The sequence below is a fragment of the Nicotiana sylvestris genome, chromosome 11 (genome assembly GCF_000393655.2).
Source record: "Nicotiana sylvestris chromosome 11, ASM39365v2, whole genome shotgun sequence".
Taxonomy (NCBI): domain Eukaryota; kingdom Viridiplantae; phylum Streptophyta; class Magnoliopsida; order Solanales; family Solanaceae; genus Nicotiana; species Nicotiana sylvestris.
This window is the reverse complement of record NC_091067.1, coordinates 11,583,372-11,655,460: the sequence shown is the minus strand read 5'-3', so window position 1 is coordinate 11,655,460 and position 72,089 is coordinate 11,583,372. Positions and strand designations below refer to the sequence as shown.

Here is a 72,089-nt window from a genome sequence, read left to right as displayed (position 1 = left end):
GAGTGTTCTATACACATGTTGCTGTTTCACACCCCTGACCCCATTATCTGAACCTTTGTATCTCCCATGACATTACCAAATCTTTCCACCGGTGAAACTTCTAGTGATCCCCTGTATCCCGTCTTACATAATGCTGTCTTTAGTAGGCTCTGGTCGCGTTGTGATTTGCAATTCTGGAAGTTGGTAGTGAGTTTTGAAATTCTTTTCCACTTACTTGGGACAAAACTGATATTAAGACATCTTAAACAAATAAACCCAAAAGAAAACGAAATGCAATGACCTTGTGGGTTAAGGATAAGAAGAATCCAAAACCAGATGACTGCTACAAAGGGAAAAAAGAAAAAGAAACTTATCTGAGTGGAACAGCTGGCACCAATGATCATGACATGCATTTCGTATTAATTGGCCCAATCTGTCCAACCGATCCACTTTCAGTTGTCGTACTTCATCGCCTCAGCATTTCCATGACCTGATTACTTTACCCAAACATTAACCTTGTTCATCCTGCAGTGCCTTAAAACAGTTTTCCACCAACAGACCTTTCTCACTTGTCAACTCACTTTCGCCTCAGGGTGCCCGTGAAGGTTTTCACCAATAAGACTCTCTCATTTTAATTTCTCACAACTCCCATCGTCTTACGGTGCCTGTGAAGGTTTTCACCAATAAGACTCTTTTATTTTTATTTTTCCTGTTTGAACCAGAGTGCTACCCCTGACATGAATTACCTTTACCCGCTTGACTTGGCATTTCTCAAAGACTGATCAGAAGGTCTTTCTTTGGACTGTAATGTGAGCTTTTGGACATGGTTAGAAAGAAAGGGTATAAAAAGCTCAAAATAATTCAAATGGGTTCAAATTACAACTTTCGGAATCAGATTTCTCACAACGACCATGACTTCTGCCCCACTTTTCCTGCTTGGGGACTTTTGGATTTTTATTTTGATGAGAACGAACCGTGAGGCTGCCTACATATCCTTAAAAGGAATCAGGTCGAACGTAGTTCATGTTATAGGAATTACTTTGTTGTTGTGATTTTCTCTTTTCTCCTTCTTTTCTTTCTCTTTTGCTTTTCTTTTTTCCATTTTATTGTTTTTCTTCTTCTTTTCTCTTTTCCTCTTCTTCTCTTCTTTTTTTCTTCTCTCTTCTCTTTTTTCTTTTTTTTTCTTTCCTTTCTTTCTCTTTTCCTTTTCTTCCTTTTCTTATCTTTCATGCTTGTGCTTCTGATATTCACTACTGATTTCGAAGGAGGGGTAAGAAAGAAAATAAATAAGGTTCAAAAGAGGTGACGAGGGATAAAGTGTTTTAGATAGCAGAACAAAATGCTTTTGTCATTTCAATCTTCAAAATATGACAAATACAAACAAGTACAATCAACAAAGAAATCATACATAGTATCTCTTGACTGCATCGGAATTGATAGCCATTTCCACACATTTCCCTTCCACATCTGTCAAAAATAACGTGCCATTGGACAACACTCTAGTTACGACAAATGGCCCATACCAGTTTGGGGCGAACTTTCCTTTTGCTTCAACCTGATGAGGCAAGATACGTCTCAACACTAACTGACATACTTCGAACTTCTGTGGACGTACCTTCTTGTTATATGCCCTCGTCATTCTCTGTTGGTACAATTAGCCGTGGCATACTGCTGCCAATCTCTTTTCATCAATCAGACTTAATTGCTCCAAACGGGTTTTGACCCATTCAACGTCATCAATTTCTGCCTCAGCGACAATCTGAAGGGATAGGATTTCAATTTCTGCGGGTATTACTGCCTCCGTGCCATACACCAACAAATAAGGAGTGGCCCCTACTGAAGTACGGATGGTAGTGCGATAACCCAGCAATGCAAACGATAGCTTTTCATGTCACTGTCTAGAACCTTCCACCATATTTCGAAGTATCTTCTTTATATTCTTGTTGGCTGCCTCGACTGCTCCATTCGCCTTAGGGCGATATAGGGTGGAATTGCGATGTATGATCTTAAACAGCTGACATGTCTCTGTCATCAGATGACTATTGAGATTAGCGCCATTGTCCATGATGATTACCTTCGGAATCCCAAACCGACAGATGATATTTGAATGCACAAAATCGACCACTGCTTTCTTAGTCACAGATTTGAAAGTTTTCGCTTCAACCCACTTGGTGAAATAATCAATGGCTACCAGAATAAACCTGTGTCCGTTTGATGCTGCTGGCTCGATTGGCCCAATGACATCCATGCCCCAAGCAACAAAGGGCCATGGTGCCGACATTGTATGCAATTCAGATGGTGGGGAATGAATCAAATCTCTGTGCACCTGGCACTGATGACACTTGCGCACAAAATTGATGCAATCTCGCTTCATAGTGAGCCAGTAATAACCTGCTCGGAGAATCTTCTTTGCCAGAACGTACCCACTCATATGCGGTCCACAAAATCCGGAGTGTACCTCAATCATGATAATTGTGGCCTTTCTAGCATCTATGCATCTGAGCAATCCCAGATCTGGAGTTCTTTTATACAATACCCCTCCATTGAAGAAAAATCCACTTGCCAATCGTCGAATTGTTCTTTTCTGATCACCTGTGGCATGTACCAGATATACCTCTGTCCTGATGTACTCTTTGATATTATGGAACCATGGCTCCCCATCAAGTTCTTCTTCCACCATATTACAGTAAGCATGCTGATCACGGACCTGAATCAGCAAAGGGTCTACATAAGCCTTATCTGGATGATGTAACATTGACGCCAGAGTAGCCAAAGCATCGGCGACTTCATTATGTATTCTTAGGATATGCCTGAACTCTATTGACTGAAACCGTTGACAAAGATCATGCAAACATTGTCTGTACGGTATGAGTTTCAAATCCCGTGTTTCCCATTCTCCCTGAATTTGGTTCACCAGGAGGTCCGAGTCACCCAAGACCAAGACTTCCTGGACACTCATATCCACAGCTAACCTCAAACCCAGAATGCATGCCTCGTACTCAGCCATGTTGTTGGTGGAATAAAAACGAAGCTGAGCCGTAACAGGGTAGTGTTGCCCTGTTTCAGAAATAAGCACTGCTCCTATCCCCACGCCCTTCATGTTTGCAGCCTCATCAAAGAAAAGTTTCCATCCCGGCTTCTCAACTTGCTCAGACTCATCAATGTACATCACCTCTTCATCGGGGAAATAAGTTTTTAAAGGTTCATAATCTTCGTCAACCGGGTTCTCGGCCAAATTGTCCGCCAAGGCCGGTGCTTTCATTGTGGTTCGAGTCACGTAGACAATGTCAAACTCTGTGAGCAAGATCTGCCACTTTGCAAGCCTCCCTGTGGGCATAGGCTTTTGAAAGATATACTTCAATGGATCCAAGCGAGATATGAGGTAAGTAGTATAAGAGGACAAATAATGTTTCAACTTCTGGGCTACCCAAGTTAGGGCACAACACGCCCTCTCAAGATGAGTATACTTAACCTCGTACGGCATGAATTTCTTGCTAAGGTAATAGATGGCCTGCTCCTTCCTGCCAGTGATATCGTGTTGACCCAATACACAACCAAATGAATTGTCCAAAACCGTCAAATATAGAATCAAAGGTCGCATTGGTTCTAGCGGGACCAACACGGGTGGATTTGACAAATACCCCTTTATCTTATCAAACGCCTCTTGACATTCATCTGTCCATTTGACCGTAGCGTCTTTCTTTAACAGTCTGAAGATAGGCTCGCAAGTTGTCGTGAGCTGAGCAACGAACCTGTTGATATAATTCAATCTCCCCAACAAACTCATCACCTCGGTCTTGTTCCTCGGAGGTGGCAATTCCTGGATGGCCTTGACTTTCGATGGATCCAGTTCAATGCCCCGGCGGCTGACTACAAACTCCAACAACTTTCTAGACGGCACCCCAAAAGCACACTTTGCAGGATTAAGCTTGAGATTGTTCCTGCGAAGCCTTCGAAAGAACTTCTTCAGATCCCTGACATGGTCAGACTGCTTTCTAGACTTCACGATCACATCATCCACGTACACATCGATTTACTGGTGTATCATATCATGGAATATTGTTGTCATTGCCCTCATGCAGGTTGCCCCAGCATTCTTCAAGCCAAATGGCATGACCCGATAGCAGTACGTTCCCCGCGATGTGATGAATGCCGTCTTTTCTGCATCTTCCACGTCCATTAAGATCTGATGATAAGTCGCGTAACAATCCACAAAAGAACCAATCTCATGTTTGGCACAATTATCGATCAAGATATGGATGTTCGGCAATGGGAAATTGTCTTTTGGACTCGCCTTGTTGAGATCCCGATAGTCAACACACACCCTGGTCTTGCCATCCTTCTTCGCTACAGGCACAACATTGGCTAACCAAGTGGGATGTCGGGTGACCCAAATGACTTTGGCATCAAACTGCTTGGTGACCTCTTCCTTGATCTTTACACTCATATCTGTTTTGAACTTTCTCAACTTCTGTTTGACAGGAGGGAATGTCGGGTCAGTGGGCAACTTGTGAACCACTAAATCAGTGCTTAGACACGACATGTCGTCATAGGACCATGCAAAAACATCTTTGTATTCAAACAATGCTTTAATTATTTCCTCCCTGAGTTGAGGTTCCATATGTACAGTTATCTTAGTTTCACGGACATTTTCTTGGTCCCCTAGATTAACTGCTTTTTTATCGTTCAAATTAGGTTTGGGCTTTTCTCAAAATGACTTAGTTCCTTACTAATTTCTTCATAGGCCTCATCATCATCAAATTCCAACTCGTCATCACACTCAATTTCTTGTATTATTATTTCAGAGTTAGATTGGCTTTTAAAACTGGCATGCCATTGATATCAGCATAAAAAGAACTGTACAAAAGAATAAAACAAAAATAAAATTAGAAGAAATGAAGGAAAAGGAACAATTGCATTTCATTGAATTTAAAGATAAAAGGGTTTTAGCACATCCAACTGGACGGAACATAATATCTGAATTACAGACCCTGGAATAATCCAGACAACAAAAGAAAATCAAAACCCACTACCAAGACTCCCTCCGGATAGGAAGAGGAGTAGCTTCCCAGTTGTTGACTTTTGCACGTGGTCCCACGAATTGCATATCTGCCTTGCTGGACCCTTCCCTAGCCTCAACCATGTTAACCTCAGCGAATAACCTTTCGAGCCCCTTCTCCAAGTCTCCGTCGGCACCAATCAGTGATCCAGGAACCTTTGACAACAGTTGCTTTCTGCTACCCGACCTGATGAATGATCTGGACAGACGCGGGATTGGCTTTGGCAATGCCCATGCTTTCTGTTTCATTTTCCTGGCTCTTCTCACATCCACAACTGTGGGCTTGAACCCTAGGCCAAAAGTATCTAGATTCCTTGGAAGAGAAACTGGCTACACAATACCTTGCAGAGATGCACCCAAACCCTTGCCCGGTACGAAACCATTTTACAACATTTCAACGGCTACCATGACTGATGCAGTAGCTACCTTTGGAGTTGGAATGCACTTCCCTTCTGGAATTTTCTCATCCTATACTGTGTCAAAAACCTGATAAACCCATGGCCCCTTGTCGTCTTCAACCTCTATGAGTGGAACAATGGCATCATTGGGCACACACAAATTATCCTTGTCGTGTACGACAATTTCCTATCGATCCCATTCAAACTTGACAATTTGATGCAGAGTAGACGGGACCGCCTTGGCAGCATGAATCCAAGGTCGTCCCAATAGCAGATTATACGAAACAGCCACATCTAGCACCTAGAATTCCATAGTAAATTCAACTGGCCCTATTGTGAGCTCAAGCACTATGTCCCCGACTGAATCTTTCCCTCCACCGTCGAATCCCCGAACGCAAATATTGTTCTTGTGAATTCTTTCATCCTCCACTTGCAGCTTGTTCAATGTGGAGAGAGGACAAATGTTCGCGCTAGACCCATTGTCAACCAGTACCCGAGTAACCACGGAATCTTCGCATTTCACCGTCAGATAAAGGGCTCTATTGTGCTTGGTACCCTCCACGGGCAACTCATCATCAGAAAAAGTGACTCTGTTTACCTCAAATATCTTGTTAGCTATCTTTTCCAAGTGGTTTACTGAGATTTTGTTAGGAACATGGTCTTCGTTCAAGATCTTCATCAAAGCACGACAATGCTCGTCTGAATGGATCAATAATGACAAGAGCGAGATCTGAGTCGGTGTCTTCCTTAACTGTTCCACAATGGAATAGTCTTGCACTTTCATCTTTCTCGGAAATTCTCCTGCCTCTTCCTTAGTCACCGCTTTCTTCACCAACACTGGATTATTTTTTGAGGTCTTAGCTTTTCTCAGCTCTTCGGGGGCAAAACATCTCCCCGATCGAGTCAAACCATGAGTCTCACATACTTCTTCTTTAACCTCTTTCCCTTTGTAAGTCACGGTCACTCGTTCATAATTCTATGGGACTGCCTTGCTGTTGACTATCGGTAATTGAGTTACCAGTTTGATAACGACAGGATCTGTGGGGGTGCCCTTCACAATGACCACAAGATTGTTCGTCACTCCTGGCACAACCACTTTTTCTCTTTCATGTTTTCCTGCGACGTCACTAGAGGACCCCTTCTTGACCTCCACAGATGGTTCATTATTTGCCCTGTTCAACTTGATCACAGACTTCTCACTTGTTGACTTTTCAAATGGTCTGGCTTCACTAGCCCGAATCATCATGACGGTTTGCGAAGGCTTCTTAGGCTCCCCTCCCTTATGCACCATCTCGATCATATTTGTTTCATGATGGGCTGGCAAGGGATTCTGGTTGATATTGGGTGCCTCCGAAGCTTGGACCTCAATCCGATTGGTGTCAATGAGATCTTGAATAGATGTTTTCAGTTTCTAGCATTTCTCTGTGTCATGTCTTGGGGCCCCTGAGCAATACTCACAACTCACCGAGCGGTCAAGATTTCTGGGAGGGGGATTTGGCAATTTAGCCTCGATCGGATTCAACATACCCAACTGTCTTGGTCTGTGGAATAAGTTAGCGTACGATTCTCCCAATGGAGTGAAAGTCTTTTGCTTCTACAGCCTCTCATTCTTAAAGGCTTGGTTGGGTCGAAAACCCGTTCCAAGAGGATTTCTGTGGGCTTTTGGGGGTAGGTAGTTATTTTGTGGAGCTTGGTATGGGTTTTGTGGAGCCGGCGCATGCCATTGTGCATGAGCGGGAGGTTGGGTATAGGTTTATGCATGATGGACAGAAAAATAGGGATCTGGCGGTGGGTAATAGTGTTTTGGTGGGTTATATGGAGTGTGGGGGTAAGATTGGGGATAGGGTCGCGGCTGGTTGTAGTAACGGGGAAGGTTCCTGGATCCAACCCAAGCACTCGACTCAATTGTCACAACATCCTCCTTCTTCTTCTTCCCGAGCACACCCCCAGTACCGTTTTGAATGGCCTGAGTGGTCGCCTTGATTGCTGAATAACTCATGATCTTGTTGGACTTGAGTCCCTCTTCAACCATGCCTCCCATTTTCACGACTTCATTAAATAACTTACCTACTGCTGACACCAAGTGACTGAAATAAGTGGGTTCCAAATCCTGCAAGAAATAATCAACCATCTCGTTTTCTTTCATCGGAGGGTCAACCCTCGCTGCTTACTCTCTCCAACGGAATCCATATTCCCTGAAGCTCTCACCGGGCATCTTCTCAAGCTTTGTCAACGATAGACGATCTGGGATAATTTCGAGGTTGTACTGAAAATGGCAGGCGAAGGCTTGGGCCAAATCGTCCCATGTGTACCACCTGTTGTGATCTTGTCTAGTATACCATTCTAAAGTCGATCCACTTAAACTTTGGTTGAAATATGCCATAAGCAATTCATCTCTTCCACCTGCTCCTCTCATCTTGCTACAGAATACTCTTAAGTGTGCTACCGGGTCACCATGCCCATCGTACAGATCAAACTTGGGCATTTTGAACCCCGCTGGCAATTGGACATCTGGGAACAGACATAAATCCTTATAAGCCACACTTATTTGACATCCCAACCCCCTCATATCTCGGAATGACTGTTCTAAGCTTTTGACATTTCTGATCATCTCTTCATGCTCGAGATTTTTGGGCGGTTTATTGGTCTTTGTCGGGATATCAAGATGATGGGTGTAAGGATATGGTTCTGGAACTTTGAAGGTGGGTTTAGAGGGATAGTACTGGTTGTCGTGAGTTTAGAACAGGGGTTCACTGGAAAATCGATGTAATATGGCAGGTGGAGGTGCCACAAAAACAGGGGTAATTGGTGGGGGAGGGTATGAGACTTGTTTGGGTGGTGGAGTTTGAGAAGTATGGGAAGTGGCGCCATAGCATTGTTGGTATAGGGGAAAGGCTGGAGATGAGTTCACAGTGGGAGGATCCGGAAGTTGGGCTGATGGTGGGATATAAGCAGGGTTGGCAGGATAAACCGGTGGTGGATGCCCCTTCGCCCAAGCTTAGTACATTTCAGCCATCTGTTGCTTCAGCTTATACATTTCTTCCCTCATCGCATTAACGTCCATTTCTTCCACCTATTTCGATGGGTCGACAATACTTGTTTCTGGTTCCTGGTTGGCCATATCAGCCTGTCTTTCGATCGGGTATTGTATGAGTGAGTTGCCAAAATGTCGATCAACTAACCACCTGCCTGAGCTCAATACATCAACAACAACATTGTTAGCGATTAGGCTTTAACAGATTGGTAACCGCACATGGGGCATGAATGCACCTAAATAGTTAACCGACTCTATTATGTATTTGATTGGTTGCATGCGTCATCCCGGCCTTTTCTTTCTTCCGATTGCAAACTTCCCTCTTTTTTTTCGTTTCCTTCCGTTCACTCTTGCCTCTGTTCTCTCTTTGTTTTTACTCTCTCTTGATTTCTTATTTTCTCTCTCTTTTTTGTTTTTCCGCTCTTTTCTTTTCTTTACTCTCTTGTATTCCCTCTTATTTTATTTCTTTCTCTTGTTTTTCCGCTCTTTCTTTCTCTCTTTTATTTGGTTACAGTCGAATCCTATGGAGATTGTCTACGTATCATGACCCCGCATGAATCAGACCAAGCGTAGTTCTTGGGGATAAGTGTGAAATAAAGTAAAAACATTTTGGGATTTTCAGTTTTTCATATATAAAAAAACGTTATTACAAAGGCTAAAATTAATAGACGGGAAAGAAACTAACAGACTCTGATGAAAGAACGAGATACAGACTCAAAAACAAACAACCCACACATTCTGATAATAGAAATATCGACTCCATAAAAACTGGCAGACTTTAACGGAAAGAAAGTACAGACTCAAGAAATCACGAATACATCAATGCCTCAATTGTCCTCGGGACCTGCGGGGCATCATCCGGCCTTGCTGCGGGCCGACTCGCTAAATCCCCCTGAAGGTGGTAGAGATCTTCCATTACCCGGCGAACAAAAATCATCACAGTAGCAAAGAACATAGATCTAGTCATATCCTCACAGCTACTGCACTTCATCGCGATATAGTTGGCAACCCTTTTGACTCGCTCTCTTATGACGCCCTTCTCTCGCAACAAACGCCCAATTTGTTTAGTTCTGGCTTCCAAAGTTCTTTCGGCCACCTGGTTCTGCTCTTGGAGTTGTTGCAAGTCCCTTTCTAGCCGTACCATTAAGGCGTAACAATGTTCTCTTTCAGCCTTAAATTTTTTGGCTTGTTTAGCCATTTCACCATCGAGGTTGCCAATTGCCTTTTCCCAACCCGTGACCCCTCTTTCATATCTTTCTTTCATCTGTTGAACGAAAGTTGCACGCCCTTCAACACTTTTAGCCAACCTTGCCCGTGCTTTTGCTAGTTCAGACTCAACTTTCTGCATGTCATCTTCATAGTCACGTACCTTTTGAGTGAGGTTGTAAATGAGCCTCTCATCTTTCCTACTTCGGCCTGGGTTCTCGGCTTCCGTTTTCAACTGTCGAACCTGAGCTCTAAGGGCTTTATTTTCTCGCACCAATCTTCTCCTTTCACCTTCGGCCTCTTGTGCCTGCAAATCATTGTTGAAGGTGACATTTCTCAGTTCTTCTCGTAGACCATGGATGATGGCCTTATATTCCTTTTCCTTCTCCCCCAAGCTAACCTCTCTTGAACTTTATTATCAAAGGCTTGAACATAAGGCCTTTTGGCGGGCCTTTTGGGCTCTGGCTCGTTGTTTACATAATACATTTTATCAAACCAAGCAGCATAATTTGGATCTACTTCCCCCTTGGCGATGTCTGGTACCTGGGTGCCATTTTTTAGATACCGACAGCTATTCCAATCCTACTAAACTGCAGCCTCGGGCAATGCAGCTTCTGGATGTAACTCTATGACCTGGGTGTTTAGATCTTCATCTTCAGGCACAATCTGATACCTTCAATTGCCTTAAGACCCTCTGCGGTGCATATGGCTGAATACTCCTTACTCCCATTATCCTCAGGTATCCTTTGGTAGCAGTCATATAGATGGCCTCTGTCTTCGGAAGCCATCCTATAGTCCACTCGACCTGACCTGCGTCAAGAACTTTCAAATGAGAAACCCATGCTTCAAATCCTTCTGGTGTGTTGTAATATTTTATCCTCTTCTCATAACTAATGATGAAGTTGTTTGGGCTCGAACCGTAACTCATGAATCTGGGATGATGGCGAAGATGCTCGATCAACCACATTTGCAGAATGATGCTTCAACCTTCAAAAAATTGAGCCCCTGCTTTGCATAAAGTCAATGCTCGATAGATATCTGCCACCACCAACGGGACAAGTGTATGATCTTCCTTGGTAGTGAGGATTTGTGCAATTCTAGCCATACGAATATCCATCGTTCCTTTCTCATTTGGAAAAATCATGATCCCCAAGAATGCCACAATAAATGCGAACCGGAGATGAACTTGCCAAAGACCCTTGTTTTGTTTATTGCTTAGACCATTTTCATGCATTTCAAAACCGGCAGAATGCCCGAACTTGAAGTATAAGAAATGGAAAGCACAACACCCATTGCTCACACGTTCCTTATTTGTCTGTTTACTAATATTCAGGAGGTCAAAGAACTTGTGCACAGATGGAGCCCTTGGAAATATAAGTTGTTGTTTCCTCAAATCCCGTCCGAATTCAATGTACCCGGCTATCTCCTCCAAAGTAGGGGTGATCTCAAAATCCGAGAAATGAAAGACATTGTGGACAGGATCCCAGAAAGTTACCAAAGCTTTGATCAGATCTTCCCGCGGTTTGATTCCAAAGAAGTCTATAAGAGCACCCAAGTGATTTTTCACTCATTTCTGACCATCTTCGTCTAGATCATTCCACTACATACGCAAGTGTAGCCGAGACTGTTCCCTAACCACTTCGGGCGGTTCCTGGATGGTATTCATTTGTTCTTGCGGAAGATTAAGGTTAAGGTTGACTCGAGTTGACCCTTTTGTAAACAGTTTTTGAAGAAGAAAGGAAAAATAAAAAAGAAAAGAAGAAAATAACCATAATTTCTTCCCCTATATGCCAACTTTAGCCAAATGGCTGTTTTTGCAAATACGGCCCCTTTCCAATTTCGCGCGAATTTTGAGGCCGGGGGGAATTATTTTTATGACCCCTCACAAACTGGTCCATTCTTTCACGGAAATAGCCTTTCGACAACTGAAGCAATACTCTGAGGCTATCTTGGCAAGAACGGTTTACAACATTGCTGAAGCTGAATCGGCTTATTTTGACCGAAAATCAAGATTGCGTTCACTCGACCACCGACTCTCTTTCCTTGTTTTTCTTTTTTTTTTTCAAAAATAAGGCCGAACCTTATGTAGGTTGCCTACGTATCCCACATCCGGTGAGAATCAGACCTGCGTAGTTCGGTCAGTTTTGACACATTTGAAAGAACACCATGTTTGACTCTTTTGGAATAACTCTTTTTTTGAAAAAATTTTGGGCAGAGTTTCAGGACGCTTTTCAAATACCGAGATGTTTAGAACCGGGTTTTACTTCCTTCCCTATATCACTTTTGGTTTTCCTCTCTTTTTTCGCTTTATTTTCCCTGGTCGGTCATCATACAAGCTAAAATAAATGTTCACATAGCACGTAGAATGCATCAGGATGGTCTGTTATTTCAGGCATACCTGTCCTAGACGGACCCAATCCCTGTGTTGAGTCCCCTAAGTCAAATGCATATGATGCAAACAAACGCTCCTACTAGGGATTCGGCATGAGGCTGTGTTTTTCTAGGTTTAAATCCTGGGGTTTTGGTCTAGACTTGGGGTACCCGAGCAGACAATTGGAGCCGAGGAGGGGGCGACGTACCGGGAGCATTGAAGTCTACCTGGCCTTGTCGTTGGCTCAACCTCGTTCTATTTGGTATAATTTCTATAGAAAAAGTGGGCTACGCGAACATATGCACCATTTTCAGAAGACTAAGATGGGTGGCGTAAGAAGACAGTTATATACAATTCAGATAATATTAAAGCGGTAAACAGATAGCATTTAGCACAAAAGATTCACAGAATACAGTAATATCAACAATAAATAAAGCCAAGTAAAAAACATGTTAACAAGCTCGAATTCTTGAACCCTGAACCAGAGATTCTGGGTTCGATCCCCAGCAGAGTCGCCAGAGCTGTCACACCTCCTTTTTACTACACCCCGTAAAATGTATAAATTCAAGGGAGTTTTTCCAATTAAAGGACAATCGAAACAGGATTGTTTATTATTAAAAATCAGAGTCGTCACTTGGGATAATTTAGGGTGTCCCAAGTCACCGGTTTAAAATCCCGAATCGAGGAAGTTGACTCTTATTTATAGTTCGCGAACACAGAAATCCGGGTAAGGAATTCTATTAACCCGGGAGAAGGTGTTAAGCATTCTCGAGTTCTGTGGTTCCAGCACGGTCGCTTTGATCATACTTGGCTTATTAAAATTATTTAATTATTGATTTTAGATCCTATGTGCATTTACCCTTTACCGCTTTTAAATCACTTGATTATTCGTAGTTAAAGAATTGAGTTACGCGTACGTATACTCTTTTCCTTTGGCGCGTCAAAAATCATGTCACGCGAACGTGTCCATAATTAATAACGCTTTGTATTATTAAGAAAGTTTAGCCGAAGTTACGCAAACGTATACGAACATTTATTAAAGAAATCGTAATCGTGTCACGCGAACGTGTCCACAATCATGATGGTATTTTAAACGGCCCTAAAGGTTTCTCTACTAACATTTGTTATTTTACATCTACATTATGAAATTAACACAAGAGCCATTTGTTACTAAGTATCTAATTATGGCTTGCCTCCAATTTCCTTTTCAAGACCCTAATTATTTAACACTAAAGTACTTGACAAATCCCTTCCAATCAACAAGGCTTCATTGAACCATTTTATTATCGGAAGGGCCTGAATTAAACAGGCCCAAACTTCTACGAAACAAACCTGCCTCAACGTAGGGGAAATCTTTTGGATTTAAGAGACTCCAATAATATTCAGGCCCAAAGGCCCAAATATTTTGGCAGCGCTGGCTACAAGCAAGGACTTCAGGATCGAATCCCTGAAGCCAAAATCCAACAATGACCTTGCTCATACCCTTTTCGACCATTGAGGAGGGGAGAAAACGAGTTGGGGGCATTGATAAGAACCTTATACAGCAATCACTAATAATCCCGTTTAAATTGAGGCGTAAACTGTACGGAAACATCAATTGGCTACAATTAAAATCAAGCAAACTATACATACATAGCTTAACACATGAATTATATCAAGAACACAAAGGTATAAACAACAGAAGCTAATAGAATCTAACATCTAAACAAGATTTCTATTCGAATTCCAATTTGAACATCCGAATCTGCATACAAATTCAGTCTGGCTCCAACTTGTGGCACTTCATTTGTTAGCAAAGGGGATAAGAAAATACCTGAGAGAACAAATAAGAGAGAGGTAATAAGATCAACAAAGAGCAGTAGCAAGAGCAAGGGTCAGCAGCAAAACACAATCAACAGAACCAACCAGCTGCTCTAAAATTAAATTTCAAACCCAGAATTTGAAGTAAACATCCAAAAACTAATTCATCCCAAATAATGGACCAGGCAGAACTTTAGCCAAGCTGATTTTAGTTCATTTCTAAGGTCAGCTAGTCAGAACTTATTGCACCACCAGGAAAACTGCAGAAATTAACAGAAGACTCAATGAAACAGTAAAATTTCTAGCATTTTTGTATTTTTCTGAGCTTTTCTTCTTTTTAGCCCTTGGGTCTGCCTTGAAAAGCAAGAAAATCTGCCTTTATAGGCAAGTTATTAGGGCAGCTTTCAGATATTAGTCTTTGCACATTTGACCCTTTTTAAATTTTCATTATAGCTCAGATACCCTTATTAAAAGAACAGAAAATCAGAACTAACCTCTTCCTCAGCTTCCTAGAAGCTTCCTAGTCTGTTATAGCAAGATTCCCTTAAGTGACTTACCCAATTTACCCCTATTACCCCTGTATTTTACCTTGAAGCCTGGCCAGACTTGAACATGGGCTTTGGATCCCAGAACGGGCTCAATGTTTAACTAGACATGGGCTCAGACTCAGACCAAACAGAACACCTTTAACATGAGATCTTAGACTGACCTAAGAGCCCATAGACGAAACCCAAAAAAATTCAGAAGACTAAAAAAAACAAATCAATTAATTAACAATCACAAACAGGCGAGGAACTAATTAAGCTAACTAATTAAGCTTAGTGACCAAAACAAAGACAAAAATGAGAAATTTAAGCATGGCACTAATGAAAGTTAACCAGACCATAAACTTCAACAAAAGAAAGGTGAAAAGCCAACGGAACATATACGAACGCAAAATCAATCTTAAGGGAAACTAGGTCCAGAACCTTGTTCAAATTTCAATCAAGGTAAAAAAACTTAAAGAAAGGGAGAAGAAAAGAAGAGGAACAGAAGGTAAACTCGGATAGAAAAGAAAAAGGGAAGGAAACTTACCCTAGCAATCCCGAAATGGCGTCGGACACCTTGATTTAAACAGAACTGATGCTAATCACTTGTTCTTTGTCAAGAACAAATGAGCAGCATCAATTCGTGTTGAATCAGACTTCAAACTCGAGCAAATCGGAGGCTTAAGGTCATGCATGCCCACAACTTTGACAGAATTTTAGGGTTCGAACTCAGATTTGAAATTCGGAGAGTTCTGGAGTGATTCGAGGGAATCTAAGTGGGGATTTAGAGTGAGGGAGAGACGGGGGTTCAAGGGTGTGATTTTGGGGTCGAACCGAGGTGGCGCCGCCACCGGAGAACACAGGGGCGGCGCTAGGGTTTTTCTTTCAATCCAAGATTCGAGACGTTCTGGGCTTGTTCGATGTAAGGTGCTTGTAGATTTGGACTGAGGGAGTTGAGGAGGGTGTTTGGTGTTAATTTGAGGTCAGTTCGGGGTGACGCCGCCACTAGAGGTGGGGGGATTTGGGGCGGCGGCGTTAGGGTTTGCAGGGGTGGGTTGTGAGAGAGATGAGTGAGGGGTAGGGGGCAGGTTTGGACATTTAAATACTAAGTCGCCCGGGCTTCAGGACCGTCCGATCAAGAAACCTCGACGGTCCTGATATGTTGCCCATGAAACGACGTCGTTTGGTTTGGGGGGAAAACCGACCGGGTCAAGGCGTGGGTTTGGGTCGGGTACTGGGTAATTTCGTTTTGGCTGGGGACAATTAAATGGGTTTTAGCCCATATCTGGATTTCTTTCTTTTTCTTCTTTTTTTTCAATTTCAAAATTCTTTTCTTTTCAAAATTAAAATAAAACCTAAATTAATAATAATAATTTTTAAACTAAATTAGCCTACCCAATTAGATTAATCACTCATCATGGTATTTACAATATTTAATTAAATCCTAAATTTAAAGAAAATTACAAAATTAAAAAGTAAAAATGCAAAAATGAAATATTTTTTGTGATTTTCATTTTTTATAAACAAACTAATTTACTAATTAATCTACAAATATAAAATTAAATCGTAAATGCAGATGCAATATATTTGTTTGTATTTTTCATGAATTAAATAAAATAAACGTGCACAGACGAATGCAAATAATTAACAGAAAATGCCACGAAATCCAACAAAATTGCAAAAAATGAAAGAAATTATTTTGTTTTGAATTTGTTGGAGTAATACATATAGGGAAAAAATCACGTGTCGGAGTAATAATAATAGAATAATAGAAATATTGAACATAATTAAACACTCAACTAAAAATAATAATCACAACCTCAAGAATAAACCAGCGTCGCCCAGAATTACCAATCTTTAACAGTTCAAATACAAATACCGGAAAACCAACACAGCTCAAGAAATGGAAACATATAGGTTGTTGCGGCGTGCAACCCGATCCCACTAGACAACACATAATCCTCCCTTATTTCGCCGTAACAATATCAACAACAGTAAATAATATATATATGTTGTGGCGCACAACCCGATCCCACCATATGTCAATATCAATATCATAATTCACCCTTATTTCACCATATCAATACACCTATTACGGTGTGCAACCCGATCCTACCTTACAATACAAATTCACCTGTATTTTGCCATATCAATCCACCCTTATTATACCTGCTGCAGCGTATAGCCCGATCCCACCATATCAGTACTAAATGCTCAAAGCACAGTCAAATCAATGGTTCAAACTACAAAGGCTTTACAATCAGTAAATGCCAAACTGAACCAAAAGGAAAACTTGCACATTATAGAATCTACACAAGTAATACTACACAGCTAGACCAATCCAGCAATTTACAATTAGAAGGTGCAAACAAGTCAATTTAAGCAAACAATAGGGATTCGTGAAACTATGAAAAGAACTAACATTATTAACAGGAGAAGATATTGATTAACATGTAGCAGTTAAGCATGTAAAACATTTAGACCATATAACGGTTAAGATAGGAAAGGAAACAATTAAGGAAAAAAGGTAAATCGAGGGAAAATAGATAATTCAGCGGCGTATAAGCACTCGTCACCTCGTATATACGCCGATCGCATGAGAATCACATAACATATAGTCTGAGGGTTCTTAATTCCCTCAAGTCACTGTTAAACATAACACTTACATCACTTCGCGGCCAATTCAAAGCTCTACCGGGACCTTTCCCCTAGAATCTGCCTCCAAACCACTCATATCTAGCCACAACTAACTCAATAACATCAAATATTGCTAAAGGAATTAATTACAATGCATAAAATTAGATTTCCCAAACTTTTCCTTAAAAAGTCAAAAATCGACTCAGGCCCGCTTGGTCAAAACCCGATGTTTGGACCAAAATCCATTTACCCATTCACCCCCAAGCCTAATTATGTAATTTGTCTCGAAATCCGACCTCAATTCGAGGTCTAAAATCTATTTTTTACAAAAATCCATAATTCTACCTAAACCCCCAATTTCTACCATGAAAATCATAGATTTTAGGTTGAAAACTCATGAAAATTAATGGCTAATTGAAAGAAAGTAGGTTAGAATCACTTATCAACAAAATTGGGGAAGAAAATATCTTGGAAAAATCACCTCTAGGTCTTCTAGTTTTGAAATTTTGAAATAATGGCCAAACATCCCATAATGGGACTGTTTAATAACTGGGCAACATTGTTCATCGCGTTCAAGTGAATACTGTCGTGTTCGCGAAGAGTAGGGCCTAAGTGGCCTACGCGATCGCTAGTAGTTGTACGTGTTCGCGAAGGTCTATCCCCACATGACCTCCGCGTTCGCGAGACTGGGCTCGCGTTCGCGTAGAGTTACCTCAACTCCACTACCCAGCCTAGCTAAATCTACACGTTCGCGTGAGATGGGTCGTGTTCGCGTTCGCGTAGAGCAACCCCCCAACGCTCCACGTTCGCGACCATGGTCTCGCGTTAGAGTAGTGAAAAATCCTCCTCTAACCCAGATCCCTTTCGCGATCGCGAGAATGACTTCGTGGTCGCGAAGCACAACACACCAGAATACCAGCTGCAACAAACACACCAGATTTTCTAAGTTCAAAACACCTGGTAGCCTATCCGAAACTCACCCGAGCCCTCAGGGCTCTAAACCAAACATGCACGTAAGTCCTAAAATATCATACGAACTTACTTGCGCGATCAAATCGCCAAAATAACACCTAAAACTACGAATTGAACACCAAATCAAATGAAATTTTCAATAAAGCTTTAAAACAACCGGACGTTCGAATCACGTCAACTAACTCCATTTCTCACCAAATTTCATGGACAAGTCATAAATATTATAATGGACCTGTACTGGGATCCGAAACCAAAATACGAACCCGGTATCAGCAAGACCAAACGTCAATCAGTTCTTAAAACCATTAAACTTTCAGACTTTCAATTTTCTACAAAAATTCATATCTCGAATTAGGGACATCGAAATCCGATTCCGGGCATATGCCCAGGTCCTAAATTACGATACGGACTCACCGGGACTGTCAAAATACAGATCCGGATCTGTTTGATCCAAACATTGACCGAAGTCAACTCAATTTAATTTTTAAGGTAAAAATTCTTATTTTTATCAATTTTTAACATATAAGCCTTCCAAAAAATACTCGTACCGTGCATGCAAATTGAGAAAGGCTAAAATAAGATACTTAAGGATTCGGAACATGAAATTTAGTTTTAAAATATGAGATGACCTATCGGATCATCACATTCATGCTCCTTGTAGTTAATTTAGATGTTAATGTTATGTCGTCAGCAAAAATAAGGTGAGATATTATGGGACCTTGTCTGGATAGTTTTATAGGGTGTCAATTCCTATAATCCACTTCTACGTATATTTTACGGGGATCATCTCCATGCATATGATGAATATATAAGGTGGGAGGGGGTCTCTTTGACGGATGCCTCTTGAGGGAGTGAAGAAATAAGTGGGTGCTCCATTGATTAGGATTGAGATAGAGGATTGTATCATGTGTTTTGGAAAATTAAAGTAGTGGAGAGTGTCATGTATAAAGCCCCATTCCAATTTATCAAAAGCTTTATCTATGTCTAGTTTTAGGAGAAAAGATGATTGACCACCCTTCTTTCCTAAAATGGTGCATGATCTCTTGCACGATGATTGCATTATCATATGCTTTACGATTTTTTAGAAAAACGGATTGTTCAGGGCTTATGAGGCTTAATAGTAGGGGTTTAATATGATTGATTATAATTTTGGTGATTAGTTTGTAAAAGGTGTTACAAAGGCTTATGGGACGATACTGAGTAATAGAGGTAGGATGTTGTACTTTAGGGGTAAGGCATAGGTACGTTTTGTTCACCTCTGGTGGCATTTTTTGGGTACTAAAGACCTCCATGCAAAAGGAAGTTACTGATGAACCTACTTTGTTCCAATAATTTTGGTAGAAATATGGGTATAGTCCATCTGGCCCAGGAGCCTTTAGGGGTTGGAAGGATTTGATGGCATTGGTTATTTCCAGTGTAGTGATGGGGGAAGTCAAATTGCCAGATTCCCGATTATTGATGGTATTGTAAGTGGCTATGTAATTAGGATACGTGTAGTGGGTATGGATAGTAGTAAATAAGTTGTGATAATTTTCAATTGAGAGATTTATTTCTTGTTAGTTTATTCATAGTAAAACAAGTTTGAATTTTTATAAAAATAAATAATTTAAAGTTATACTAATATGGTAAGAAATTTATAAACAATCTCACTAAAAGGTAGTAGTAATTTAGTAAGCAGTAATATGCACTAATTAGTAACTAGTTAACTGAAACATATACTGTAATAATATGTTTAGAATAATGCTGACCACTGGGTGACATAATTTTATAACACGATAATTAGTGACTATTCAAGTTCATACCGGACAAGTTTTGACACGCACGAAAAACATAACGATTTAAGCATTATCTTGAAAATGGATTAATAGCCTGTTTGGCGTGCTTCTAGAATTAGCTTATTTTAAAAAATATTTTTGGTGAGTGATAATTTGTGTTTGGCTAATCAATTTGAAAAATATTTTTGAGCACCAATTAGTGTTTAGCCATGCCTTTAAAAATACTTTTAAGTGTATTTTTTTCCAAAGTACTTTTCAAAAAAGTATTTTTGTGGAGAAACTAACTTTTTTACTTTTCAAAAGTCACTTTTATTTCTACTCAAGCATTTTTCCTTCTAAAAACATGGCCAAACATCTAAATTTTGCCAAATTATTTTTTTTGAGGAAAAAAATACTTTCAAAAAAGTTTAGCCTGCTATAAGTGAAATAGAGTTATACCAATAATGTAAAAAAATTATATTATGGTAACTCTCTTTATATACTTTATACTTAAATAATAATAAAAAAAGATAAAAAACAAAATAAAAAAGGTGAGGAGTTTAGTTGGAAGTGACATGTCACATGCGTTTGATACATCATTGAACGGTGTCAGCATTTTTTCTTTTTTCAAAAGGTGCACCTGAAAACCCACTTCTCCAAGTAAGCCCCCCCCAAAAAAAAACATTCACTTCTCCCAGTCAACTGAAAGTCAATCACCCTTTTTTTCTGCCGCCGGTAAGACACTACCGGTGCTTCCGCCACCGCCACTGCCGCCGTATGGAAGGCGGCGACTTTGAGAACGGCACTGAGAGTCCACCAAGTGCTGCAACTTCACCGATCACTGAGCAGCTTTCTGCTCTGTCTCTCAATGGCGACATAGATTCTCCTGTTTCAGTTCAGAAACCAGAGAAAGACCCCAGAAAAATTGCTAGAAAGTAAGTTCTTTGCCCTTGTGGGTGCAAAATTGCTAAATGTATATTTTGAAGATTATTTGTGTACATATATTTTTGTTGTGTCATGGGTTGTGAGATTTTATAGAATCATACACTATTAACTAAAACCTTGTGGTGATTTTAAGTGGTTTGACTAACTTAAAAATCTAGAGAAATAGGCTGCCTTACAGTTCGTTTTTGCAAGAGGTTGTTTCAGTAGTTTGAACCCGCGACCTTCGAGTGACATGGCGGCATAGATGAATATATAATTTTATAGATTATTTGTCTATATAAATAATTATTTGTGGGTACATATATAGTTGAGCTCATTCGCAGTTTATGAGAAATTTATAGAAATATATATTAATTAAAGGTTTTTCAAGTGTAATATCGTTCAAAGGCGAGGTGGATGATGTTGAATACTTTGACCAACTCAAAAAGCGTAAGCTTGTTAAATAAGAGACACATTAATTTCCTCAATGCGGGCTTGAGTCCTTATCCTTCGGTGGATTGAACACACGTAAATTGTTTTTGATAGCAAGTGACAATGAGATTTAAAGCATTTGTCACGTGCAGAGTTGTGTAGCTTCCGAGAAGCGAATGAAGGGAAGTTTTCCAGCAAGCTTACGCTTACTCTCGGCCTCTTTGATCGGTAGGCAAGCAGGCTAAGCCACTTTTTTTGTTGTTGTTTTGGAATCAAACACGTGAAAATTCTTGTTTATAAGGGTGTATTGACTTTAATTCTATGTTGCTCGAACTTTCCAAAATACTGTCGCACCCGTGTCGGATCCTCCAAAAATTCAACACGCATCCGACAATATTTGTGAAGAGTCCGAGCAACACAGGAGGGGAGCCTTGGTGTAGCCGGTAAAGTTGCTGCCATGTGACCTGGAGGTCACGGGTTCAAGCCGTCTGCCCTTTTTAGTCCGAGCAACATAGCTTGAGTATAGGACCTTCGCCGTATCTCTTACTATTTGTAAATAATATAATATTATTATAATATTTTTATTTTTTAATTTTATCTTCATATTTTTTATTGTGGTGGTGCCCTAACCAACTTACGCGCACCTTGACTAGTCTATGGGATAATTGACATGCATTGAGTAACTCTACTTACTAAGGTTTAGGCAGATGGCAAGAAATCACCTAGTTTTTTTTGCCTCCATTGGGATTTGAACTTGAGACCTCATGATTCTCCTCCCACTTCATTGGCCACTAAACCACTCCTTTAGGTATATTTTTTTCATTATCGAGGAAAGTGTAATTTTACGGAAAAGTAAAAAGCTCCGTGCAAAAGGAAGTAAAAAATAGAGAATCTATATAAATATGTGATTATTTAGGAAAGACGCCAATCTTCTATGCAAATAGGAATCTCATTGGTGTACCAAAAACACATTAAAAAAAGAGAGGCTATTCCTCAAACGTCAAAACAAGCTTTGTCCCTTTAAGAGCTCTGCTCTTTCTCTCTCCATGGTACCCAGATAAGTGCTAATAGAGCAACATCCCACGCTCGGTGTTAGACCCAACTAAATAGATCAGCCTTCACATTATTGTATCTCGCACCATCTTAAAGCTCTACCACTGACGTAACGCTACCTAGCAATGAAGTAGGATATGATCCATGTCATCTCCTGAATCTTTGCACATGAAATACCAATTGACGTGTGATTCTCCTCTTCAATTTTTCGGTTCTCAAAATCGCTCCTTTAGTCATCAACCAATCGAAAAAGCACACATTTCTTGGAGTCCTTGGGATCCACACTGGAAAACGAGGGAAACCCGACTTTTGCCTAGCAAGCAACTTACAGTATTAGCTCTTTACGGATATCTGACTCTAACTATTGACCACTCCCTAACTCCGACCTCCAGTAATCTTGGTTGTCTAGCAGTAAAGTCTTTTTATAGAGCATTTCAAGTAGATTTTCAATATCTGCCATCTTTCCATCTCAGATGGTTCCTTCTTAATCTAAGATCCCAAATACACTTCCTTCATGCCGTATCCAGAGACTTGTTAGACTATCATCTCTAGTTGGCATGAATCTCTATAGATGTTTGGAAAAATGATCCTCAGCCTGTTGTCCCTCGACTACCTGTCCCCCTAAAAGTCCTGTTTCTCTCTTAACTTAAGTGAGATACAACCACTTAATCTTTGTTTTCATAATATTCCTTCAAAAGGCCGCATCGAAAAGGAACAATGATGTTTTTGGTTATCCACCTCCTTTCCGTGGTGTCATATTTCTGTGCTACCACCTTCCAAATTCATGCTCCTATGCAGTGTTGAAGTACACATATTCTCTATGCAGATGACACGCTGCTTAAGTGCAGGCCTGATGAAGACCTACTGCTGCATCGGAAAGCTATCCTTCTGACCTTTGAAGCTATAGCTGGGTTACATATTTTTTTGACAAGGAGCTGGGTTAACAACTATGGGGGCCTAGAAGAGTGGTGAGGATGCTAGCGTTATGTGGACGGCAACGACAGAATGTATAAGGGAGGCGGCGAGGGAGGTGTTAGGGATCTCGAAGGGCTACTCTAGCGGGAACCGAGGTGACCGGTGGTGGAATGACATGGTACAGGGTAAAGTGGAGGCAAAGAAAGCGGTATACCTTAAGTTAGTGGAGAGCACCGACGAGGAGCAGAGGAAAGCGAACAAAGAAAGATATAATGAAGCTAGGAAGGAGGCAAAATTAGCGGTCACGGAGGCTAAAACTGCTGCGTTTGATTGGCTGTATGAGTAACTGGGGGCCAAAGGTGGGGATAAGAAGTTATTTCGACTGGCCAGAGCGAGATAAAGAAAGGCTCGTGACCTGGATCAAGTTAAGTGCATCAAAGACGAGGAAGGTCGTGTATTGATGGAAGAGGCCCAGATCAAGCAAATATGGCAATCATACTTTCATAAATTGTTGAATGACGAGGAGGACAAGAGCATCGTGTTAGGGGGATTGGGGCACTCCGAGAGTCACCGAGATTTTAGGTACTGTAGACGTATTAGGGTTGAGGAAGTCGTGGGAGCGATGCGTAAGATGAGTCGGAGCAAAGCGACCGGACCGGACAAGATCCCAGTAGAATTTTGGAGGTACGTGGGTAGAGCAGGCTTGGAGTGGCTGACTGGCTGTTTAATGTTATTCTCAGGATGAAGAGGATGTCGGATGAGTGGAGGTGGAGTACGATGAGTCCGTTGTACAAGAACAAAGGTGATATCCAAAATTGTAGCAACTATAGGGGTATCAAGTTAATGAGACATACCATGAAAATTTGGGAGAGGGTGGTGAAGGGAGGGTAAGGAGAGCGGTGTCTATATCAGAGAACCAGTTTGGGTTTATGCCGGGTCGTTCTACTACGGAAGCTATCCATCTTATTAGGAGGTTGGTGGAACAGTATCGAGATAGGAAGAGGGATTTGCACATACTATTTATTGACCTAGAGAAGGCGTATGACAAGGTTTCTAGGGACGTTCGTTGGAGATGCCTGGAGATGAAAGGTGTACCAGTAGCTTATATTAGGGCGATAAAAGATATGTATGATGGAGCTAAGACTCAGGTTAGGATAGTGGGAGGTGACTTGGAGCCTTTTCCGGTGGTTATGGGGTTACAACAAGGATCTGCGCTCATTTCGTTCTTATTTGCCCCGGTGATGGACACACTGACACACCATATTCAAGGGGAGGTGCCTTGGTGTATGCTGTTCGCTGATGATATAGTTCTGATTGACGAGACGCGAGGCGACGTTAACGAGATACTGGAGGAATGGATGAAGGCCCTTTAGTCTAAAGGTTTCAAGTTGAGTAGGACTAAGACGGAATATTTGGAGTGTAAGTTCAGCGATGTATCGGGGAAGCGGATGTGGAAGTGAGGCTTGACTCACAAGTCATCCCTAAGAGAGAGAGAGTTTGAAGTTCCTGGGGTTTATTATCCAGGGAGATGGGGAGATCGACGTGGATGTCACGCACCGTATCGGGGTGGGGTGGATGAAATTGAGGTTAGCGTCTGGAGTCTTGTGTGACAAGAATATACTACCGAAACTTATAGGTAAGTTCTACAGAGCGGTGGTTAGACCCGCCACGTTGTATGGGGCTGAGTGTTGGCCAGTCAAGATTTCACATACCCAGAAAATGAAAGTAGCAGAAATGAGGATGCTGAGATGGATGTGCGGGCACACTCGGATGGATAAGATTAGGAATGAGGATATTCGGAAGAGAGTGAGCGTGGCTCCCGTGGATGACAAGATGCGGGAAGCGAGGCTTAGGTGGTTCGGGCACGTGCGGAGGTGTGAGCGCTTGGCTCTGGCAGTTACGAGGCGAGGTAGAGGGCGGCCTAAGAAGTACTGAGGCGAGGTGATCAGGCAGGACATAACGCAACTTCAAATTTCCGAGGACATGGCGTTTGATAGGAAGGTGTGGAACTCACAACCTCTTGGTTGGAAGTGGAGGTTGCTTACCATCAGAGCAACCCCTCTTGTCCTTAATAAAATCTCTACATTTTCTTATAAAAAAAAAAGAACCTTTTATTTGCTAAGGTGTTGTTACAATAAAACCTTTGAACTTTCAAACAGCTGAAGTTCTTTATAATTATCAAACGCTTTCAGAATTTAACTACACTATTTAACTGAATAATGATGTTTTAGTAATGGCAAAAACAACGAGATAGGTGCTTTGATGATTTTATAGCAAGGCTTTGCTGATTTTATTTCTTATCAGGTATCAGATGGATCTTTGTAAAAAAGCATTAGAGGAGAATGTTGTTGTATATCTGGGAACGGGCTGTGGGAAAACTCATATTGCCGTCTTGCTTATCTATGAGATGGGACAGCTGATTAGGAAACCCCAGAAGAGCATTTGCGTGTTTCTTGCTCCCACTGTGGCGTTGGTGCAACAGGTTTGCTTATTTTTGAATTTTTTTTTGGTCAACCTTTTAAATTTTATGATATAAAAGATGAAAACTATTTTACATGAAATCAGATGGCTGAAATATCAAATATCTTCCTTGCTATTGAGGCGGTATATGAGAGCTTTAAGCATGTTTCCGCCAGCTATTTTACACAATTCCCTTTTTGTCTTTTCTCGTTTCAATTGAGTCTCTTTTTTGATAAAACAATAATTTTGTTGATTCATGGGGACACTAAAATAGAAGCGACAATTTTATTCTCTTATGTCACCGGCCCAATCAAAGCCCTTCTTTTGGGTGACCACTTTGATGCCGTTGCGCTTTCTGCTGCTTCAAAGGCACCACATATCTTTCCGGCTACTGTTCTGATGGCATTGCTCCTTTTGTCCAGTGGCTGTTCCAGCTTTGTATTCATCATATTATTGAGTTTTCAACTTAGCTCTTTACTTATCGTATTTGTCCATAGAAATTTTTATTGATTTTGTGGCTAGTATGTACGCAATATTCTACGCATATATGGCGAAAGAAATTTTATTAAATAATTGAAGACTAAGTGTTTCAGTCTAGACAAAATAATTAAGTATATAGAGTTTTTCGATTTTGCTGAAAATTGGTCAATGGTTAGCATGAAAAGGCCTATAGACTTACATCTCGTAGAGAACAAGAAAGTGCTCTTCAATTCAGAATGTCATTTGATATGTTTAACTAATTCTCTCTTGTCTCTTCGTTAGAATCTTATTACTTCGATTAAACCCATTCTGTTTTCTGAGTGTACTCTTACAACTTGGGGCAGGGTGGGGAATTAAAAAGTTTGTCTGAAACATGATAAAGCATGGGCATAAAAGTTAATTTTCTTTTTCATGTGCTTTTGAAATTGGAAAAGCAAGCCAAGGTCATAGAAGACTCTATTGACTTCAAAGTTGGGACATACTGCGGGAAATCCAAGCATTTGAAGAGCCACGAAGACTGGGAAAAAGAAATGGAACAGTATGAGGTGAGTCTGCATGACCTTTTTTTGTTGGTGATGGACATCATCTCCTGAATGTTATTTGTTTGAGACAGAACCATGGGCATTCTTGGTATGCAAACTTCCGATTACAGATTTTAATACAAATATTCTTTGAAACTTGAATAACTGATGTTAGGGGTAAAAAAAAACTTGAATTACTGATTTCAACTAAATTAATGTATTCTTACCTTGTCCAATTACAATTGAAATCTTACATAATTTTCTGAGCCTTTTTGAAGATAGTGGATGATGCTTATGTGCTTGAGAAAGGGAGATTCTGAGAAGAGCGACAAGTACGGGTTGGAACTCCTGTGTTACATGGGTTATTTTGAGGGTATCACGGATACTCTGAAAGAAGTAGAAAGTCTCTACACATTTTGGATTTTTTTTGTTTACAGCACTTAGCTTAGTGTCATTGTGCATCTATACATGACATAGATGGTTTGATTGAGTTTGTTGGATCCTTTCACTTTTGGGTGGGGACCTACAGTTTTTTGTTCTCTCTTTCGCAAATGTTGACGTCAACACTTGCTTGTTTTGTTTTATTCATTTAAATTATCCTTTATAGTCACTAAGAATAAAAACAGGAATCAACATGGTTTCTGTTAACTATATGTAGTAGATTGACTGAACCATGTTATGTGTTATATACTGTGGTCTTCTCATCTTAGGTCCTTTTTTGGGCTGTGCATGAGTGTGGATATTAGTGATGGCTGACTGTTATACTGTAACTTTTTTTTGTTGACACTAAGTGAATGTTTTGACCAACAAATTTGCACTTTGTTTGTTCAGGTCCTTGTTATGACCCCTCAAATACTATTACATAATCTTTCCCACTGCTATATCAGGATTGAATTTATTGCTCTTCTGATCTTTGATGAGTGCCACTATGCACAAGTTGAGAGTGATCATCCTTATGCTGAGATTATGAAGGTAATTAGCTGAGCTGGTGTTATACGCTGCATGCTTTGTTTTGTATGTAGTAGCCTTCTTATTCATGTATATTATTTTTAACAGATATTTTACAAACCTGATGTAGTAAAACTGCCCCGTATACTTGGCATGACTGCATCTCCAATATCAGGAAAAGGTAATATATTGTGCTGTAATCTTCAGGTGTATTGTTGCTTTTTTGGGATGGATTCACCCAGTAACAATATGTTGTAACTTTCTCCAACTAGCTGGATCCAATCAGATAGCTCATCAGTAATTTCATATGTTACCTTCGTGTTTTAAACTTGACAATTTTTTTTTATAATTTAAATAAATTTATTAATCTAGGGAAAATTGACAAATAGTACTTCACAGTGCTTGTAAGATGCTAAGGGATTGTCATGGAATGTAAGTGTTATGAGATTCAACACAGTAATTTTCGGCAGAATGATATAAAGTCACATGGGATTGACATGGAACTCACACTTGAGGTTACTTGATAATTTTTGGCAAAATTATCTTAAGTATAGATGTCATCCAGAAATCACCATCTGTCCCAGATTTGTGTCTCTTTCTTGGGTTTTCAGGGCTCATTTCTCTGGACCACTTCTTACTTGTTATAAGCGAAAACGTTTTTCCATCTTGTGAGATCTGTAAGTCTTTAACTATTACTTCGAAATGATGAATTTATCCCCGTCTCCTATCCATGTAAAATTGGTCAACCTGACTGAAAACTGACTGGGGAAGCAGAGGAATTGTTGTTATGATATTTTCTTTGTCTATGTTAATGATCAAATATCACTGGCTGTCTAATATAGCCTTGTATGAGTGGGAAAATGTCCCTGTGTACTCTTTTTACCTCCTTTTTCTAATAGTGTCTCTCATCTGCATATGTGTAATTTTACCTCCTTATGCATGACAGTATGTGTATCTTTGTTACATAGTTGATTCTTAACGTCATGACCTCTATGAATTCTATTTAGAAATGGGATCAACAGAAGTTACAGGAGTATTATCAGAAAATAAATCTGAAAATGCCTTCAAGTTTTCTGATTTTTTGACTTATAAAAAAAACTCATCTGAACAGCCTCGCTGCCTTCTTGAAGGTAGGTAAGGTGTACATACTACCCTCCCCACATCCCACTTGTAGGATTACACTGGATCTGTTGTTGTATAAAAAAAACTCATCTGATCTCTGGGGTCTGTGCCTTTGTGGAAAGAAATCTGCTTGCCATGACATGCATTGGTCAATTGCTGTGACAGATTGATAGTTCTTGCTATCTGATCTTTGCTTTCAATACTAATCATTCTTCCAGGCGAAACTGATGTATCTTTCCTTTAAGCTACATTTGTTTTTGGATGCTCCTCAACTCTCAGATATTATGTTGTCTTCTTACTATTGCAGGTGCTACTGTTGAAGGCCTTGAGACCTTACTTCGCTCTAAGGTGCTACTATTGTACACAAGCTTTTTTTCCATCATCAATAAATTATTTTTCTTTTGAAAAATAAGAAAAAGAAAAAGGATGACCATAAAAGATTACAGTTTCCTCACATCATTATTATGGGAACAATAAAGTCCAAAAACAGTTACTTGTGAAGGATGGGTTTCTGTCATAGGTTTATTAGTTCTTGGAGTTGTTAAGAACTGTCATAAGATTGCGACTCCAATTTCCAAGCTATCATTTTGTATCCTGGGTTTCTTGCTGTGGGTGTTTCATTGTTAGGTAGCAAATGACTAGCTTGGCGGCATTTTACCTGCCTGGGCTGAGCTGGGCTGCTAATCTTTGTTCATACCCATACTGTTGTAGAAGTGTGAGGTAGAGGGAAATAGGAACATTAACATTTCTATATTTAATTTCTGTCTATGTATGATCACAGGTGTATTCTGTTGAAGACAAGGATGAACTGGAACAGTTTGTTGCATCACCTAAGGTGAATGTATACTACTATGGTCCTGGCGCCGCGTGTCTTACTAAAGCTTACTCTCAGAAGCTTGAAGAGATAAAACACCAGGTATTATCTGGTCAGTAATTTAGATGGCTATTTTCTAATTAGTCTTCGAATAAATACTTTCTGGTGTTTTCATGATTTGACAGTGTGTGATGGTGCTTCACAAGAAAGCAGTTGATCATAGCACACTCAGGAACACAAAAAAGATGCTCAAGAGATTGCATGGACATCTAATTTTTTCTCTGGAAAACCTAGGTGTCTTTGGGGCATTACAGGTTTTGTTGCGCTTCTTCTTGTTTGTCCCCTAATCCGTTTTCACAAGTCCTGATCTTTCATTACTGTTAGATTATCGGATATTTTATTGCTCACATTTAATATTTTACTTGTGTTCCCATTTATATTAGAAACAATTATCAGGGGAAGACCTGCCCCACCTTGCCGCCACCTCCAACAAGCAAACATTATAAATGGTCTTTTTACTTGAGTATCATTTAGAATTTCATTAAAACAGAGAAACTTGCGTACTATATGGAACCCATGATTTAGGCTCAAGACCTGACCAGATTCCTAGCTCTCTTCTAAAACAAAGTGGGCAGACGGGTTTGAAAATCTTGTGCAGTTTAATTGACTCTCTTGACCTGGCATAGAGTTTTTGGCAGTTAGGTGTAGAACTTCCGTTCTCTTTTTGTTTTTACTTTCATACTGCTGCTGAAGTAGTATCTACGGACATCTTTAGGCACTTCAGATTTTATTTTTTGTGTGTATTTTTAAAAAACTTCAGCTGGAGAGTCCACATGCATTACCCTACTTTAGACATTATTTCAGTAGAGTATGCACTCCAGAATCTTGTTGGTTCCCTAGTTATGCTTAGCGTAATTTAAGCACTATTAATTCACAGGGAAGACATCACGATCTATTTTTATTTATTAGTTTTAAGACTTACAGTCGGAAATTCAATTCTAAGTTGCACCCTTGTTTTGGTGAAGGCTAGTTGCATCCTCTTAAAGGGGGATCACTATGAGCGCCATCAAATGGTGGAAGCTGATGTTAATGCTAGTGATGACTCTTTGTGTGACAGATATCTGAGTCAGGTCGCCACAATGTTTACTTCTGGTTGTGCTAAAGGTATGTTTTATTCTATTGTGGATTCCTGTTCTATAGCTATTTGTATTCTTTCCATCATTACAAGTATTCCTATGAATTCTAGCTTGAACAAGAATTCTATTCTTACTGGCCTGATCATGGATTACTTGGTTCAAGAAATGAAATTAGCAAGCTCTAACCATATCTTACTGACTTGTTAATAGAGATCAAGACATTTGAATTGGACGTCTAAATCAATTTATAGCATTCCACTGATTAAGCAGGGTGTTCCTTTGCCAAAGCTAAACTTGGGTTCTTATTCCTTCGTGTTCTTAGACAGCACAACACATTTCACCAATGACAAAGAAGCATACAGGGAGGAGAACTAGTACACCTAAAACAAGTAAATGAAATTTTAATCCAGATATACATGGATCTTCTTAACGCTGTATGGGGACTGTAGAAATGGAAAGGGGACACTGTAGGAGGAATTGTTGAGGTTAGATGAAACGGCAAATACACATAGGTGATTGCCGCTGATTTTGCCAAGGAAGGAATAGTGTTTACACCATTGGAGGTAAAGTTCCAGAGGAATTCTCTGGCTTTATCTTCAACTGTGGTCATCGACATGCCATCACTTGGGACAAGATTCACTTGGAGGAATAGAAGGACGATTTCCAGGATTGATCTTGGTATCGACTGAATGGGAGGGAATTCTTTTTGTCACTCTACCCATTTGGCATAGGGATCAGTGTTGGATCATTGTCCTATTCTCTTAAAGAACTGGTGGTTAGAAAAGGTTATCTCCATCAAATCTGAGAACATATGGCTTCAGCATGAAGGAAGGGATGGTTAAGACAGTGGGATAGTTAAGTACACGAGAGGAAACCACATTTTAGGTAGCCAAGAAGCTCAGAAGTAGAAGAAACCTCAAGAAATGAAACATGGAGATATCTGGCAGAGTAGAAACAAACACTACAGAGTTATTACAGGAGTACATACATTGGAGTAGGTCGAAGGTGATGGTTTATGCGAGAAATAAGAGAATGGAGGGAAGCGTGAAATCAAATATCTTACGCCTGAATCCTTTTATGTGCATCATTTACTATCAACACATATAGCTATATTCACCCACTTGTGGTCACTAATGCTATATTACATTGATTATAACTATATTTGCATAGCAAATTTTACACTTAACTGTCTTATAGTTTGCTTAATGATGTTGGGATTTTGAGGGAGGAAGTTAAAGATAGGCTTGGGCGACACTACTACCAAATTTCCTTCTGCTGAATAATGGTGATAACAAGACCAAATTCTTTTCACCTGCCAATGCACGTAGTGGACACGGAAGATGTAATCTCATTGAGAAGATGCAAATAGATGACTAGATACTCCAAGGAAAATGAAAATAAAGAGTAGATTTTGCAGGCTTATCTATCCGTTGTTATATGAGGAATAGGATGAGCAAGGGTCAGGATTTGATGGTAGTTTTTTTGATGAAGTAATAAATTTCATTAAAGAAAGGGCACACATGTCAGGATTTGGTGGTATTAGTTTCTAGAAATTCGACAGCAGGGAAATAGAGGAGCTAGAGAAACCATTTGAAGCTGAAAGAGTGGAGGTAGGGGATGAAGAGTTGTTTAGGAGACAAGGCACTGGATTTGATGGTTTCACTCTTGCCTCTTTTAAACACTAATGGAAAATGGTAAACGACACTGTTTATAGTGCGTGCGTCATTTTTATCGGTTTGGTCCCTTTAAGAGATATTTAAATTCTTTGTTCTTTGTTCTATTTCCGAAGAGGAAAGCAACAGATAATAAATAAGGATGGTAAATGTGTTGTTAATGAGATTGAGATTTGTGGTGAATAGCATTGTATCCATCGCACAAGATTCTTTCGCTGGTTGAAGGGTATGGATGTTCGTGTGATCTCAAACGAACTGACAAATTCTGTATTGATCTGTGGAAAGTTGGGAATTCTGGTTAAACTAGACATGAGAAGGCATGTGACCGTGCTTGTGGGACTACGCTGGGTATGTTGTTGTTGTTGTTGTTGTATTAGTCGTTATCCAGAATGGTTTCTTGGGGAAAGTTGTAGAAAGTGGAGAACTAGTGCATACCCATTGCATGTGTGTGTGTGTGTTGTTGGGAGCAAAAAGTTATTCGGCAGGAAGAGCTTTGTGCCGTTGTTATTATTGTTTATAATAGAGAGCTAATGTTATAATCTGTAGGTAGTGAATTCTTGAGTGTAATTTCGGGTTGTTGGAGGAGAGCATGACATGGAATATGTAGCACATCTATTGTTTGCAGATGGCACTTTAATCTTTTTGATCCAAACGGAGACATCCATTTCTTATATAGAACACTTGGGGGTTCAAAGACAATTGAGCTACACTTCAATATGATAAATTTGGAATTAATTCCATTAGAAGAGGTGAAAAAAATGCTAAGAGACTGGAGAGGATAGGAAGATGCGATATTTATCAAAAGGAGGAAGAGTCTTCTTAATAGAGTTTATTCCCCCACATAATTTGTAACTTTGTTCACAATCGCTATTGCAATAAATAAAAGAATGGAGAAGCTAATGCGAGAAGTTTTATGCATGGAAGGAAGTTATCATTTGATGTTCAATTTACCAATCAAGCAAGAATATAAGCTGCCTTCGTTTTCAGTGTGATGTTAGCATTTCAAAGAAAAAAGGCTGGACAACTAGATGGGAATCATGTTGTGACTGAACAAGTATGATGAATCAAGTTTCAGTCTGACAGTAATCTTTCCACGCCTCTTTTTACCTCTCTGTATAAAGTTAGACTTAATTTCGAATTTTATTTGCTGTGCTTTAGGGTCTTTTAATGAAGACTAAGGGCATATGATAAAAGTCAATTCCTGCAAATATAGGCTCAAATAATGATCTGTTCCAACAGAAATATCAAAGAACCTTTGATCTGTCTTGTGTTGTGGCTTGAGTATATTCTTGTTGTTTTCCTCTGTATATTACTAGTCTAACATATGCTTTATCATGCAGATGGTATGAATCCTGATTTGACACTTGTGGAAGTTCTGAAGGAGCCTTATTTCTCCAAAAAGCTTTTACGTCTAATTGGAATCCTTTCCAACTTCGGGTTAGTCATTATGTAGCTAAATGAATAATTTCCTGTTCCTGTTCTCTGACTTATTAAGGATTTATAAGTAGCTGGAAACAAAATAGTCAATTCCACTTTGAGGGGTGTTCTTCTGGGTCATTGTATCCGATTATAATAAAATCAACCGAAGGAGTATTGGCAGTGAACTTACTTGATAACCTATTTTCAATAAATTCAGTTTATGCATGTAAATTTACTATTAGAAAACTGGAAGCATAGACAATATTTCCTTTAACAGTTGGTGTGTTCTTTTCTTATGAAAACTTTATATTCTTTTGATTGCCATTTTCAAGAATAGTCCCAAAATTTCCATTTTGCTTCAATGCAACTACTCAAAGAGTTTAGGGGTGAGGGAGATGCATCAATGCAAATGATCTGTAACAATCAGGCTACAGTGTTAAAAATGGAGCATGTAAAAGTAGGTTGTCATTTCGTTCCACAAATGATTAAACCGGGTGAATTGCGGCATGTTTTGTTTGCTCGGATGATTAATTAATAGATATTCTTACAAAGCCACTCAGCAACTCTGGAATTGAGTATATTTTTAGCAAGTTAGGAATATCTAATATGTATGATCCAACTTGAGAGGGAGCGTTAAGAATGTCAATATTACGAAATTGTTAATATGACAAGAATACGTACCTTGTAAGTATAGGAAAAGTTTAGAATCCATATAATTGGGTAATTAACAATAAGGATTATTTTCTTTTCCTTTTTTGGATTACTTGTAGACATTATTCAAATCCCAGCATGTTTATTCCTCAAATAAGCACTATCTTTTTCGACTTCTTCCAGTGTTGGGTTCCGAAATTATGTAGTCGATGCACCAAATGTCCAGGCCTGGCTGCACGGAGGTGTTAGAGTGCCCCATTTTGGTTGTGAAATAGGTTGTAGTCTCCTTTTATGGTTTCAAGCAACCCTCACATCAAGAGCTGACTTTTGGGTTGAGTTGGACCTAATGTCCATTTTCTTAACGTAAAGTTTCTTTTTCACTTTCTCAATGACCTCGTTCCATATCTCTGTCGATTTTTGCACCATACCCAATGGCATTCCCAATAAGTAGAAATAATCCCTAACTGCAGCCTAAGATATCAGCCAAGTGCTCTGGTCTCAAAAGATTCTGCTCACTTATTTGTCCTATTTCACCTGATGACATCTTTCCTTGCCACTTGGTTTTTTCCATGTCCTTTGTTTGTCCTATGATTAGTGGAAAAAGGGCTATAGGAGGTTAAATTATGTTATAACTGGGGATTCTAGAAAGCGACACAAAGAATGACACAGGAGATCTATAACGGTTTAAATGTGACCTTCTCTGTACATTTTACATTATGCTATAACTGAGATGTTGCGGTGATTTGCAGAAGATAATGAATTTGAAGTTAATAAGATCATTAGAACAAGAGAAACATAATGTATTAGTCTGAACCACCCTAAATGTACTGTTAATCATCCAGCAGCTATAAGCTTAATGCTGTTTGTTCCAAATAAGACTCTTTGAATAGAACTATAACCGATTAAACCTGACGTATTAGTTTATACATTTGTACATGGGAATTAGAAATTTCAATTTCTCAGTTTATCAAAATATGTTTGGAGCAGAAGATCATTCTACTTGTACTGATTTTTGTTCGTCATGATTTTAATCTTAACATTTTATTCTTTGCCCTTACAGAGCACAGTATAGGGCCTATTTTTAAAGAGCACCACAATGGGGCCTCTATGGAGAATTATGGAATTAATGCCTTGAATATGAGTGTTTATATTTATGGACCTAACCAGCTAGTTAGCCCCTCAGTTTGCTCTCAGTTACTCTAAAAGTGCACCCGAATAGGGCCCTGATGGAGAAACATGAAATGAATGCATTGACTACAATTGTTCATATTTTTGGATTAGCCTCTGTGCATTTGCTGCCAATTACAGTGGTACCATCTGAAACTAAATGTTCAACAACCATCTGCTTTTGATCACATTTCTTCCCCTAAAAGTTTATTCTTCAACGTGATCTTTTGCCTTCATAATGTACCTTTACCCGTTAGAAATAATAAGAATATAATTTGAAGTCATTACCCAATACGTATAATAAATGCTTCATTTTGTTTGATGTCATGGATGTATATTTCTGCTTCTTAGTGAGTTCAGTCGCTAAGGAATTCGAGAGTCAACTTCATAATCTGCATTTTGGTATCTCCCTCTCTTTATTTTCAGGGTACAACCAGATATGAAGTGCATAATTTTCGTCAATAGGATCGTGACTGCGAGATCTCTTTCTTATATGCTTCAGCATCTGAAAGTTTTATCTTCTTGGAAATGCGGGTTTCTTGTAGGAGTGCACTCAGGATTGAAGAGTATGTCACGAAAAAATACAAATATCATTCTCAATAAGTTCCGTTCTGGTGAGGTAATGGTTCTTTGTTAGATTCTTTCTCTGCTCGCTTGATTCTCTTAGACAGAGGACCTCTGGGAGGGCAACTCCAAGTTTATGTTTGATTCTCCATCTGATAGTTCGTATGAAATTGATCGCATATCCATTGCTTAATTTGACAGCTCAACTTATTGGTTGCCACCAAAGTTGGCGAGGAAGGACTTGATATCCAGACATGCTGCCTTGTTATACGATTTGATCTTCCTGAAACTGTTGCCAGTTTTATACAGTCTAGAGGGCGTGCCCGCATGCCAAAGTCTGAATATGCATTTTTGGTTGATAGGTATCTCCAAAGTTTATGCTTTCTGTACCTTATTACCTGTCAAGTTCATCAGAGCAATATCTCTGACACAAACTTCTTGGCAGTGATAACCAAAGGGAGCTTAATTTGATTGAGCATTTTTCAAGAAATGAAGCTCGGATGAATGATGAGATTTCTTCCAAGAAATCTTGCTCGACAGTTATAGATTTTCAAGAAAATATATACAAAGTAGATATGACTGGTGCAACCATCAGTTCTGCATCAAGCATTTCGTTGCTTCACCATTATTGTTCCAAGCTTCCACGTGACGAGTATGATCTTGTACTGAATTTCACTTGATATTTCTGTTTCTCTTTTTCTAATTAAAGTTTATTCTGTTCTGTATCACTTATGTGTGGATTTTGCTTTCGGAACTCATATCTTCATGGGTTAACATGATTTCTTTTCTGTTCGTTTTGCTTCTTTTGTAGGTTTTTCTGCCCCAAGCCGCAGTTCTTCTACTTTGATGACATAGATGGAACTATTTGCAAATTAGTTTTGCCTTCAAACGCTCCAATGCATCAAATTGTGAGTGCTCCTCAATCTTCTATAGAAGCAGCTAAGAAAGATGCCTGTTTAAGAGCCTGCAAGAGCTTGCATGAACTTGGAGCACTCACTGATTATCTTTTGCCGGATCAAGCAGATGAAGACCTGATTCACGTTTTTTCTGACTCAGAAAGCTCAGATGGTTAGACAAAATTATTTTGATAAAAGCATTTTCAATATGCTTTATGTTATTTTGGTGCTTGTTGTCATTATTGTAATGTTGATGTCATAGGCGAAGACGCACGAGAAGAGCTCCATGAGATGATTGTTCCCGCTGCCTTTAAAGAACCATGGACTGAGACAGAGAGTCCTGTTTGCCTTAACTCGTACTACATCAACTTTTCACCTTGTCCAATTGATAGGGTTTATAAAAAGTTTGGCCTATTTTTGAAAGCACCTCTTCCCCAAGAGGCTGAGAGAATGAAACTTAATCTCAACTTGGCTCGAGGTAGATCTGTAGAGACAGAGCTTATTCCATCAGGAGCTACTAATTTTGAGAACAATGAGGTTAACTATTTGACCCTCTTCTAGTATAAACAGAAAGGCTCTCTTCAATATTTTGACTACTTTCTCTTAGCAGGTACAACTAGCAGAGAAGTTCCAGAGAATGTTCCTCAAGATCATTCTTGACCGCTCTGAGTTCATTTCAGAATTCGTATCTTTGGAAAAACAAGATTATGTTGACTCAGCTTCAAAATCTTACCTACTTCTTCCACTCAATTTATGTGGACACAATAAAATTTCCGTGGACTGGGAGCTTGTCAGAAGATGCTTGTCATCACCAATTTTTGGGACTTCAGTATATGCAGGCAATAGTGAGATATCCAAATTTGATGAGCAGTTGCAACTTGCCAATGGTTCCAAAAGCGTACATGATGTTGCCAATAGTTTGGTATATGTTCCATGCAAGGATACATTTTTCTTCATATCTGATGTTGTCAAAGAAAGCAATGCATACAGCATATATAAAGATTCAAAAAACCATGTCAAACACTATTATGATACGTAAGTAAATGACTTTATTTTTGTTCTTTGCTTACCAGCTTGGTTTCCTGTTCTTTTGTTGATTCTACCTGCATTCGCATGCGCATATGTTTTTTTCTGTCTACTGTAAACCAGAATAGGAGTTCAAGTATTAATAAAATGGAAATGAGCTCTTGGTCTGGTGTGGCAAAAAGGGGAGAAAATTTACAAATTAGATGCAAAGAGTATGGCAGTTAGAAGAGTTTTTGATGAGGTCAATTAGCATTTAACCGCTTGCTGCTGGAGAACCAATTAAACAATTTCCTCACATGTATTTGGAAGTTCTATTTTTCTTCTGGAATTTTTTTTATTATGGTCAGTCACTATATGTCTATTTTATACTTTTTGAGCCTCACTTGTGGGATTACAATGGGTTTGTTGTTGTTGTTGTTGTGAGCCTTGAGTACTAACAGAATTTCTTGATGTAACTTCCTTTACCCTGTTTGATAGGGTAAATAATTTAATTAACGTGGGATAACTCCCGTATACTAGCTTGTTTGGGAAGCTTCCCGTTATTGATGTATCTTTACTTGTTTAGGAAGCATACAACCTGCTTTAGTTTGGGAAAGGAGACACTTCTTTTCATTGCAATTGTGTAACTCTGCTTGTTTTCTTGGTTACCCTAACTGGCCGCTAAAGGGACTGTCATACTCTTCTTGTTTAGAGCTACATTTGTTTTATATCTTCTGATGTTGCTTATTGAGGACATCTTGTCCTCTTCCTTTGCGCTTAGCTTAATAATACTTTTCTCATAAAGAAAACATATATCTTAGTTGAAGATCTGATCATTTTTACAAATATGTATGATGTATATTCTAATGGGTGAGAGATTTCTCTTACAGTTTTGGTATCCATCTTTCGTACCCTGAGCAACCACTAATAAAAGCAAAACAACTCTTCTGTTTGGACAACTTGCTACGAAAGAAAGGCTATTCAGGTAATTGTTTATTATTCAAGCTGCTAAGTTGAGCTGTTTCTATTGCAAAACTCATAAAGACTTGTGATGCAAGGGAGGGGGATTGGAAGAAAGGGTTTTACTCCGATACATGTTGAAGCATATTGTTTAAACTAATGGGCATCTGCTTTGAAAGCAAAGAAACCACAAACTCTACTATAGAACTCAAAGTCAGAGGCAAAATCATTGACAGTAGACTATTGAGTGCTGATAAAGTTCTATCTAGTTCTATTTATTTGTGAGAAAGAGCATCCAAAAACCCTAGTTCTTGTGAGAATGCAGGGGAGAAAAATCTACTATTGATATTTGTTTTAATTATAATACAATGAGCCCTATTTATACAATACATATCATACTCCTATTCTATGTGGGACTAGGACTAATTCATATTATTTACATAACTATTTAACAATCCCCTCAAGCCGGTGCATACAAATCTTATGTACCGAGCTTGTTACATATGTAACTAATACGAGGACCAGTAAGGGACTTGGTGAAAATATCTGCAAGCTAATCATTTGACTTCACAAACTTTGTAGCAATATCTCTTGAGAGTATCTTTTCTCTGACGAACTGACAATCAATCTCAATGTGTTTAATTCTCTCATGGAACACCGGATTTGATGCAATATGAAGGGCAGCTTGATTATCACACACAAGTTCCATCTTGCTGATCTTACCAAATTTCAACTCATTAAGCAAATGTTTGATCCAAGCTAGCTCACATGTTGCCACAACCATTGCTCGATATTCTGCTTCTGCACTAGACCGAGCAACCACATTCTGTTTCTTGCTCTTCCAATACACCAAATTTCCTCCTACTAAAACACAATATCCAGACGTTCATCCTGCCCAGCCAGCTTCTAATTACGTAACAATTTGCTCATGGCCTCGATCTTCAAACAATAATCTTTGCGTGGAACTGATTGTATATATCGAAGAATGCAGACAACTGCATTCCAATGACTATCAGAGTGAGAATCCAGGAACTGACTTACCACATTTACAGGTAATTTAATTTACCAACTAGCCACCTATATCTTGTAGGATCGTTAAGCGGCTCCCCCTGTCCTGGTAGAAGCTTAGAATTCAGATCTATAGGAGTGTCAACATGCCTACAACTTGTCATTCTTGTCTCCTCAAGAATGTCTAAGGCATACTTCCGTTGTGAGATTACAATACTTGAGCTAGACTGAGCAGCCTCAATACCTAGAAAATATTTTAATCTGCCTAGATCCTTAGTCTGAAAGTGCTTAAAGAGATGTTGCTTCAACTTAGTAATACCATCCTGATCATTGCCGGTAATGACAATATCATCAACATAAACCGCTAGATAAATACTGATATTTGAAGCAGAATGCCGATAAAACATAGAGTGATTAGCTTAACTACGAGTACTTACCAAACCAAGCTCAAGGAGACTGCTTTAGACCATAGAGGGACTAGCGCAACCGACATACAAGGCCACTAGACTCCCCCTGAGCAGCAAAACCAGGTGGTTGCTCCATATAAACCTCATCCTCAAAGTCACCGTGAAGAAAAGCATTCTTAATGTCCAACTGATAGATAGGCCAATGGCGAACAACAGTCATGGATAGAAAAAGACGAACTGATGCTATTTTAGCCACGAGAGAGAAAGTATCACTGTAATCTAGCTCAAATATCTGAGTATATCCTTTGGCAACAAGACGAGCCTTAAGTCGATCAACCTGGCCGTCTGGACCAACTTTGACGGCATATACCCAACGACAACCAAGAGTCGATTTACCCGAAGGGAGAGGAACAAGCTCCCAAGTACCACTCATATGTAAAGCAGACATCTCGTCAATCATGGCCTATTGCCACCCTGGATGAGATAGTGCTTCAATTGTAGACGTAGTGATAGAAACAGAGGACAAACATGATACAAATGCACAATGGGGTGATGACAGACGATGGTAACTTAAACCGACATAATGGGGATTAGGATTAAGTGTGGACCGTATACCTTTCCGTCGTGCAATCAGTTGACTAAGAGGAAACAAATCCGCAGTATTAGCAGGGTCAGGTGCAGGACGTAAATCAGCTGGGCCTGATGCTCGGCGCGGACGACGATGATAAGTCAGGAGTAGTGGAGTTGTAGAAGGTTGAACTGGACTAGGTGGTGAAACTGGAGCTATAGGTGGTTGAAGTGCAGCTGGAGTTGTAGGTGGTGGAGCTGGAGTTATAGAGGAAGATGGATGGGAGATAGTGACTGAATCTCCAAAAGATGGAACTGGTAGCACCTCAAAAATATCTAAGTGATTACTTGGACCTTGTGAAGTATGATTGGGTTTCAAAAAAGGTACATCAACAGACATAAGGTACTGCTGGAGGTCAGTAGAATCGATATCCCTTTTGTGTTCTCGAGTAACCCAAAGATACGCACTTAAGAGCACAGGGAGCTAACTTATCTTTTCTTGGAGTAAGGTTATGAACAAAACACGTACTCCCAAAGACACGGGGTGGAAGAGAGAACAAAGGTAAGTGGGGAAACAGGACAGAGAATGGAACTTGATTCTGGATGGTTGAAGATGGCACACGATTAATAAAATAGCATGATCTAAGAACTGTATCACCCCAAAAGCGCAACGAAACATGAGATTGTATGAGTAGGGTACGAGCATGTCTATTCTTTCTTTCAGCTACCCCATTTTGTTGGGATGTGTACGAACAAGATGTTTGATGAATAATCCCATGAGAGTTCATAAACTTCTTAAATGGTGAAGGCAAATACTCTAGGGTATTATCACTACGAAATGTGCGGATAGAAACCCCAAATTGATTTTGAACTTCAGCGTGGAAGGTCTGAAAAATAGAAAACAACTCAGATCGATTTTTCATGAAAAATATTCAGGTGCATCTGGAATAATCATCAATGAAACTGATAAAGTAGCGGAATCCCAAGGTAGAACTGACCTGACTAGGACCCCAAACATCTGAATGGACTAAACTAAAAGGTGACTCTGCTTGATTATCAAGACGCCAAGGGAAATGAGAGCGGGTATGTTTACCGAATTGACATGACTCACTCTAGAGTGGACAAGTGAGATAAACCGGGTACCATTTGCTGAAGTTTGACAAACTGGGATGTCCCAACCGTTTATGTAATAAATATGTTGAATCAGTAAATTGTGCTTTAACTTCTTTCGGTGAAGGCAATAGGAATAGTGGTAGAAGATAATAAAATCGCCACCTAGTATATTACAGTGAGAAGTCCAGTTGCATAGAATTTTTCTTGGGTGAATAATGCTGAGGCCTGTTTTCTGGCTCAAAACTTATAGAAACCCAGGGATTTGACAGGAGTATGGATAATGGAGGGGAGATACATGGTTTTAATGGTTATTACTTATTGAAAAAAAAAGATATTTGGTTTTAGAGGATATCTGCACTGGTGTAATGTGCCGAGCAGCTCCAAAGGTGAAGGGTCTATATTTTCTTCTAAAACTTCAGTAAGTCATTTGGGACTAGCTTCACCAAGACATGACATGAGAAAACTATAAGCTTTCTTTATTTAACTTGCCAGATTTTCAGAGTGTCAGCTTGTTATTCCCTCCTGAAAATGAGTTTAATTTCTATTATGCCTATTATTCTGAAAAACACAGTAACTTAAGTGGTGTATTATTTTTCAATTAATGACTTTCCTCTGGCCCTCTACACAGAGTTGCGTGATAAAGAGGAGCACTTTGTTGAACTACCTGCTGAAATTTGCCAGCTCAAGATAATTGGGTTTTCCAAAGATATTGGGAGCTCATTATCACTGTTGCCATCGATCATGCATCGTCTTGAAAGCCTACTTGTCGCTATTGAACTAAAGGGCTGCCTATCTGCTTCTTTCCCTGAGGGAAGGGAAGTAACAATCGATCATGTAAGGAATTCTCCGATCCTCAGTAGCTATGTTGCGCGGACTCTCCAAAATGTTGCCGCACCCGTGTCGGATCCTCCAAAAATGCACTACTCTTGGAGAATTTGACCCACACCCGACGACACTTTGGGAGAGTCCGAACAACATAGCTTAGTAGTATTTCTCAATCAAACACATCTGTTTTACATTTATCACTTGTTCATAGCATATGAATCATGTCAGATACAGTACCTAGTTTACTATTAACTGCCTGAAACTGGACCAGGTTCTTGAAGCACTTACTACAGAGAAATGCAATGAACCTTTTTCTCTTGAAAGGCTTGAAGTGCTTGGTGATGCATTTCTCAAGTTTGCAGTTGGGAGGCATGTCTTTCTTACATACGATGCCTTTGACGAAGGACAGTTAACTAGAAGGCGCTCAAACATTGTGAACAATTCCTATCTGTACACGATAGCAGTCAGAAACAATTTACAGGTACATGGTGTTGCTGAAAACTCTAAATGCTAGATATGGACAGACTCCTACAGTGATATGACAGCACATCTTTTATGTTCAGATAAGAGAATGCTTGCTTTTTCTTGTTTCAAAACATGGCTTTTGAATTTTTGCAAATTTTACATTATTTCATTGTGAGAAAGTGCAAACACTGCCATTGTTTGCACAAACTCAGATGCACGTGTGGCTCTCTCATCTCACATGGCCCCAAAAACAAATAAAAGATCAGAAATAGAATATATCTTGTTGAACTTATCAGGAAAAAAAGTTCATCTGTGTTGATTAATATGAGGCCTCGAATAATTTGTCATTGTATCAAATAACTTTAATATTATCTCCACTAAACTAATATAATAACCAAGTTAAATTTACTAATAAAACTTTATACCTAGTCGATAACCGTAAAATAGAATGGGACGAAGGGAGTAATAAATATCTGATACATTCATGAGTAGGTATTGGACGAAGGGAGTAATTATTTGATACAATGACAATGAATTCAAGGTATTGAAAATGTGAAATTTTGTATAAACATGGTATGGGCTAAACATTTCGAGATATTAAATAGAAAGACTACCATATAAATTGAGATTAAGAGAGCTATAAGATTTGATGATCTCCTATCCAACCAAGTAAAGAGGGGATTTCCTGTGTGTCTGGAACAGTAAACATTTTTTTAAAATGGAACAGTAAACTTTTTTCTATGCATACATTTAACACGTTAAAGATAGTGATATTTGATTAGCTGATAATGAATGCTTTTTTGTGGCATCATTGGAAAAATTAGTCCTACTAAGTTTTTTTGATGTTGCCTTGATGCACCTTAATATTCAGTCATCGCTGACATTTTCTTTCCTAGTATGAGGAAATGTTTTACTCTTGACTGTCACGAGTATGCTGTTCGCTGCACAAATATCTGAATGTTGTCAAAAGCAAGCCATAAAGATAAAATGAACATGCTCACCATGCTAAAATGACTTCCTCAATTTCTAATAACCTATGTTGTTGGATTCTCGAGTTGGACAGTTCTGCATTTTTCTTTTTGTGTGATAAATAAGACAGCTAGCATTCTGTATCTCAATAATTGAACATAAATATGAATATAAGATGAAACTGCATATCTCTAATGAATTTTAGAAATCAGAGGCAATTGTGGTTTCCTATGAGGGGAGGAGGTCATAGAATATACATTAATGTGACTGTATGTGTGTAAATATGTTTGATTACGTGTTTAATTTTTTTTTTTTGTGAGCTTTCTCCTTTTAAGATGTTTATACTCTTAAGTCAATTGATTTGATTGAATCTCTAAGTTTTTCTTTGTGTCAGGCATTTATTCGTGATCAATCATTTGATCCCAACCACTTCTATGCAGTAGGCCGTCCGTGCCCTGTAATCTGTGACAAACAAACAGAAAAAAACATACACGGTCAATGTGGTAGTGTAACAGATGGTGCAAAGACTGAAGTTAGGTGTAGCAAATGTCATCAGTGGTTGCGTAAGAAAACAATTGCTGATATAGTTGAAGCCCTTGTTGGCGCTTTTATAGTTGACAGTGGCTTCAAAGCAGCAATTGCATTTCTTAAATGGATTGGTATCTATACAGATTTCGAAGAATCACAAGTAAAGAGTATTTGCGCTGCAAGCAAAGTCTTTATGCCACTTGCTGATGAAATAGATATTCCGGCCATTGAAAATTTATTAGGTTATCCATTCGTCCATAAGGGTTTGCTCATTCAGGCCTTCATCCATCCATCTTATAACAACCACGGAGGAGGTTGCTATCAGGTATGGAATTTCTCTTTTTCAATAACCTACTTTTCTGAAACTCTCTGGTTGTTGTGTAGGCGATTTTTAGTACTTTGCAGCAACTTCTTTCTTAGAACATTTGATTTCTTTTAGCAGAGACTGGAGTTTCTTGGAGATGCTGTCCTCGATTATTTGATCACATCCTATCTATACTCTGTGTACCCAAAACTGAAGCCTGGCCAGTTGACTGATCTGAGATCAGTTTCTGTAAACAACAACACCTTCGCAGTTGTTGCAGTACATCAAAGCTTCCACAGCCATATACTCTGTGATTATAGTAGTGGCCTCCGTGAGTCAATTACTAGATATGTCAATTTCATTGGAAGACCAGATTCTATGAAAAGGTTGGCTGAAGAGCCATCTTGTCCAAAGGTATTCACTATTTACATGATGAAATCTTCGATATTGATGGATTCATGGAGTTTCTTATACAGAGTTTATAATAGTTTGTGTTTACACTTATTGTAGTATAGAGTATTTTCCCTTCATCAAACAAACGTAAGAATTTACATTGCAAAGTTCTCCCATAAAAGAATTCAGGTATAAGACACTTGGGTCTTCAAATCATTTGATATTATTGCTAGATAGCAGATTGATTATATATTTAGGCAAAACGACATTGTCTCCACAAATAAGGGTAACGCTGTACTTTGTAAAGTGATGTGAAAGGTTTCAGGTGTAAGGCGTATGTCTCTGTCATTCTCCTTTTCTCTTATTTCTTTTTTTTTTTTTTTTTTGAAATTGGTAACATTTTTGTATTAGATATAAACATGAGTACACTAATTCAGTGTAGTCATCCATAATTACAAAAGGAAGTACAAAGAGAGACAGACTAAGTCTCTATAAAGCTTGTGAGAAGGCACGGGAGAAAATATGATATATTGATATTGTGTGTGATGCAATACAAGAGGTGCTATTTATAGCTACTCTATACAAAGGGGATACTACTCCTATTCCAATGTGGGACAATTACATAGCTATCTCTAACATTTACATAAGCTATCTCTAACACTCCCCCTCAAGCCGGAGCATATAAATCATATGTACCGAGCTTGTTACATATATAATCAATGCGAGGACTAGTGAGGGACTTGGTGAAAATATCTGCAAGTTGATCATTCGATCTCACAAACTTCGTAGTAATATCTCCTGAGAGTATCTTTTCTCTGACGAAGTGACAATCAATCTCAATGTGTTTAGTTCTCTCATGAAACACCGGATTTGATGCAATATGAAGTGCAGCTTGATTATCGCACACAAGTTCCATCCGACTGATTTCACCAAATTTCAACTCCTTGAGCAATTGTTTGGTCCAGACTAGTTCACATGTTGCCATAGCCATTGCTCGGTATTCTGCTTCTGCACTAGACCGAGCAACTACATTCTGTTTCTTACTTTTCCAGGACACCAAATTTCCTCCTACTAAAACACAATATCCAGACGTAGAACGTCTATCAGAAGGTGATCCTGCCCAATCAGCATCCGAGTACCCAACGATCTGCTCATGACCTCGATCCTCAAACAGTAATCCTTTACCTGGAGCCGATTTTATATACCGGATAATGCGGACAACTGCATCCCAATGACTATCACAGGGAGAATTCATAAACTGACTTACAACACTCACAGGATAAGAAATGTCGGGCCTAGTCACTGTGAGATAATTTAATTTACCAACCAGCCGCCTATAGCTTGCAGGATCGCTAAGCGGCTCCCCCTGTCCAGGCAGAAGTTTAGAATTCGGATCCATCGGCGTGTCAACAGGTCTGCAACCTGTCATCCCTGTTTCCTCAAGAATGTCTAACACATATTTCCTTTGAGAAATAACAATACCTGAGCTAGATTGAGCAACCTCAATACCTAGAAAGTACTTCAATCTGCCTAGATCCTTAGTTTGAAAGTGCTGGAAGAGATGTTGCTTCAGATTAGTAATACCATCCTGATCATTGCCCGTAATAACAATATCATCAACATAGACTACCAGATAAATACATAGACTTGAAGCAGAGTGGCAATAAAACACAGAGTGATCAGCTTCACTACGAGTCATGCCAAACTCCTGGATAACCGTGCTGAACTTACCAAACCAGGCTCGAGGAGACTGCTTTAGACCATAAAGTGACCGACGCAAGCGACATACAAGGCCACGAGACTCCCCCTGAGCAATAAAACCAGGTGGTTGCTCCATATAAACCTCATCCTCAAGATCACCATGAAGAAAGGCATTCTTAATGTCCAACTGATAGAGGGGCCAATGACGAACTGCAGCCATGGATAGAAAAAGGCGAACTGATGCCACTTTAGCCACTGGAGAGAAGGTATCACTGTAATCTAGCCCAAATATTTGAGTGTATCCTTTGGCAACAAGACGTGCCTTAAGTCGATCAATCTGGCCATCGGGACCAACTTTGACTGCATAAACCCAACGACAACCAACGGTAGATTTACCTGAAGGAAGAGGAACAAGCTCCCATGTACCACTTGTATGTAAAGCAGACATCTCGTCACTCATAGCCTGTCGCCATCCTGGATGAGACAATGCTTCACCTGTAGACTTAGGGATGGAAACCGAGGACAATGAAGATATAAAAGCATAATGGGGAGATGACAGACGATGATAACTCAAACCAACATAATGAGGATTAGGGTTTAGTGTGGTCCGTATACCTTTTCGAAGTGCAATCGGTGTACTAGGAGCAGGATCCGCAGTAGGAGCCGTGTCAGGTGCAGGACGAGAACCAGATGGGCCTGATGTAGGGCGCGAACGACGATGATAAGTCAAGAGTGGTGTTCCTGTGGCTGGGGAACTAGGAGGGATAACACTGGACTCCTCAAAAGTTGGTATGGGTGAAACCTCTGTGGTTGAAGGTGGAGGAGGATTACTAAACTCCTCAAAAGTCGGTATAGGTAAGACCTCAGATATGTCATGGTGGTCAGCAGAAGTGACATCAGTTGTGAAGAAAGGTTTAGACTCGAAAAATGTGACGTCAGCTGACATAAGGTACCTATGAAGATCAGGTGAATAACAACGATATCCCTTCTGAACACGAGAATAACCAAGGAAGACACACTTGAGAGCACGAGGAGCTAACTTATCTTTCCCCGGGGCTAAGTTATGAACAAAACATGTGCTCCCAAAAACCCGAGGTGGAAGAGGGTATAAGGCTGACTGGGGAAACAATATTGAATGTGGAATCTGACCCTTGATGGGAGATGAAGGCATCCTATTAATCAAATAACAAGCTGTGAGAACTGCATCGCCCCAAAAACGCAGCGGAACACGAGACTCAATTAGAAGTGTGCGAGCAGTCTCAATAAGGTGCCTATTCTTTCTTTCTGCAACCCCATTTTGCTGAGGGGTATAAGGACAAGATGTCTGATGAATAATTCCATGAGAAGACATAAACTGCTGAAACTGAGAAGATACATATTCTAAGGCATTATCACTGCGAAAAATGCGGATAGAGACACCAAATTGGTTTTTGATTTCAGCACAAAAACTCTGGAATATAGAGAATAACTCAGAACGATCTTTCATTAAGAAAAGCCAAGTACATCTTGAGTAATCATCAATAAAGCTAACAAAATAACGAAATCCCAAGGTTGAACTGACTCTACTAGGACCCCATATATCAGAATGAACCAAGGAGAAAACAGACTCTGCATGACTCTCAACACTACGCGTAAAGGAAGCTCGGGTATGTTTCCCAAGCTGACACGACTCACAATCTAATCTAGACAAACTGGATAAACTAGGCACCATCTTTTGAAGTTTGGATAAACTCGGATGTCCTAAACGTCTGTGGATTAGATCTGGAGGATCTGTAACTAGACATGTTGTGGAAGGACTGAGCGAGTTAAGGTAGTAAAGACCTTCTGATTCACGACCTGTACCAATTGTCCGTCCCGTACTGCGGTCCTGCATAATAAAAGAATCATCAATAAAATATATACCACAATTGAGGGCACGAGTCAAACGACTAACAGATGCAAGACTAAAAGGACAACCAGGAACATAAAGAACGGAATCTAGGGTGATAGAAGACAATGGGTTGGCTTGTCCAACTCCTTGTGCCTTAGTTTGACATCCATTGGCTAAAGTAACAGTAGGAAGAGACTGTGAATATACAATATTCGACAAAAGTGATTTATTACCAGAGATATGATCAGAAGCGCCTGAGTCCATGACCCATGGTCCAAGAGTACTAGACTGGGAAACACAAGCAAAAGAATTACCAGCAATAGGAGTGTCAGTCTGGGCAACTGAGGCTACTTGTGGAGATGTTTGCTTACTTGCTCGATACTGAAGGAGCTCATTATATTCTTCTTTAGATACAGAAAAGCCGTGGTTACCTGTAGTCTCGCTCTGAGCAACGTAGGCATTTTTGGGTGGACGACCATTTAAGGAATAACACATTTCGCGAGTGTGTCCAAGTTTGTGACAATAAGAACACTTGGGTCTAGATCTCCCAAAACGACCGCCTCCTCGTCTATTCTCCATAGCTTGAGATGCCCGAACATCCACTGTCTGGGATGCAAGAACAGAGGAATCAAGTATCTGTGATGAAATCACTGGGTGACTTGGTGCTGCAGCAAGGCGAAGTAATCGAGAGAATAATTCATCAACTGTAGGGACAGTCGGACTCGCCAAAATCTGGTCTCGTACTGAATCAAGATCATGAGGAAGTCCAGCGAGTGTAAGAACTAGAAACATTTTCTGTCGCTGCTCTTGTTGTTTTGACACACTAGCAGAAACTGGCATCAATGTCTCAAATTCCTCCATGACTGCCTGTACCTGACCCAAGTAAGTAGACATATCTAATTCTTGCTTCTTTAAGTTTGTCATCCGTGATATCACATCATAGAAGCGAGATATATCATTAGTGTATAACGTACGAGCCTTTGCCCAAACCAAATAACATGTCTGGAATGGCCGAAACAAAGGCATCAACTTAGAATCAATAGAACGCCACAAGATGCTACATAATTGAGCATCAATTTTTGCCCAAAGCGCTATCGCCTTTTCATCTCCTTCGCTAGACTGTTTAATCAGATGATCTTGCACACCTTGACCTTTACACCACAACTCGACAGATGAAGCCCAAGCTAAGTAGTTTGAACCTCCCATTAAAGGTTCCGAGGTAATCATAACATTAGAGTTTCCAGAACTCATGCTTTTAGACCCAAAAACATCAATTCCCAAAGACATCTTGTAAATTATTACCAAATAAGAGAAATAATCAACTGTAATCCACTGAAAATAGAGTAAGGAACACTGAACCAGAATAGTAAACTACTGTAGCAGTTGGAAAGTTACTGTTGCAGCCGGAAAATATTCAAAGTGGTCGGAATGAAATAAAAACAGTAGGGGTAGGATCGGAATTACCAGAAGACCCAACTGTTCTGAAGGAACTTTTTCAAAAAATGGCCGGAAGTCAACTTTTTGAAATCACTATTCACGCCGGAAAAATAAAAAAGTGGTCGGAATTTGGTGTAACCTGGATGGGTAGGCTCGGAATTGCAAGGGAAACAATCTGTCCTGAAGAGTCGTCGCCAAAAAATGGCCGGAAGGTGGCCCACGCAACGTTGGAACTTCGCCGGAAAAATTTTCTTTGGACAGCTACAGTACCGCCGGAGATTTTCACTGGGATTTGGTCGCCGGACAGTGACTACTCTTGTGGTAGTGTTGGATTTTGTGCACAACACTGACCGAGACAAAGCAGACGCAAAACAACTTTGAAAGTCGCCGGAAAAAAAGGGTTCCGGTGACTGATTTTACTTCCCGGAATCGCTGGAATTTATGCACAGCGATAAATCTCTCACGATAGCTCTGATACCATGTGAGAAGGCACGGGAGAAAATATGATATATTGATATTGTGTGTGATACAATACAAGAGGTGCTATTTATAGTTACTCTATACAAAGGGGATACTACTCCTATTCCAATGTGGGACAATTACATAGCTATCTCTAACAAAGCTCAAGAGGTTTAAAACATCAAAAATACATTCACTCTCGTCTAAGCACTCCTGTTTACACCAAAAATAAAATAGCGTAAGGCAGCTCATTTTCAACTTTTGTATTGCACTATGTGTATCCTCAAAACATCTTAGGTTCCTTTCTTTCCAAATTGTCCACCATATACATGCAGGGACAATCTTCCATCTCTCCTTCTGGCCAGACTGCATTCCATCTCTTTTCCAACTTGTTAGAACTTCCCTGATTCTCCCTGGCATAACCCATTTAATTCCCCTCAGGTTGATGAATATCTTCCAAATTTGATCTGTGACATTGCAGTGCAAAAAAAGATGGTTGACTGTCTCCTCCTGAGCTTTACATAAGTAACATCTGGACCTCAACTGATATCCTCTCTTAGTGAGATTGCCTTGGGTTAGGACAGCTTGTCTTGCTAGAAGCCAAACAAAACATGCCACTTTGTAAGGTATTTTAACTTTCCAGATCATTTTTCAAGGCCAACAACCAATCTGATTATTAGAATGATTGTACTCCTTGTAAGCTGATCTAACAGAGAAAATTCCCTCTTTCCCCCTTTGCCAGAACAACCTATCTTCATTGTTGGTGGTCTCTCTAAACTGTTCTAGAGTATTATAGAAATTTGTCAGCCTCTCAATTTCGTCAGAAATCTTCTATATGTAAGGTTCCATCCTTGACCTGTCCAAAGTTCTCCTACAGAAGCTCTTTGTTGTTGATTCAGATTGTAGATGTCCGGGAATAGTTGCTTTAAAGTTCTCTGTCCAAGCCATTTATCTTCCCAGAAGGATGTTTTCATTCCATTTCCAACTCTGAGACTGGAATTGTTTCTGAACATTGGCCATATGTTTCTGATAGACCTCCACAGACTCACCCCATAAGGAGTACATACTGTTTTTGTTGTCCAACTACCTTCCATCCCATACCTTGCCTGAATTACCTTCTTCCACAAAGATTGCTTTGTTGTGGCAAACCTCCATAACCACTTCATCATCAATGCTTGGTTCTGAGTTTTCAAATTTCTGATCCCCATTCTCCCTTCTTTCTTGCTGGTCATAAGTACTTCCCACCTGACCAGTTGAAACTTACTCTTATCACTAGTGCCTTGCCATAGAAAGTTTTTTCTCAGTGCATCTATTCTTGCCGGAACTGGAAATAAAGACATCATGTAAGTAGGCATGGCATCCAATACACTATTGATGAGGATTAGTCTACCTCCCAAGGATAGGTATTGACTCTTCCAACTAACTAGTTTCTTTTCACATCTCTCAATTACTCCATTCCATATTCCTTTAGACTTGCTTTTTGCTCCAAGTGGCATTTCCAGATACACTATTGGTAAAGCTTCTACCCCCCCACCCCAGTATTCTAGCCAAACTATGCATCTCCGTTACTTCATTAACTGGATAGATGAAACTCTTGTTCCAGTTAATGTGTAGTCCAGATATAGCTTCAAAAAGAATGAATACCATTCTCAGGAAGAGCAAATGTTCTCTGCTAGCATCACAAAACACCAAAGTATCATCTGCATATTGTAGATGGGTGATTTCCAAGTTAGTTGACTCCCTAGAGTTTAACCTGAACCCCCTGATCCTATTATTTACTTTGGCAGTTTTAAACAGATTGTTTAAACCTTCCATAGCCAGAATAAACAGGAAAGGGGAGATTGGGTATCCCTGTCTCAAGCCTCTCTGAGAGGAAAAGAAACCAACAGGTGAACCATTGACTAAGATAGAAAATTTGACAGTACTAATGCAGAATTTGATCCAACTAATCCATCTTTCATCAAAGCCCATCTTCGAAAGTATTCCCAACAAAAACTTCCAGTTAAGGTGATCATATGCCTTTTCTATGTCCAGCTTGCACAGGATACCAGGTTCTTTGCTCTTCATTCTAGCATCTGCACTCTCATTTGCAATGAGAATAGCATCCATTATTTGCCTACCTTTGATGAAGGCCATCTGTTGATTGTCCACCAGCTTGCTCATTACTTTCTTGATTCTTTCTGTTAGGCTCGCGAAATTATTTGATATTGTTGCACACAGGAGTTGATTGTTTTCCAGTTTAGGTCCTAAACTCTATTCCCGCTCCAACATTCTTACATTGGCCTTGCCAGAATATCGATGTAACTGAAAGAAGTCCCTAAAAGACGAACCTAACTACCCTAAAATAGTCTGACGTTACTAAATGGACTATATTCTGACATGCACTACCTTTTTACCCGGAATGTCCCAGATCACCAAATCTTGCATGGAAAACAAAGATTTATTATTTTCATTTCTTTTATTTGAAGGTCATGTGTTCAAGTCGTGAGAATAGCTTCTGGTGTTGAATAATAAAAGAAACTAGGAAAAGCTGATTCTAGATCAATATCAATGAAAATAGGTTCCAGGGCAAGTGAAATTGAAAGCAGTCTATTTAAAAAGAGAGTTAGCAAATCCAATCCAGTTGTTTAGAGTAAAAATTATGATTAGAATCAGTTGGATAAAATAACATTCCAGTCCACAGCTAGTATTGGGATCAAGGCTTCTTTCATTTGTTGAATCAGGAATAGACGACTCCAGGTAAATGCTTTTCCAGCAGGTTGAGGCTGCATTCCTAGCCTTTCCCTACTCGACGAAACGATTAGACTGTTGAGGCTGCATTCCTAGCCTTTCCTACTCGACGAAACCATTAGACTTTTATCGAGGCTTACCAGCAATACAGATCCTGTGCTGGTGTAGGGAAAGTCTAAAAGTGCATTCTAGAAAAAAATCATAAATTAGGTGTAGTAGCGTTTGATATATTCAAGACCAACTAGTTGGAAATAAATCTTCATTGTGTTGGTATACCTAATTTAACATATATTATTGAGTATTTGAATGAATGCACCCAAATAGAGCGGAATAATATATAAAGGATTCATACAGTCGACTAAAACCCGTTTAGAATTGAGCGTAGTCTTTTTTCTTTTCCTAGGTAGGTGAGAAAGGAGCTTTATTGCCTAACCTTGCAGCAGCATATTTAGAGCTGAAATAGTGAGGAGAAAAGGTAGATGTTAATAGTTCATTAATGGGTAAAGCAGTGGGAGGCTTTGAGGCTCTAGCATTATAATTGAGGATGCTCTGGTCCCTTTAATAGGTTATGACAGTATCTTTGCTGTAGCATTAAGAAGAAAGATGCAGAATACCTTGCTATTGAGAGTCTATTGGAGTAAAAGAATAGTGAGAACAGAGAAATAGAAGAAGAAGCAATCTAGAATTCTACCTGGATTTTGTTGCCGATGGTAGGATTCAGAGTCAGGTACTCGAACATGAGCATCAGATATATGTATTTATCCAACTCAGGTGCATGCAATTTTAGATATACCCTAACCATACATGGAAGGATTCTTACGAGGTACAATGCCCATGTCATGCCCAATTGACAGGAGTGCATCTGGACAAATGAAGAGTCCGTATAATGTAATGCACAAAGCCATAAAGCACCGAGAAGCAACAGAAGATTCACCAAAGCCATAAGCGATGACTCATTTTCCAACCATTAATATCAACGAATATGGAGTTTTTCCATGGGCTACTTGCAGAACAATATGGAGTTGTTCTTAGCTCTACTTATAGAACATTATGAAATAATTCTATGTACTACAAGGAAGATGTTTACCCGCATTCCTACTAAACAATATGGGAATTTTTCTGCATTTTAGCTTCTTGGATGAGTAGGGCTCCAACGAAAATGAGAATCATTGAATTACTCAGGTGACATTAACTAAATAATGTGCTATTTATTGTAAATCAATGAACTGCAAATCCTTGGTTAAAAAATTTTACCCTATCAAGATAAAGATATTGATAGGGTAAAGTAGACATGGTTAGCAGGTTATATAATCTAAAATAATATTTGAACTTATACCATAAACATCCTTGAAAGGTTGGGCCTAACTTACTAAAAAGGGATGTTTTTCTGTTCTTTTTAAGTTGTCTCTTACATCATTGTACCTCCTTGTTTAGAAGAGAGTTTGTTGTCCAGTAAAGGGCTGCTGAAAAGGAATGTTAGTTGGGTTATGATGGTATATATGGAAGCATTTGTATATATCAAGTAATACTGGGGTTGGTTGCTCCTCTCCTGAGCAGTAAGGAAAATTGCTCTATCATTTCTTTGCTGGACCTTTGAAAGATGAACCCTCATTTTGCTCTCATGTTTACTGGTTGGTTCAGGCCCTTGGCGACCTGGTGGAGTCTTGTATGGGTGCAATCCTGCTTGACACAGGGTTTGACTTGAACCGTGCTTGGCATATAATGCTCTCCTTCTTAAAGCCCGTCATGAGCTTTACCAGGTTGCAGCTTAATCCAAAAAGAGAACTCCATGAACTTTGCCAGTCTTATGGCTGGCATCTAAAGTTCCTGGCTTCAAAAAAAGATAGCAAATATCTAGTTGAGGCCAAGGTGAATGGGGAGAATGTTTCTGAAGCGGCTTCTGCTCTCAATATCAATAAAAAAGCTGCCGCAAGAATGGCTGCCCAGCAAGTACATTCAAGCTTGAAGGTATGCATCTTACTAGTTCCTGTCCTGTTATTTCTTCTTGTTGGAGCTCTTTTTCTGTATGTTACATGATCAAAATGTTTGTCAGGGGGTCACCGATGCAACTTTTTTTAACCTTTGAAGAAAAACAAAATGCTGAACAAACTGCAGCTTGTTTCCAGTAGCATGAACTTTTCATTTTTCATTTTTTATTTTTTATATTTTTAAGTGGCATCAACTATATACTTGAAATCAGTGGCGGATTTATAGGGCATATTATGGGGCACGTGAACCCATAGTCTTTTCGCAAAATTAGATATTTTATGTATGTTATAAATAGAATTTTATTTATGGTGAATGTCTATATTTAGAGAGATTCTAGGGTTTATTACTTGGTGGCTAAGTCACTCTCTCCCTATAAATAGAGGGTTCTATTCCATTGTAATTCATCCCAAATCAATAAGAATTCTCTCTCTCTATTTCTACAATATTGTTCTTCTACTTTTATTGTTTCATAACACGATATCAGCACGAGACTCTACCGTCTCAAGAAGATTAAGCAAACATGGATATCTCACAAAGCAAACTTGGATCAAAGTTCAATTGTAAAAATATTTGTTTAGTTGATTCATGTACAACACATACAATATTCAAAGAGAAGAAATATTTCTCTCATTTAAGTATGTGTAAGACAAATGTTACTACAATTTCTGGTAGTAGTAAATTAATTGAAGGCTCTGGAAGAGCTACTATAACTCTGCCTAAGGGAACAATACTTATCATAGAGAATGCAATGTTCTCCTCCAAGTCCAAGAGGAACTTGTTGAGTTTTAAAGATATCCGCCGAAATGGATATCATATTGAGACAATAGATGAGAATAATATTGAATATCTCATCATTACCAAAAAATGTCTCTGGCTAGAAAAGGGCTATTGAGAAGTTCCCATCTTTGTCTTGTGGCCTGTATTGGACAAGAATTAGTGCAATTGAGGCACATTCTATTGTAAACCAAAAGGTTACTGATTCCAATACTTTTGTACTTTGGCATGATCGTTTGGGACATCCTGGATCAATTATGATAAGACGAATTATAGAAAACTCAAATGGACATACATTGAAGAATTTTAAGATTCTTTTAAATAATGAATTTTCTTGCACTTCTTGTTATCAAGGCAAGTTAATTATAAGACCATCACCAACAAAGGTTGGGATTGAGCCCCCTCGTTTTTAGAATGTATACAAGGGGGCATTTGTGGACCTATTCACCCACCTAGTGGGTCATTTAGATATTTTATGGTCTTAATAGACGCATCTTCTAGATGGTCTCATGTGTGCCTATTGTCATCTCGCAACCTCGCGTTTGCAAAATTAATGGCACAAGTAATTCGATTACGGGCGCAATTTCCCGATAATCCAATTAAGTCTATTAAACTTGATAATGCTGCTGAGTTTTCATCCCAAGCATTTAATGATTATTGCTTATCAATTGGGATAAAAGTGGAACATCCTGTAGCTCATGTTCACACTCAAAATGGTCTTGCAGAGTCCTTAATTAAACGTCTGAAATTGATAGCAAGACCGTTACTCATGAAAACGAGGTTGCCCACTTCTGTTTGGGGTCACGCCATTTTGCATGCAGCAATGCTAGTTCGTCTCAGACTGACAAATTATCATAAATATTCCCCGTTGCAATTAGTTTTGGGTCATAAACCTAATATATCCCATTTAAGAATTTTTGGATGCGCAATATATGTGCCTGTAGCACCGCCATATCGCACCAAAATGGGTCCCAAAAGATGGTTAGGAATATATGTTGTGTTTGAATCACCTTCTATTATTCGCTACCTCGAAACATTAACGGGGGATTTGTTTACTGCACGATTTGCAGACTGTCGATTTGATGAGACACTTTTCCCAAAATTAGGGGGAGAAGTTGGTGAAACCAAATGGGAAATTTTGTGGAAAAATCCATCATTATCTCATCTTGATCCACGTGCCTTTATTTGTGAAAAAGAGGTGCAAAAGATTATCCATTTGCAGAGAATAGCAAATCATTTACGGACTTGAAAAGGATAACAAAATCACATATCCCTGCAGAGAATGTTCCAATCCGTATTGATGTCCCTATTGGACAATCTTCTAGTGTCGTAGCTAATGAGTCAAAAGCACGCCTAAAACGTGGCAGACCATTAGGTTCCGAAGATCGAAATCCTAGAAAAAGGAAAACAAATGATCAAAATGACACTACGAAAGAACCTCATGAAGAAATCCACGATTTAATAAATTCTGAGATTCATGAGGAATCCATTGAGCCCAGACTCAAGAAAATAAGGAACTATCAATAAATCCAATCGATATTGAGACAAATTTGAATCGAGTGGATATAGTGGTGGATTATGTCTTTGCATATAATGTTGCATCTAGCATTATGCAAGAAAGCGAGGATCTTGAACCTCAATCTGTTGGAGAATGTCGACAAAGACTTGATTGGCCAAAATGGCAAGAAGCAATCCAATCAGAGTTGAATTCACTTGCAAAACGTGAAGTTTTTGGGCCTGTAGTCCAAACACCTAATGGTGTAAAGCCTGTTGGCTATAAATGGATCTTTGTATGCAAGAGAAATGAGAAAAACGAGGTACAAAGATATAAGGCACGCCTTGTTGCACAAGAATTTTCACAAAGGCCTGGTGTCGATTATGAAGAGACATATTCACCCGTTATGGATGCTATAACGTTCCGTTATCTCATTGGTTTTGCTGTCCATGAAAAGCTTGACATTCATTTAATGGATGTGGTTACCGCCTACCTTTATGGCTCACTTGATAATGAGATATACATGAAAATTCTCGAGGGATTCAAAGTGGCTAAAGCAAATAATTCAAAGTCTCGTGAAATGTTTTCAATCAAATTGCAAAGATCGTTGTATGGTCTAAAGCAATCAAGACGAATGCGGTATAATCGTCTTAGTGAGTATTTATTAAAGGAAGGCTATATAAATGATGACATTTGCCCATGTATTTTTATAGAGAAAACAACATCGGAAGTTGTTGTACTTGCCGTATATGTTGATGACATAAACCTTATTGGAACTCCTATAGAACTCCAAAAGGCAATTGATTATTTAAAGAATGAATTCGAGATGAAAGATCTCGGAAAGACAAAATTATGTCTTGGTTTGCAAATTGAACATTTGGCAAACGGAGTTTTTGTTCATCAATCTGCCTATATAGAAAAGGTATTGAAACGGTTTTACATGGATGGAGCACATTCATTAAGTACTCCAATGGTTGTTCGATCACTTGATGTGAATAAGGATCCATTCCGACCTCAAGAAAAGAAGGAAGAGCTACTTGGTCCTGAAGTACCATATCTTAGTGCAATTGGTGCACTAATGTATCTTGCTAATACTACAAGGCCTGACATAACCTTTTCAGTTAATGTCTTAGCACGATATAGCTCTGCTCCTACAAGGAGACATTGGAATGGAATCAAACTCATATTGCGATATCTAAAAAGAACTACCGATATGGGCTTATTTTATGGCAATAATTGCAGTCCTGATCTTGTTGGTTATGCCGATGCGGGGTATTTATCCGATCCACACAAGGCTCGATCTCAAACAGGCTATGTGTTTACATGTGGAGGCATTGTCATATCTTGGCGATCGACTAAGCAATCAATTGTGGCTACTTCATCTAATCATACTGAGATAATTGCTATTCATGAAGCAAGTCGAGAATGCGTGTGGTTGAGGTCTATAATATATCTTATTCGAGACAAATGTGGTTTGAAGTGTGACAAACTACCCACAATTTTGTATGAAGACAATGCAGCATGCATAGCCCAATTGAAGGGAGGATTCATAAAAGGAGATAGGACAAAGCACATTTCACCAAAGTTATTTTTCACACATGATCTTCAAAAGAATGGTGATATTAATGTGCAACAAATTCGTTCAAGTGATAATATAGCTGATTTGTTCACCAAGTCTCTACCGACGTCAACCTTCAAGAAGCTAGTGTACAAGATTAGGATGTGAAGGCTCAAGGATGTGAATTGATGCTCTCATCAGGGGGAGTTAATGCGCGTTGCACTCTTTTTCCCTTACAAGGTTTTGTCCTACTGGGTTTTCCTTGCAAGGTTTTTAACGAGGCAACCAAAAGGCGTATTATTAGATATGTGTACTCCTTTTCCTTTTCTAGAATTTTTTCCCATTGGGTTTTCTTTTAGTTAAGGTTTTAACGAGACACATTATCTGTTGAATAAACATCCAGGGGGAGTGTTATAAATAGAATTTTATTTATGGTGAATGTCTATATTTAGAGAGATTCTATGGTTTATTACTTGGTGACTAATTCACTCTCTCCCTATAATAGAGGGTTCTATTCCTTTGTAATTTATCCCAAATCAATAAGAATTCTCTCTCTATTTCTCTGTAAGACAAGAGGGGTTGCTCTGATGGTAAGCAACCTCCACTTCCAACCAAGAGGTTGTGAGTTCGAGTCTCCCCAAGAGCAAGGTGGGAAGTTCTTGGAGGGAAGGATGCCGATGGTCTATTTGGAAACAGTCTCTCTATCCCAAGGTAGGGGTAAGGTCTGCGTACACACTACCCTCCCCAGATCCCACTAAGTGGGATTATACTGGGTTGTTGTTGTTGTTGTTGTCGTCTCTCTATTTCTCTGCAATATTGTTCTTCTACTTTTATTGTTTCATAACAATGTATATATTTTTTAAAATTGGTATAATATTAGTTGTTCGCACCCATTTTCCAAGAAGGTTGAATGGTGCACTTGGTTGAAAAGTGAGTTATTTACCAAGAGGAATATGGATCAATTCCCCCTAGCACATTTTTTTTCTCCTTTTTTTAGTAGTGCACCCTTGTATTTAAAATTCTAGATCCACCTCTACTTGAAATATTGCTTTTTAGGAAAAGGACATGGTGCAGATGTTGATAATTTGGTTGTCTTTTTGGCTAATTCTTCATGCCATATAAAAGGAAAATAAGCTTTCTGGTTAATTCTTCATGACCATAAAAAAGGAAAATAAGCTTTAGGATTATTAGTTACAGTTTATATGTGGGTGAGAACCATGAGGTCTCATGTTCAAATCCCAGCGGAGGCACACTAGGTGATTTCTTCCCATCTATTCAAGCCTTGGTGGATAGAGTTACCTGGTACTTGTTGCTGGCAGGAGGTGGCAGGTATCCCGTGGAATTAGTCGAGGTGCGCGCAAGCTGGCCCAGACACTACGGTTATCAAAAAATAGTTACAGTTTATATGAAATTGAAGATTTACTTATCACAAAAACTAGGTGTAGATTTCTGTGATAAAGGTGTTGAGAAAATCCTTGTATTCCAAGGGTGTGTTTCATTAGTGGAAAAAAGATTTCTGGAAAATGCTTTCCAATTTTTCCATGTTTGGTTGGATATATTTTCTTTATGAACTCATTTTCCTCCAATTTCAAATAAATGGCTTCCCTAGTAAGAGAACGAATAACATTTCTGAAACTCGATAGTCTAATTGATGGTTTCAACCCTCCCCACCCCACCCTCTAACCCCATCCACCCCACCCTAAACCCCGCCCCAAGCGCCCCCTTCCCATGCTGCTCTCACTCCCTCCTCTTTCCCTTGCCCCTCACTCCACCCCACCCATCCCCCCACTCCACTCTGTCCCTTGCCCACCCCTACCCCCTCCCAAAACCACCACTCCCCCACCTCCCCCAGAAAACCTGCTCCAACCCCTCCTCCCCCCAACCCAAAAAAACCCACACCCCCAACCGCATGACCCATCTCACCCCCCAACCACCACTACCCCAAAAAAAAGAAACCCCACCCCCATAATGTCTGTCTAGGTTATAAATGCTCTTGAGATAATATTTTTTTGCTTACTAACGAAATATCAGAAAATAAGTAAGAAAATCACTTATTTTTGTGGAAAACATTTTCCTTTCATACTAAGCCTGATGACTTGAATCACTTGGCTTGCTCAGGAAAACCTCTGATGCTGCACGGATGGTTAGTGAGATTTTAACCTTAGGGTGTTTGGATATTTGAAGGGGAGCCTTGGCGTAACTGGTAAAGTTGCTGCCATGTGAACAGGAGGTCACAGGTTCGAGTCGTGGAAATAGCCTCTTGCAGAAATGTAGGGTAAGGTTGTGTACTATAGACCCTTGTCGTCCAGCCCATCCCCGGATCCCGCGCATAGCGGGAGCTTAGTGCACCAGGCTGCCCTTTGGTATTTGGGTATTGGTTGTAGCAACTAGCTAGAATGCTAAGGTCCTACGGTGAGGGGCTTTGGTGGCTGTATAATGCTGAATTTGGGTGCAAACCTTGACCATGTCATGATCACCTTCTTTCAAATGCCATGTATGAGAAAGAGTGGTTTTTTTTTTGCAATAATTTGGTGCATGGTTGCAGCCTTGCAGGCCTCTCCCATGGTGTTCTGTTGACTAATCCTTAAAGAATTTTGAGATCTCTATAACTTTAATAATTATTTTTAGCTCCAAAACTTTGTAATCCTGTTGTTGTGCTCTTCTTTGTTATGAACGAACTTTCTCCTCATAAGATAAAATAGTACGAAAACATCTATTTTGGTGGCTTATTGCTCAAATTGATTTCTTCTCATGACATCATTGTTCTTGTAGCACAGACTTTCTTGTTGATTCCTTCATACAAGTCTTTACTCACCCCAACATCAGGTTGCTGCTTTATGATGATAATCTCTTCAGCGGTTTTGCTGGAGGAGCATGATTGAGATCATTGAACTGTTTGCTCTCACAGCTTTCTTCATTTATGTGATACCACCGTGGTGTTACAAAGTTATAATTGTAGTGGATCAAGTTGCAGAGAATGTTCTCATTGCATTCACGCTCTGTACTAGTGATGAGTCTTGCCTAAAGGATTATGACAGTAGGTAGTCATCAGATACAGAGGCTGTTCAAGCACTTAGTGACTATAGCTTTATCCATTAGTTCAGGGAGCCAACTTTCTTGCTCCATTTTCGTTTCTAGACCTTCAACAGTAATAAAAATTGTTCAACTCCTTGAGGAAGAACTTCTTAGTACTCCTTAATTTGTGCTTCAGAAATAACTCCTCCCCCCCCCCCCAAATCCCCCTCGCCAAATAAAACAAGGCATAAGCTGATATATATATTGTACTATTGACCCTTGTGGTCCAGCCCTTCCCCGGACCCTACCCATAGCGGGAGCTTAGTGCACCGGGCTGCCCTTTATAAGCTGATATATATAATTTTGGATAATACATAAGGACCCCCTCAAACTTGTCCCAAATTTCCCCTTGCGGCCTTAAACTTTGCAGGGGTCATAGTACTCCCTGAGCAACTTCTAAGTGGTATTAGTAACCCCTTTGTTGGCCAACCCCTGTTTTAAGGAAAGGAAGTGCTTAACATGCAATTCTTGCTTCCACGTGTCAATTTCATTTAAAAAACTTATTATCATTGTACCCCTAAACTATGTGAAATGCATCATTCATGTCCTTTAATTCAAATCAATTATTGCGGTTTAATTTTAAGCTTCAACACGTGGCGATTTGTGGTGCTAATCATTTTCCATTAGTAGAAAAGGGCAAGTGTAGACCATTTTGGTAACAACAGGGGTAGTTTCAACCCCAACTTTTTACAAAAGTAAACCATTTCGCATAGTTCAGGAGCAACTATGTACCTTCTCCATGCATTTAACAAAATATATCTTGCAAAAATAAATTATAAAACTTTTTTGTGGTCCCTCACGCTCTTAAAGAGAGAATGATGAACACTCTCTATGCCAGGTGACTGAGAAAGGGGGCATTAATTCCCCTTGAAAGTTTTTTAGGGGGGTACTAGGACCCTCACAATGTTCAAGGTCGTAATGGGAAATGGGGACAAGTTTCATGGATCAGTTTACATTGCCTTATGAGCATTCAGAGTAGAGAAATGCATCACTATGCTATGCATACGGAAAGATAATGATTTATCACTAAAACCTATAACATTCCTCGCAGAACTTCACAAGTTTCTCGCTTTAGTTGATAAATTACCTTGTTTTGGCAAATAATTTATTGACTGGTTTACATATTATCAAGTATGCTTCGGTGTTCCTTTTGCCTTCTATTTTTACTTCTCCTCTTCAAATGTCTCTCTGGTCAGTGAGACAGTGACAACACTTCTGCTACTTTTGTTCTTTGCTTCTCTCAGCAGTTGCATGCTGATCAGGCGTCGTTACTATAGATGTCAGCTCTTCTTATCTGATTTTATCATTGTTTCTGCAGTTTGATTTCCATTTTAGTATTCCAATCTTAATACCTCCCTTATCGGACTTCTCTTAAATAGCTATTTTGCAGTTCAGTAATGTCTTCCAATGTGCAGGCTCAAGGCTATAGGCGCAAGTCTAAATCACTGGAGCAAGTGGTAAAAACAGCTAAAAAGATGGAAGCTAAACTGATAGGATATGATGAAATACCCTGTGTTCTTACTGCTAGGTGCAATGACGTGGAGAAGAACGAAGCATCTGAAAGTGATCGTGACTTGAAAGCATTTCCTATTAGTGAGCAACTTGCAAGAAATTGCAATTTCAAGTTAAAGCCTGCGAGAAAGTTGGCCCCAGAGGCAGCTGTACAATGCAATTCTGAGCAGACCATCATGCCTAATGGCTCTAATTCAGATTCAAAAGCTACAGGTATCAATAACAAGGATCTCTATCTGCTTATTTATCCATGTTGTCATTCTCTTACTCCAAAATAATTCAGGTGGTGCAATAAATGGATCGGCAAAGTCAATTTTGCATGAAGTTTGTGCTGCCAACTGCTGGAAACCTCCTAGATTTGAATGTTGCAAGGAGACAGGGCCAAGCCACTTGAAAGAGTATGTAGTGAACTAGTAAAAAGTAGCTTTTATTTTCATTCCAGAATTTTGAGCAGATTCCTGCAATCATGAAAATGTAAACTAAACCGTAGTGAACAAACTGCATTAACTAATTACTCATCTCAAAGTAATTACTCAGCATTGTAAAATATCGAGTTTCATGAAATGGCCCAAAATCGTAAAATGACAAGTTGTACTGGAAAATAACATTTGACATTAATGAATGAAGCCTAGGAAACTTATTCCTCCAACAAGTACCGATAAGAAATGGACCTTGGGCCTAACTCAACCCCAATAGTTAGCTCATGAGGTAAGGATTGTCCAAGACCATGTAAGGAGACCAGAAGTCCCATCCACAACTGATGTAGGTCTCTAACACCCCTCCCCACCCACACACTGACGCACACAAGCTCAGAACTGGACATTTGGAGTGTAAATATAATATGGGCCCAACATAAGGGTTTCAAGAATTGGGATGAGTGTGGCTTTGATACCATGTTAAGATAATGGACCTTGAGCCTAACTCAACCCGAAAAGCTAGCTCAAAAGGTGAATATTGGCCAAGACCATATAAGGAGACCAATTACTCCGTCCACAACAAGATGCGGGAAATCTACCAAGTAGAAATCAATGCACCATATAGAAGAAAAGTTCAGCTTGAGATGGGAGGATATATGCGGTCATAATTTGTATCTGGTTAATTTCTGCACTATTTGATTGTTTAAATTTTTATTATGCACTTGTAGTTCTTAAGTTTAATTCTTGGAACCTATAACATAAAGAAAATCCTTGCTGGTTATGTGGTTTAATGCTGTCCTTGGGAATCCCTGCCTTTAAGTTTGTTGTCTGATCTAACCAGAAAAGGTAGAACCACTAACATCATCCTCAACTTCTTGATTATTTCTGTGCACTGAAAATCCTTGACATTTTGTAGCCTATGGCACCTATCTTTATTGTGAGAGGGAGGGATGGATGGAGGGATGGAGGGAGAGGTGTTAAAGTAATAGCTTATATTGTGCCCAACCCTCCATGTTCTCCAAACTGCAGACATTATGTCCCCTCTTTAATTTTACAAAATTGTCTTCAGGTTTACTTTTCGGGTGGTGGTGGAAATTGAAGAAACATCAAGAGTTATAGAGTCTTGTGGAGCTCCTCGGGCGAAAAAGAAAGATGCAGCTGAGGATGCAGCGGAAGGGGCACTTTGGTTCTTGAAGCACGAAGGATACATGTTCGATAACTGAGAGTGCTTACCCTCTGAATACTGACTTGATTATAACAAAAATTGTACTATGTATGATCCTTAACGCGACCATAATGTGTCTGTATGTCTATCCTATACGTGTACAGGTATAGAATTTGTATATTAACCAGGTAGTACTGAGTGATAAAGGGGTCTTGCTCACTCTCTCCTGGTGTGGCTGCAAATAGAATAGGTGCTAAATGATGTAATTAGTTCTAGTTGGCAAACTGCTTTAGGTATTGAAATCATATGCGGCTTGCCATTTTTTGGAGGTCATCCTTCCTAGCATCCCATTCTTGGTGGGAAAAAAACAAAGTATCCCATTCTTGGTGCTTTTATTTTAATTCTCATTTTTCTTTTCTTTTTTTGTCATTTCTTTGTTCGCTTTCTTCTTGATTAAACCAGTCACAGATGCCTGCTACTTGAAAGGGTCAAGTGCACAGATAGTCATTCACAGGAATGCTATTTAGGAATTAGCCAATACTTATTTTGTCCTAAAATTTTAAACTAAAACTCGTAACTTCAGGATAACTCAGAATATTTTTGTCCCCAAAAATTGAACTAAAAAATTAAAATTTTGGATACACTGGTTAATTCCTAAATAGCAGCTCTGTTAACTAGTGTCATTTCTACTATTGAAATTCCTATGCTATTGCTGTGGAGTGTAAATGACGAAAAAGATTGCATTACTTACCGAGCATGTATTTTGGGCAGACATCCTAGGAACTGAAGTTGTTAGGGATTTTATAGCATGTAATATTGACTCTATAACTCATAACATTGCATTGCTGGGGGAGCTACAGTACCCCAGCAATGACAATACTGTGTAATGTATTTTTGGTCAGTAGTTATATAAATACCGCCCTTTAACAAAAAAAAATAAAAATTGCTAGTTTGATAGAAGCATACATGACCAAGTCTTTGTCATTTTGTATTATCAGTTTTACTTAATTGTTTCTTGTGATATAACGTTAATTTAACAGAAAAACATTTTTCTTTCAAAGTATTATAGTAGAAAATACGATTCTAATAATGTAGCAAGTATTAGTAATAAAACACAAAACACAGGATAATTAGGAAAAAATGACAAATCCTTTAATGAAGGATGAAAAATATTTACACTCCATCTTTGCTTTAAGAATCAAATTCCCTTCCAACTTTTAGCAATAAACATTTTTTTCCCTTCATCTCTGTTGAATCTTTTAAATACCTATTTTGTCGTCTGAACATTTTCAAGATGAAAAATAATAATCAAATATTTAATTTAATGGCATCGAATAATGAAAGAAATGAGCATAATTTTATTCATATTAGTAATTTTATTAATAATTAAAACTCAAAAATCTATTTGCACAACTAAGAAGAAGAGGGTGTAATTTTATACATGCACTTAGTGGCGGTGAAATGGATAAAAAGATAATTATTCATCCATATTATCCACTAAAAATATGTTAGATAATGGACTTTTTAAAAATTGATCAAATATGGATAAAATCTATATTATCCATTTAGAAAATAGATACTTAGCGGATAACCCATGGGTAACATTTGCAAAGACTCAAATTGGGGGTTCCTCCAATTTGGAAGAATAAAAATTTTCCCAAAAGTAATCGCATTCAAGAAGTCATGAATAATATAAGTATCCATATTATCTATCGATTAACCTATTTTCTATCCCTATTAAATATAGACCCTTACATATACTTAATGCAAGTAAAACAAAAAATAAACAGAGATAGATTTAATAATACATTTTTAGTGATTATCTATTTATACTTTCAATGAAATTTAACATTTAGAAAATATTTCATCAATAACTATCAAAACTCAAAAATCTTGTAAATAAATCTATATAAACAATAGAGAGTAAGAGAATATAAAACTTCAATATATATACTTAGCGCACATTATATTAAAATAATAATCATAAAAATTAGCTGTAGATACTGTAACAAAATTTATAAAAGAACTATTCTATTTTTAGTTTATTGAACTCATATCAATTCACAATAAAACATAAAATAATCCAAATAGTAAGTAAAAAAACATCTAAGGTAAATATATTGTATATAATTTTTAAAAGGTATTATATACTATGGGAATTGAAAATGTCAATAGGCGAAAAAGATATCACGTAAGTTAGGAAGGGGAAAGAATGTGTTGTTCAAAATTATAGGGGAGTTTGATTGTAAAACTAAGAGAAAATGCATAAAGACCCCATTCAATTTGTCCTGGAAAGTTATTTATACACCTAAATTTTACGGGTGTCCTAACACCCCACTATTGTTTAAAGAACTGTATTTACTTACTCCCTCCTAAGGCCTGGCCAGTCGCGCGTGTTTGACAACTGAATTGAGCGCGTCCTTACTCTTTTAATCGTTGAAAATACCCAAAAAAAAATAGAAATAAATAAATCTTTAACGTTAATATAACCCCAACCAACGGTAAAATCCCCTCTTCCCCAATATTTTACCAAACCCAGTTGAAGAACCCTAATTTCTTCTTCTTCTAATTTCTGCCGAAAATCCCTCAAATTGCCCTTTTGAGTTTTAATCTTTGAAGGCAAATGTTAACATTTCTCCTTCTTAAGAACCCTAATTTCTTTCTTTTAGTAGTGTTATACCTTTGTCCTAAAATTCAATTATCCAATCATTGAACGCAAATGCAAATTATCTGACTTGATATTGTCTTGTTGTGTTGTAGTTGTTGCAATGCCTTCAAAAGGCTTGAATTTGACAAGGCTTTGCACGGAAGAGGAAGAAAATGAGTCAAGTGGAGAAATTCGATGCAACCATGGCTATGTGCTGCCTTTGTTAACAGCTTGGATCCGTCGGAACCCAGGAAGAAGATATTGGGTTTGTCCATACTATGGGATAAATGATAGTAAAAATTCTTTCACTAATTGAGTTGTGAAAAATTATCATTCATTAATTTTCTTTTGTTATTCATCTTAGGGTCCACGATCTTGTGATTTTGGGGTTTGGAAGGATTCCGAAATTGATCCTAGGTCCAAATTTGTTATTCCAAAATTGCTTGACAAAATGGGTGAACTTGAGAATGCATTAGAAGGCTTTGAAAATCTTGCCAAGCTGAGGACAACTTTAAACGTTGAAAACACCATAGAAGAGGACAAGATGAAGAAGATTGAAGCTCAATTGGTGAAATTGCAAGATGATATTGAGAAGATGAAAGAGAAGGAAAAGAAGTGGAAGAGTAAATTAGCTAAGTCAAAGGCTAGGAAAAATGTACTTTGTTTCATTATATTGGGGATGTGTATTATTCTTGTTGGTTGTGGGTATCCAGGAATCTCATTGAAAGAAGATGCAATGAGGTTGCCATTATGAATCTAGTTTTGTCATCTCAATATGAATGTAGTTGTTGCTTGTAGGATTTATTTTGTATGTTTACAATGGAACTTTCATTTGAATGTAAGCCTTTTGTAGTTTTGTCATCTCAATATTTTGTAGTATTCTCATCTCAATATGTATTTGTAGTTCTTGCTTATCAATTGTTGTTTCTAAAGAAGCGTTGTTTTTACATTGGGAAGTAAACTGCATACTGCATAGATCAACTATTGGGAAATAAACTGTATACTGCATAGATCAACTATTGGGAAGTAAACTGCATACTGCATACTGAAGAAAGTAACTGTATACTGCATACTGAAGAAAGTAAACTGCATACTGCATAGATAAATTGCATACTGCATACTGAAGTATTTCATTTCATGGCAAACACACATACTATCAACTTGTACAACTCATAGATCACTAAAACATCATATATGCATTTGTTGCATAAAAGTCACAAAATGAGTTAACAAAATAGCTATTTGTTGTTATTGTAGCAGCAGCAAACCAAACACCAAATGTAACAAAATTGCAGTCTATAACTACCTACAAATCCTTATCAAAATACAGAATTGCAGTCTATAGCTGCTTAACATTTTTTGCATAATGCAGTCTATTGCAATACAGTCATCAAACAAAATCATAGCTTCATCAGCTGGGTTGATTTGCAGTGGTGCTTTCCTGGCTCAACTTAGCAGCCCTAGACCTTGTTTGAATGAGTTTCTTTCCTCTCAATTGTTGAAGCTGCCTTGATATCATAGCTTCTTTACCTTTCCATTTAACACCTCGTGTTGGTTGATGGCCTAGATCTCCAGTTACTTCTGCCGAGGACCTCACATCCTTAAAGTTTGTAGATGACATTCCAGGCTGCCAAAACCCAACAGAAAATCAGACAAATGAAATCACTTAAATATGAGAGTTTTTGTTAGACTTATATTTTGAATTTTGAAGCCACTTTGAGTGTGTAAAACTCTCATCCCAACCATCCTTGGTTTCTTATATTGTGTTCTTACATCAGTGCTAGTACCAACATCTTATATCAAACAATCAAAATTAAAAATCTGGTAATATTTAAAAAAGACAAAGAAGACATTAAAGGGAAGAACTTCACCTTTTCTTTAGAACCTTTTGGCCTACCCCTTCCTCTTCCAGTACTTTGCTTTGGTGGCTTTGAACTACCAACACTTGTAGGCACAGAACTTGCTGAAGTTGCAGCAGTATTACTTCCAGCAGCCTTTGCACAGCCCTTCTTGTTATGACCCTTGTTATGAGAATTGCTACATGTCATTTCCACTCCACTATTGGACAATTTTCCTGTCTTATTTTCACCAAGCTCTTTTCTTCTAACCTTCTTTGGCCTTCCAGGCATCTTCTTGACATGAGGTGGTATAACAGTTGGGTTTTGTGACTCTGGCCACATATTCATACCCAAGACAGGTTGAAGAAAGTAACTGTATGTTTTCATGTAAGTTGCATTACTGTACCAGTGAGAAATATAGTTCATAGGCTCCAGATTTTTATAATGCAGGGCAGCAACTGCATGAGAACATGGTATGTCGTTTAATATCCAAGCTCTGCAGGTGCATGTTTACCTGTTGATGTCCACCAAATGCTTCACTTCACTTGCACATGATCCTTGCTTCACTTCAAATCCATACTCACCATTCCAGAAAATGTTACATTTCATTGACCTTACTATGTTCTCTTCCAAGATTTTCATGGCCATTGGTGAAAAATCAGTAATCCAAGTATTTCCAAACCGTCTGAGCTGACCTATTCTGTTCATCATCTTCACCCTTATTTCTTCAAGCATTGTCACTATAGTCTTCTGCCTTGCTGCCAAAATCCAAGCATTGAAACATTCTGCCATATTATTGTCAACACTATCAGACTTGCAGAATGTGTTGAAATACACCTTACTCCATCTTTCAATGTTGTAGTACAACAGTTCATCAACTATCTTAGTCCCCAATTTCTTCATGTCATCCAGATTTTTCTTCAACTCTCACTCATAGGTAGACCTTGCACACCTCCAGAAGTAGTTCCTTCTCTCTATGCCCCTCCATTTCTTAGACCAGTTAGCTAGGATGTGCCTTGCACACATCCTATGCTTAGAATTTGGAAGCAGGTCTGCTATAGCATTCTCAAGCCCCTTGAAAATTAACAATTGTAGTTAGTTTTAAGTGAAACAACAGTAGAAAAATAACAACAAACTACAAGTGATTACCTTTTGCATGTCTGTTATTATGGTCAGATTTGTACCATCTCCAAGCTGAAGATCACTCTTTAAAAGGTTGACAAACCACCTCCAAGTGTGCATATTTTCAATCTCAACAACAGCCCAAGCAAGTGGAAGCATCTGATTATTTTCATCTTTGCAAACTGCTACAAGTAGTTGGCCTCTACATACCCCTTTTAAAAAAACATCCATCCAATCCAATGCATGGCCTACAACCAGCTAAGTATGACTTCTTCATTGCATCAAAACAAATGTAGAACCCAACAAACATTTTCTTCCCACCTTCAAAAGTTCCTTCACTAAGTTTCACTACACATGTACTACCTGGATTAAATCTAAACAACTCATCCCTATAATCTAAAATCCTGCCATACTCCAGTTTATGATCACCCATTATCTCATTCAACACAATATTTTTTGCCCTCCTACAAACTGTCCTCCCAACATATAATCCCAATTTCTTTCTAATCAACTCTTGAAACTTGAATATTCTAATGTTAGGTTGTTCTTTTATCCTCTCATTGAACCTTTTAGCCAAGAACTTTGAATTACATAACTTGTTTCTGTTAGTAGGGTCACATTTGTGAACTGGATTGTAGTTCTTGACTACAAAATCCTTAGTCCTAGAATCATAACTAGCAACTAGAAGCCAAGGACAAGATGCTTTCTTGCACTTAACCCTCACCCTTGTAGGTTCATTTACATACTTTTCTATAGAAACCTTTTGTTGAACAACATATTTAGTTACAGCTTATCTGAAATCTCTCACACTTGCAAATGCAAGTCTAGTTTCCCAAATTATTTTC

General features: G+C 39.0%; 2 protein-coding genes across 4 annotated transcripts in view; one reads left to right on the top strand and one right to left on the bottom strand.

The window, feature by feature from the left end:
• Positions 1-20,365: 20,365 nt before the first annotated feature.
• On the top strand, positions 20,366-66,066 carry LOC104217395 (dicer-like protein 4). Of its 3 annotated transcripts, none has more exons than XM_009767632.2 (25): positions 20,366-20,672; positions 25,366-25,543; positions 26,436-26,546; positions 27,354-27,494; positions 27,579-27,651; positions 28,900-28,940; positions 29,374-29,508; positions 29,592-29,720; positions 30,432-30,570; positions 33,556-33,652; positions 35,879-36,071; positions 36,218-36,378; positions 36,462-36,668; positions 36,828-37,084; positions 37,175-37,449; positions 37,520-37,947; positions 38,808-38,902; positions 42,601-42,806; positions 43,069-43,278; positions 44,626-45,084; positions 45,202-45,477; positions 55,295-55,621; positions 63,960-64,269; positions 64,340-64,454; positions 65,542-66,066. In XM_009767632.2, the coding sequence occupies exons 1-25, from the start codon at positions 20,515-20,517 to the stop codon at positions 65,693-65,695; spliced, it is 4,875 nt and encodes a 1,624-aa protein (XP_009765934.1). In that variant the 5' UTR covers positions 20,366-20,514; the 3' UTR covers positions 65,696-66,066. The 3 variants fall into 3 exon arrangements, with proteins under 3 accessions (XP_009765934.1, XP_009765935.1, XP_009765936.1); XM_009767633.2 differs by having other exon boundaries at positions 20,367-20,672; positions 37,523-37,947; XM_009767634.2 differs by lacking the exons at positions 20,366-20,672; positions 25,366-25,543 and having other exon boundaries at positions 26,434-26,546; positions 27,410-27,494.
• Positions 66,067-71,049: 4,983 nt separating this feature from the next.
• LOC138880745 (uncharacterized) overlaps positions 71,050-72,089 on the bottom strand; it is a 1,406-nt gene continuing 366 nt past the window's right edge. The window contains exons 3-5 of the mRNA XM_070160917.1: positions 71,553-72,004; positions 71,272-71,446; positions 71,050-71,196 (exon numbers count right to left, since the gene is read on the bottom strand). Of these exons, the coding sequence (XP_070017018.1) occupies positions 71,050-71,196; positions 71,272-71,446; positions 71,553-72,004 (774 nt within the window). The remainder of the gene's footprint in view (positions 71,197-71,271; positions 71,447-71,552; positions 72,005-72,089) is intronic.

Bases quoted from the DNA above. Each gene is read 5' to 3' on its own strand.
- LOC104217395 (XM_009767632.2), top strand. From the start codon at position 20,515: ATGGAAGGCGGCGACTTTGAGAACGGCACTGAGAGTCCACCAAGTGCT. The intron at 43,279-44,625 runs GTACATGGTGTT...TCTTTGTGTCAG, and splicing joins CAGTCAGAAACAATTTACAG to GCATTTATTCGTGATCAATC. The intron at 55,622-63,959 runs GTATGCATCTTA...TCCAATGTGCAG, and splicing joins AAGTACATTCAAGCTTGAAG to GCTCAAGGCTATAGGCGCAA.